Below are 72,089 nucleotides of genomic sequence, written 5' to 3'. Positions count from 1 at the left end.
AACACTTGTATGAGCTTTGAGTGGGCGAGCAAACATTATGTAATCATTAACCGGTGGCAGCACACTTGATTATTACTTGTACATAATATTATTATTGTAAATGTAATGTGTATGTACGTATGTGTATAGCTATATAATATATATAGATATATATATTATACGGATAATATATATGTAGTTTCATACTTTATTTGTGTGCAATAATGACGCTCTTATATAGGTGCAATGTATACGGATAATTGCGGCGCATACGATTAAATTAGAGAACATATACAATTGAAAACCAAAATCAATAAAGAAATGAAAAGGAAAAAGAAAAACAAAAACAAAAATAAAAAAACCTTTAGTCCCGGTTGGTAATACCAACCGAGACTAAAAGGGGTGGCCAGGGTTGGCGCCACGTCACTGCCTGGCGCCCCCTGTAGTCCCGGTTGGTATTACCAACCGGGACTAAATGTCCCATTTAGTCCCGGGCCGGAGAGCCGGGACTAAAGGTGGGACTTTTAGTCCCGATCCCTTAGTCCCGGCTCGTCATCCGGGACTACAAGTGGTTTTCGACCGGGACAAAAGGCGTGACGCCTGCAAATGCTAGATCAACATCCCTATAGCCGGTCCGACCATTGTGAAATTTCCACTGGCACTCCAATATAATGCTCACAACCATGATGTATATATATCGATCTTGGGATACCGTGTGACATACCTTGATGAAACAGGCAAATAATATTTGGACTCTCACATGGATTAGGTGTATTTGAACCCAGTCGTCTAAAGAAAACAAACGTCTCAAAGAAAAATCTAAACCATTTGAAGTGTGGTGTGGCTAATGATATATGCACTAGTGCAGGGAAGAGCTTTAGCCCCGGACTGTAAGGACCTTTAGTCCCGATTACAGAACCGAGGCTAAGGTTTCGGAACTAAATGTCCCACCTTTAGTCCCGGTTTCGCGGCCCGAGTCCTGATTGGTAACAGCAACCGAGACTAAAAGGTGCGCCAGGGTGTGCCACCTGGCCACCACTTTTAGTCCCGGTTGGTGTTACCAACTAGGACTAAAGAGTTTTTTCTTTTTGACACAAGGCACATGAGCAACATATGAATCCATCCCGCTTGTTTTCCTCGTCCACTCTTAAGAAATAATGCACACTATCAATAAATTCTTTGGAGCGGCCATTGGCATTGTACATCCAATGACGTGTCATTGTCTGCATTGCAACGTAAAGTATTATAAGTTTCTAATTTTTTATACAGAAATTAAAGTAACAAATAACCTAAAATTCTCTATTTTTAATTTTTCTAAACAAGCAAAAGTAAAAAGACATAAAAGTTTTCTATTTTTCTAACTAATCATGAAATGTGGCATGCATACTAGTTATAATTAACTAATTAACCTTGTCACAAATTGCAAATTAAAGTATTATAAGTTTCTAATTTTTTATATAGAAATTAAAGTAACAAATAACCTAAAATCCTCTATTTATAATTTTTTCTAAACAAGCAAAATTAAAAAAACACAAAAGTTCTCTATTTTTCTAGCTAATCATGAAATGTGGTATGCATACTAGTTATAATTAACTAATTAACTCGGTCACAAATTGCAAATTAAAGTATTATAAGTTTTTAATTTTTTCTAAACTAATTAAAATAAAAAACCATAGTATCACTATTTCTCTAACTAAACCATTAAATGTGGTAGACATAATAGTAATGAAAAGTTAATTTTTAGGAAACTAATTGTAGTTGCTATCATTCAAATATTCAAACGATCAAGTGATTGGAGTTTAAAATAGCGTAGAATTCATAAAATAAAAAACAACATATAAAACACTAGAAAATGATATATGCCGCTGCTAATGTTGAGAAGATGAAGCTAGTGACCTCTTAACAAGTCGATGACGGCGTAGAAATGATGAAATGAATCAATAGCTGGAGATGAGAACAAGAACAAGCAAGAACAAATGAAGAACACAACAAAATAGTGAAGATCGGGTTCGGCCAGGGGAAGAAGAAGAGTTCAAATATGGGGAAGGACATTTAATTCCGGTTACAATTACCAACCGGAACTCAAGTCCAACATTTTGTCCCGGCCTGTGAGACGGACCGAGATAACACATTTTAATCCCGGTTTGTGTTACCAACCGGGACTAAAGGCTAGGCTTTAGTCCCGGTTGAGGAAACCAACCAGGACTAAAGGTTCATTCTGCCGAACTCTGACACCATAGCCGTTGGGGCAGAGGACTTTTAGTCCCGGTTGGTCTCACCAACCGAGACTAAAGATGTTTTTGTCCCGGACACTGATTGCACCGAGACTATTGTTCGTTTTGGGCAAGTGACCAAAGTAGTACAAATGGTTGCAACTGCATAATCTTAGCTATTTAGGTTACTTATGATGGAATATGTCCATTGAGGTTTATTTAATGACATTATTCTTGATGACGTTCTCATCGACAATGAAGTAGCTGTCACTACTACAAAATTATTTTTCGGAGGTAGTCATTTTATTTTGTTTCCAGAGGCGGGCAAGCACATAGTATTCAGCAATGACACTTCCCTACCACTACACCAGACACCCACTTGTGAGTATATAGGATGATATCTTTTTATATCAATATTTCATAATTTTGTATTGAATATTATGGCTGTTAAATAAACTCAAATGGAAAAAAAATTCAAGTAGAAATTTTAAATCTTGTCAAGCACTACAACTTTGGTACAGGATGCTTCATTTGAGATTGTTTAAAACGCTAAAAAAATAAATATTTAAATATGTAAATTTAAAACAAATATTTGAGACACTAATTAAACAACTTCAAATCAAAAAATTATCAAGTGAAAACATGTATATCAGGTTGGTCGCTATATCTTTTGTTTTAACGATGTGAACATTCAAAGTCATTTAGAAATTTTATATTTTGATTTTTTTCAAAATATATGTGCGAACACAAGGTCAAGAAGTACTCTTGTGGTTCGTTTTGTGATGAGTGATTGTCAACGTGATCCATGAATAGGTTGAGTTGGTGACTAACATTACCATGGAGAAAGCTATGTGTGCGACATATCTCTTGGCTTGTGGTGTGCGGACGTGAGGCTTGGACTGACAGACCATGAAGCTGGGTGACCAGCCATAGTGTTTGACATCTAGGACATTGATAAGTGCAAGTGTACATAGGAGTGACCGTGTTGATCAAGTTAAGACGGCGGACGTGCGAGTCGAGCGAGGCTTAGGAGGACTTGGCGGGCCAGCCGGTCGAGGACGGCTGTGACACATGTCGGGCAATGGGGATGCGTATAGAGTATGCTACTCGCGGCGGGTCTCGTGGGTTTGGGCCTCAAAAGCCAGGCAAAGGTTCCGAGGAATGGACGGCATGTGACAGTATCGAGGAGTTAGCGTCAAGGCTAAGCTACCTCATGAAGGGCGCGGTGGCCGTCAGATCTAGGTTATGTCAAGTTGGACTAGAATGCCCCTGTGGCTAGCTAGTTCGCTCAAAAATATCTAGAGGCATTTAGGAAATGTGTAATAGGAGTATAAATAAGAGGTGGCTGCCCCCAACCCACCTCACCTCTTCCATTTTGCAGTTTCTTCATTTCCACTTAGGTTTTCCCCTACCTCTAGTCTTCTTGAGTGGCAGAGGTCCGCAAATTGAGTGATTTGTGTATGAACTCGTTTTTGTTGCGGGAATGGAGGCCCTAACCTCCTCATGTCCTCCGGGATTCGATTCGTGAGATGATTTTATGGATTGTGTTTGTGTTCTTCGTGTTCTTGCTCTCTCCCCTCTCGTTCTTGCTTCAATTCATCGTTTTGAGACCGATTTGATTCGTTCTTTTTGCATTGAGTTGAGCTATGACGTGAGTTGAGCCTTTCAACCGAAGAAAATCAACAAATTCCTCACGAGCTCATAGATCGGGGCGAATCAAGCTTTCGAGGGGAGAAACCGGTGTTTTTCGTGTTCATACAATTTCCCATTGATTAGCTTCAAATTGGGCAATGATCTCTTTGAGATAGGTCCCCAACTGCCTTGTGATCATGCTTACAAAATTTGGTGGCAGATAGTGTTGATTTGGTTGCAAATCGTGGGATTGAAGGAGGAGGCGATTTGAAATTGCCTGTTTTCTGCTCTCTGCGCGATTCGCAGACAGTCCAGTCCTAATCCGCGGAAAGTCCGCCAATCGAGGTTCGATAGGAACAGAAACTGCTCTTTCTGAGTGTTTTCTGGTTTTTGAACAGCGGATAGTCCGACATCAATTCACGGACAGTCCGATGTTTATTTTTTGCCAAGACTCAGAACCGGTCCAGCAAGTTCATGTTTCTGATTTTTAAACTGTGAACAGTCCGTGGTACTTAGCAGACTGTGCAGCACAGTACTATAGCAAACTGTCTGGGGTACTGTAGCGGACCGTCTGAGGTACTGTAGCGGACAGTCCGCCACCTCTAATTTTGTGCGAATTTTGATCGTTTGAGTTTAAAATCGCATTCCGTATGTTGCATTGGGTTTGTACCTTTCCAGGATTTTTTTACTCTTGTTACGAGTTGGCCTGGGTATTTTAGTTTAGGAATTTTGTTTGTGCTTGGGATGATTTTGGAATAGCATCCAAATATTTTGAAAGAAATTTGGGCTTCCTTTCACCCCTTCACCCCCTTATGGTCGCCATTTCCCATCCTTCAATATGAACTATAACTCTGGTATAGAGCCACTACACCAGGACAGTACATCACTGCCACACATAGGATAATCAGCAGTGATATGGGGTGGCCTATCATTGTCAGGTCTAGTCATAAGCTGGCAGTGATATCAATGAGTATCATATTGCCCGTGTTGTCGCATGAATTGACAGTAACATGGTGTCAATGTCGGCGTAAAACATAACCAAAGAATGCCACTTATGGCACCATAGCTGGATGAGTGCATACTCATCAGCGAATTGTTGAGTGCCACGGCCGACCCAATACCACACTCGATAGATATTATTATAATACATCATAGATTTTGTCATTGCCCTTACAATTCTTACAAAATAAAATATGTGAATACATCACAATTAGAAAAAACTTAATATACTACCGGAAACCGGCTCTTTGCAGAGTACAAAAAATAACACTCGAAAAAAAACACTTAACAAAGTCGCTTCTTTGCCGAGTATTGAGCCGAGTGCTAGGAAAAAGACCTTCTTTGCCGAGTGCAAAAAAAAAAAAACACTCGACAATCGGCAAAGAAGGTCTTTGCCAAGTGTTTTTTTGCACTCGGCAAACAAAGTCTTTGTCGAGTGTTTTTTTCCGGCACTCGGCTCAACACTCGACAAAAAAACAACTTTGTTAAGTGTTTTTTTTCGAGTGTTATTTTTTTGCACTCGCCAAACCACTTGTCTTTGCAGAGTGTTTTTTCACTAGGCAAACATTATTTAAAATCACATTTTAAAGCATAAAATGTTTTCAAATGAAAAAGTTTTTAACTACAAAGTTGTAAAACTTCTCAATACCTATAAATTTTATTTTGGTAATTTCTTCATATGACAAAGGTAAATTTGTTCATAAATCTTATATCTCTCTCTTGTAGTTTATGAAACTATAAGAGAAATATATAAGATTTGTGAACAATGTTAAAACCACCATGTCGGATGAATAAATTTTCAAACAACCGAAACAAACTTTGTAGATCTTGAGAAGTTTTAGAATTTTGTAGTAGGCAACTTTTTCATTTGCAAAACAGTGTTTCAGTTTGAAAATTTTAAATTTTGTATTTTTGAAACGACCTCGGATAGAAAAAAAACTAAATTAAACTTTGTAGATCCAAAATTTTTTTGAAACTTTGTGGTTGGTAACTTTTTGATTTGAAATCATCTTGCCATGCAAAGTTACGTTTGAATTTCTCAAATCTGAAATTCAAATTTCATAAACGACCTTGGATGGAGAAAATTTCTGAATAAAAAGTGTAGATCTCGAAAAGTTATGAAATTTTGTAGTTGATAACTCGGTTTAATATAATATGTAAGGAACTGAAATGAATTACACACATGTGAGTGTGTAGTGTAGTGGTTAGAGGAGGTATTATGTGATGGAGTGGTCACAAATTCAAATCCCACGAGCTGCATAGCTATAAATGCTACGACTTGCACGGAGATGGGCGGGCGCTGGCCGGTGGGGCCCCCTCCCCTAAATAAAAAATTCATAATTTTTTTTATTTTGTTTGTTTCAACCAAAAGCTTTGTCGAGTGTCAAAAAAAACACTCGGCAAAGACAGCTTTATCGATGCTTGTTTTGCCGAGTGGGCTTACACACCTTTGCCGAGTGTATTTAGGGCTTTGCCGAGTGCTAGAATCCGGTAATGATAGGTAAGACGAAGTCATTACGGAACCAAAGTCATTAAACTTAATAATATATATGGTAATTGTCTAGCTTTTACATGAAGCAATATTCCCCTAATTATTACTAAAGTGACATGCAAATTTCTAATTCTTTATTTCTCTGGTCCCTTATATATATATTTTCAGGTCCAAAACTAAATATATTCCTTCAAAAGACGCCAGTTTAGTACATGGGATTGCTTGAAATGATTTAACCTTATACTCTAATTAATATGATACATGATAGATGATGTTTTTTCCTTGAAAGGGAAGATAAAAACGAGATGAATTGATGCGGCTATTAATTTGTACAAAACAAATGAAAATTGAGGGGGAAAATCAATACTTCATGTTTAATTCATTAAGGCAGTCTCAATAGATAGTTTCATAAGGGTGATTCTAAGATTGTTGTCATGTCATATAAAATGAAATAATGGATGAAACTTCTGCTCTCAATGGAAAGTTTCATCTATGATTTCATAGATATTTAATTTTATAACACATAGTCTGTTAATCGTACTACGAGTGTTTTATTGAAATCAAACACATCAGTTTTTTATCTCTTCTTAAAAACACTATCATGTCATCAAACATACTTATGTGTCTACTTATTAAATATAAATGAAACTCATAAGAAACTCCTACTGAGAGTGGTCTTAAATATATATATTTGGTTGTGTGCAATATCTTCTTACAAAGTGGATATCTGTTGTCCATTTATTTTGATATATACAAGCATATGGCAATGCATACATTAACAAATCTAACAAACTAATATCATAAATAAATGTAATAACATTTTTTTCCTACCATGCATGTCGTATACTCCTATATTTGTACAGTACATTGTACACATTGTACAATGTATAAATATACAGTTGCTCATGTAACTAGTATATTTAGTAGACACTCGACAGAGACGAGTTGCCATTATATTCTTCTGCCATTGTATAAATATAGCTTCTGTAGATTCCACATCAGTAATTGGGGTACGAAATACCTGTGGCTGATGAAAAAGAATTACAGATATCTTTGTCAGTGTCTCACAAGCCCGGTAACATGCAGATGATGGATGGATGCATATAATTTTAGAGAGTATATATATCATGCATGCATCCTTCTGGTATATATAATGGCCTACCTTTTGGGCCCCCCTTTTGTCCTGGAGCTTTACCAGGAGGTTTGTAATACGGCTTCTGTTGGTTCTGCTTGTTCCATGTCCCTGTCGAGGGCGGAGGGCTTGACAGACCATTACCTCCTGCGGCATGGATGCACAAAGCAAAGCAAACTAAATTAAGCAAAGCAATTGCGATTCGCACGCGATAATATGAAGAGTTCTGCTGGGTTAGATCGATGTCTCTGTCTCAGTGACCACCACTAGGGCATAGGTTAGCTCATCGCCGGCCGGGCCGTGTGAGCGAGATGCATGTCCCCCACTCTCCCATGCAACGGCAACAAAGTTCAGTTGCAAGGGAACAAGATCACCGACTGTCCGGTCCTATCCAGTCGGACAATTTTGGCTCTGTCAAGGACGCCGGCCGGCCTATCATTCTAGTAGTTAATTAATTTCAAGGATTATATATACAATGACCTGCCGCTCTGGAAACTTTGCAAATTGCAAAACAGAAAAAAGGGACAATGAGTAGTTCAACTGGAATTAATATCCAGACAGAAAATAATTGTTTTTCCTAATAACGGAAAATATAATGCTGACGGCACGCATTATAAAAGGTACTACTACTGACCAGAAGGAGCCTGTTGTTCATGAGCTTTGGGCCTCTGATATTCATATTGCGTTGGAGGGGCTGCTTGCGATCCTTTCAGGTTAGGCACCCTAGTGGATATCCCTGCATTTCCAGCGCCTCAGACGCGACAACGCAAGATAAGTGCATACGCATGCATTGAAATTTCCATACAGTAGTGGCTTACCGTTCGACTTGGACATGGTTCCTGTAGGTATGTGCTACTTTTCTCGCGCTTGTGATCGATTGATCGATGGATTGCTACGTGGTGGTGATGGTGGTACGGTGCCAATATGTGTTGATATGTGCCCTATATATATACAACCTAGCTAGGGATTAATGGTATAATCATGGAAAGTTCATCTGAAAATGCTTCTCTGAGGAATTATTTCTACTAGTAGCCACGGTGTTTTATGAATGGAGTATTATTTCTCTGAGTAACTCTGCTGGGTCTCAAGTCCCATCTAGTCTTAACACGTTCAGGTAACGTATATAGGAAGGACTTCCCACGTAACCCGTATTGAACCAAGAGAGTTAATGCATTGCGGACCCAGTCTTTTGATCTGAAAATTTTATGCAAGGCAAACTACCATATGGAATGAAATGTACCTGCAATTTCTGAACCAAATGTTAGAAATATTGGTTCATCTTGTGGGTATAGTTAATAGCAAAGGCTTCGCCTCAAAACCAAAAAAAAAAGTTAATTAATAGCAAATGCTCGGTTGGTAGAGCTAGTCTTCCAGTTCCATTGCGGAGATGCATCATCCACCTGGCCGTAAACAAGCTTCAGAAAATAACAAACTATGTGGCAATAGTAAATTCCCAGTGGTACGTCAGGGTTTTGTTATACAACTTTTAAAATTACTGTTGAAAACTAAACAATTGATAATTGATCTATTGTAATAAAATTATATGTACTCTTTTTTAACAAAAAATCAAATATTTTTTTTTCGAATTTCTATCACCCCGACTAACACTTGCTCAGCTCTTGAATCCCTTGGCAGCCTCCGATAGGGATATTTTCTTGATTTAACTATGGTGAGAGGTCACTGGGAATAAACCCTAAAAATTAAGTTTCATATATTTTTATGTTAAATTTGCTTCATATTTAACTATGGTGAGAGGTCACTGGGAATAGTTTTGCTAGTTTCATAAGTTTCATACATCTTGAGTTTGTGTTAAATCACTAAAATATATATTTCTGCAGCTTTTCAAGTGTGGGTATGAAGTATGTTTCACGGTTATATGATTTTTCCCATGATGAATCATGGATATATACTGGTTTTAGGGGATGGATATACATCCATGGGAAAAAATGACCTCATCATTGACATAGAGTAGTATATAGAAAATGGGAATTAAGAACTGCAGCAACGTATCCAATGTTTTGGAAGCTTTGAAAAAAAAAATTGATGCAAGACTTTAGCTTGCACTTTCCTCTGCCATTTCCTGTAAGACCATTCTTTTTGCAAGACCATTTTTTCATGTTTTGTAGTCCTTTACATCCGCAGTGATCCATGTTTCACGACAAAACTAGCCGTAATTTGAATCCTGATATTTTTTAGTAAAAATGACATGCATTCTATAAATTTTCAGCATGCATGAAACAGAAAAATAGCATGTGTAGAAATACATAATCTCAGGATTTTCATGGTCATGTTTAATTGACAAGATCTTGGCCAGTACGTTTAGTTCCAGAGATTAGCAATGCAAGATGCTGCTTTCAGTTAGTTAAACAGGCTTCAAAATATATACACAGAGAGATTGAGATCTGTCATATTTACTACTACTCTAATATTCAATCTATGCTAATTAAATTGCTTGAGACATCTTGATGTCATTATTACTGAAAGAGTTCAGTACTTTCAGTAGTACCTGCAGAGGTCTTTCCTTTGCGCCTTCCAGAATCGAGGCAACACATGGTTCCAGAATCGACTCAACACATGGATGACAATTGCTTACATTTCGTCCAAATTGGAGCAAGAATACAATGTGCATAGAGTTTTATCGATTAATTTCATATATATTAAGTGGGGGCTACGTCACTAGGAATTGCCAAACTAGTATTCAACTACTCCCTCCATTCTAAATTATAAGTCGTTCTATCTTTTTTATGTATATTTTTTTGCTACACATCAATAAGTAGAAAAGCCAAAAAAATTACAACTTATTTAAAACAGAGGGAGTACTAGACAATTATAGATTGCCCAGCCATGCACATTTAATTTCCAGTAGACTAGAATGTCTCCTTTTTTTACTACTACATAAAATATTATTCGTGGCGGGCAAAATAGATTTACCGAGGCGGGCATCACAACCGCCTCGGACATAAGGTCACGGTAAGTGGGGCATTTTCTGAGGCGGTTTGATGCTTGCCTCGGTAAATCAAATAAAAAAAAGGAAAAACTCATGGATAGGCGCGCTGAGCCCATCAACGGGCCCATCGAGCCCATCAATGAGCCGAAATCGCCGTTGCCACCGCTCCCCATTGTACCTCTCCGCCACCTGCGATGGAGCCATGGAGGGAGGGGAGGCGGTTGGATCCGCAGCCGCTGGCCTCGAACCCGCCAGATCCGCGCCATAGGGAGAGGAGGGAGGAGGGTGGAGGAGCGACGCCGCAGGGAGCCGGATCCGGCCACGACGCCATTGGATCCGGTCACCACACCCCCGGATCCAACCTCCATGGCGGCGCCATGGTGGGAGAGGGAGGAGGGGCGTTGCCTTGGTGGGAGAGGGGTGCTGGGCGTGGGAGGAGAAGGATAGGGAGGAGGGGTTGGCGCCGACGAGGGAGGAGAAGGAGAGGGAGGAGGGGTCGCGTGGTTGGGGAGGAGAAAGAGAGGGAGGAGGCGCCGACGTGTCTGGTGAAGATGAGGAGGCTAAGTGGCTGAGGAGATGAGGAATGAAACCCTAAGTGGCGGTATATATACACTGAGCATGCTATTGGGCCGAGATGGATTGTTTAGGCTGTGGATGGGCCAGTATTATCCGAGGTGAGCCATATAGTATGCCCGCCTCAGTTAATATATTAACTGAGGCGTTTGCGTTATAACAACCGCCACGGTTAATCCGTATTAACCCGTGGCAGACATTTTAGGTTGTCCGCCTCCGTAAATCGATTAACCGAGGCAGTTATTTGTAACTGTCTCGGTTAATAAGAAATGCCCGCCTCGGTTAATCCGAGGTATTAACTGAGGCGGTTGGAAATCCTGCCCGCCTCCATGGCCTTTTCTAAAAACGCCTCGCAAAAGTTTTTTTTATAGTAGTGTTTTGCGAAAACTAGAATGTCTCCTGAGAAACATATATAAACCATAATCCAGACAAATCAATCTACTTATTGATAGTATTATAACCATTTGATAAACTCAGTTAAAATTTAGTTTCTACTAACTAATCTATCAGCAGGGAAACATTTAGTTTACTTGTGACACATGGAGTGCATGCAGAGATAATACTGTAGCATTCACCGCAAGTTCCTAGTTAAATCAATCCAGTCATTGGTAGTTGCTTGAACCTTTCATAGTTCAAGAGTCGATTGTTTGATGTCACTTGGTGTAGACTGGACTTGTGTAGTTTCAGATTCATTTCTAGTCAAAATTCAACTATTTTTACAATGCAAGTGTGTGCTGTGTTTGTTTGCTTTTTTATTTTCATGAGTGAAATAATCTTAGTCCACTCAGGACACCAATAGGTGCAGCTTGCAGAGACCAGACTAATCCTTTTCGTTGTTCTTGTTGCCGTCCTTCCTGAGTATTATATTTTCTGGAAATCTTGCAAGAGTATATATGTGCAGGCATATTATATGTGCCGGGCTGCATCCTGTCATTGATGGGTGTGTATATATGTGCAGGCATATTATCCTGTCATGTTCAGAATTTTTCTATTGGACAACATTTTCTTAGGACTCTGTCAGTTGTTGTAGTATGCGCATGTACATAATTTCCCCCTCACCTCCCAAGTTCAAGTCAAATTTAATGCCTTGATGTTCATGTCGTTAGCGCGGAAAATTCAGGCATTATATTCATTGGTAATTAGTCAGAAGATGAAGAGAACACAGTAGGTAAAATCAGATTGATTGAGTTTCTTGATGACTTGCAGTATACAGTTGGGTCCTACAGCTAGCTTGCAGCAGTCATTGCAAAACTTGCGTTCAACTACGAGACAAGAATGCCTTGCGTGCAGTTATATTAGTTCCGATGTTACCTTGACCAGGAGTGTAAACGAAAATATTAGATGATAGATTTATTACGTATGTGAATGATTATAGGTACCATATTATAGAAACATGATAGGTGAGAACATTTGCAGCAACTCTATCCTCTATAAGCTCTACCCGAAAACAACCATAGCATATACATGGCTGCTAATCACTATAGTTCTTGTAGTGCCATATTGGATCCCAGTTGCCAGTGGCTGCGCGTGGCGTGGGAGCGGGCTGTGCGGGGTGGGCCACTTTCTGCGGCCTATGCGAGCGCGCTGGGGCGAGAGAGGGCGCCTAGCTATGGGCTGGGCCGTAAGCCTAGAGCAGGACAACCTATTATATTTTTTCAAAAAGGATTGAATGGGTTTTTTTGCACAAAAAATTGATTTGAACCCTAGGTTAACACACAGGCAACATATTGAAAATCAGGCAACAACATGAGTGTTGTTTCTGTTAGAATATGAGGATCGACTAGGAGTAGATCAGGAGGGGTAGACCTTTCTATATTCGAATAAACAAGTGTACCGGGGAAGGAGGAGAGAGAGAGGAAGTGCGAATACCATCGTTGGAGGCAGGTGCCGGTGCGGTGGAAGATCCGGATGCCATCGCTGGTTCATCGGTGTAGATCTGCGCTAGGTAGCGACGGTTGGGGAAACCTCGGTGGTGCAGTGGCGACCGACGGTGGAGAACGATGGTGCAGTGCAGTGGCGGCGCAGAGGGCTTCCCGTCACTGGCTGCGCCCCTGTTTGGATCGGGTTTAGCGTTTTGTCGGTGGGAATGGAGGCTCACAGTGAACCTCGTACTGAGAGCCACCGGCCCCCACCTATATTTATAACGCAGTGTGACAGGGGCCCTCTAGCCATAGATGGGCTGGGCGCCTGTTGACACCGTTTTTGGACACGTGCCTAGGGATCGGTAAAGTATAGATCGGCAGATGGAGCAACAGTAACTAGTCTGCAGGGGAGTTGCCGATGAGGGTGGTTGCCGATGAAGAGACAGCTGAATGTGACTAAGTCCAGAAGTGGTGACGCGTTCGTGCCGATGGTCAGCGTTAGTCTTTGCCGATGGCTATGATAAGAAGTCTGCCGATGACTCGGAAGGAGAACGTGAAGGTTGCCGATTGACCTGTGGTGGTGTCCCGGTCTGTTACGGGAGGATAGTTTTATATTTTCCATAGATATTTAAATTTGTTTTGTATACGGATTCCGTTTAATTTAGAATTCGAGTCCTAGTCGTGTCTGATTGTAGCTCTTTGAGCAGGGTATAAATGTAGACCCTAGGGCCTTGTAAGATCTATCAATCAATCAAACACAAGTTTTTACTCATATTCCACCATCTACTTTTTCGACGACTTCGTCATATTTTCCTTTTTACTACGAGTTCTTAGGAATTCGTCGACTTAAGCTCGACGCATTCTCAAGTTCCGCGTGAGCACCTCTTGGCTGTGACATCCGGGCGCATCGCTGTTGTCGGGACCAAAGTGTTCGGGTTATCACCTTTGCCGATAGTAAGGTCAAATCGGCTGGCACGCCTTAACGTTTAAATCGGGTATTAGCCCTTTGTGTTTGCAGATCAACTTTTGCATTAACACATCTTTTGGCACGCCCAGTGAGACCCTGATACAAGATTCAAGATCAAGATCAATATGTCGACTACCGAGTTCGATTTGGAGAACGTCATCCCTGTGACGGAAGCCAATCTCAGAGATGAGCAAAAGCAAGCTATTGCAAAAGCCATGGAGGACTACAAGCAGCAATGCTTGAAATCCTTCAATATCAACAGGAGCGGCGAAGTAATCCAGAAAGAAGCACTGCCGGCACCTCGGCAGATTACTTTTGAAGCCAATCCTGGTAAACTCCAAGACATGGTCGATAATGCTATCAACCGTGCCTTGATCAACCAAGCTGGTGTGCTGTCCAATACGGTTTTCAATGCCGTTGCTAGACTTTCAAAGAAGGACAATTGCCACCAAACTATGTGGGCCCTATCTATCATCAGCCGGGATCACCAGTTGTCACAGCTCCATTGGCTACTACAGCCGCTGCGGGCACAAAAACTACAGTTCCCCCAAGCACATTAGGAGTCACTAACGCACAATCTACGCCGATGACGACCAATCCATCGACATCAGACGAGTCAATCAAGCTTGCTACAGATCTATTGGCATCGGCAATGTCGGGATCTGTTCCTCCTAACTGGTGGGGTTATGGTATGCCTCCTGAGACGATGTTGAAGACGCCGGGGACATCTCAAACGGCTGACATGAGAGGCAAGGCTCCTATGGCATCGGCACCTCCAAATATGCCGATGAATCAGAGTCCCCACTATACTACAACTACTACTACAAGACCTTACACTGGGAATTCTCAAGCTCCAACGTTTCAGATGCCTAATGCATCGGCAGATTTAATGCCGACGCAACAGAGGTTTATGACACAGCAGGGGTACGTCAACTCAATGATGATGCCCAATTACCAGTCATCGGCAGGGCCTATGCCGATGAATGCTAATAATGGATGGATAGAGGAGCTAGTCTTTCCACAGATGCCTCAGCAGAATCATCAGGCTGTTGGATTTCAACAAGGTCAGGTCCAGCATGGGTTTCAGAATCAAGGATTGATCAACCAGCCGATGAATCTGGGTCAGCAGATTGGTGGCCAGATGGTTAATCCCATGTTCCATGCAGATCGTGCGCCTCAGCGACACGTCGAGGCTTACCAGCAGGTGCCAGATCTACAACCGCCTCATCGGCAAGATACCGATGCTTATTGGGCCGATAAGATTGCTGAAGTAATGAGGGACTAATTTGGGATAAAACCCAAAGTCAACATTTACTCTTATCGGACACCGTATCCTCCTGCATATGATTTGATTCCACTTCCAAATCGGTACAAGGTACCCGATTTCACTAAGTTCTCTAGGCAGGATGATACATCAACTATGGAACATGTCAACAGGTTTATCATTCAATGTGGGGAAGCTGCTAACAGAGATGAATTGAGGGTTCGTTTGTTTTCATCATCTTTGTCTGGATCGGCCTTTACTTGGTTTATTTCGTTACCTCCTAACTCAGTGATTACTTGGGCCGATATGGAGAAGCAGTTCCACAAGTACTTCTTTTCTGGAGTCCATGAGAAGAAGATTACCGATTTGGTCAGATTGAAACAACGCAATGATGAATCCGTTGAAAGTTTTGTGCAAAGGTTGCGGGAAGTCAAGAATAAATGCTATAGTCTGGTTTTAGATGATCGGCAGCTAGCCGATTTGGCTTTCCAAGGTTTGTTGCCACATATCAGGGACAAATATGCTTCTCAAGAGTTCGAGAGCTTGAGTCATTTGGTCCAGAGGATTTCCGACCAGGATATCAAACCCTTTGAACCTAAGAGGGCTTGGAACAAAAAGGTGTCATTTGTTGATGAGGCAGCAAGCTCAGATTCTAATGAGGAGCCAGTCATCGACTTGGCAAGTGGGTGAAAAATAAGAAGCCGATGTCTTGCCCTTTTGGGCATAAAGAGCCAGAGAAGTTCGTATTTGATATCACTAAAGCCGATAGGATATTCGACTTCCTACTTCAGGAAGGGCAGATCAAGTTGTCACCCAATCATGTGATTCCATCGGCTGAAGAATTGAAAAAGATGAAATACTGCAAGTGGCATAACGCAACATCTCATGGCACAAATGAGTGCAAGGTTTTCAGGCAACAGCTGCAATCGGCTATTGAATCTGGGAGAATCAAATTTGACAGTTCTAGAGCTCAGAAGCCGATGAAGATCGATCAACATCCTTTCCCAACAAATATGTTGGATGCTAAGGGAAAGACCAAGGTCTTGACATCAGAAGCAGCTGAAAGGAGTGCATCGGTAGATCCTCAGCATCAAATTACTGCTGCCGATGCCAAAGGAAAAGGCTTGATCCAAGAGGGAACTAACTCGGGAAGGCCTCCCCGATCTGGTATTGTGATAACTCATAGAAGGCCTCGAGAGACTTGGCAGCAACGTGAGGATCGGTATCCGAGCCAGCAGGAAGATTATCGTCGGGAAGAAGAAAGACGCCGACAGGAGTGGAATCAGCACAGGGATCATTAGAACTGCTCGTTCTTCATCCATTGCTAGGAACAAAATATTAAGCTTCCTACTGTAAGAGATTGCCTTGAATGCAATGGTTATGATCGGTACGACAGATCAAATCGGCAGTATCAGAACGACGACCGCCGATTTGATGGACCGATTAGGGGGAGAGCTTCAGTTCATGATCGGCTGGGGGGCAGGCTCAGTGTGCATGATAGGCTTGGTGATCGCGTTGAATACTTTCCCAGAAACCAAGAGGAGCTAGAGGAGATGGCAAATGCTCGAGTTCCCGACGAGTTCATAGTTTGCAGGGACACTGATACTCATCGGATGGAGTCAAGGGAACATCGTCGTCCATCGGCAAGGCAATCACCACTTCCCCCATGGTGTCCAGAGGGGTTGACTAAGACACAGAAAAGGAGACTACAACGCGAAAGACGAGAAGAGCTAAGCAAGGGCGAGAACTCTGGCCAGTCTGGGGATCAGCAACAACCAGATCCTAAGGGGAAAGGGCCATCGGTAGATGTTAATATGGTATTCATGTTGCCGATGGAATTCCTTACGCCATCCAGTGATGATGAGATGTTGGAGTTTTCCGACTAGATAGCTCAGTTGGCTCTGGATCCGATGACATCTATCTTTGAAAAGTCTGCCGACAATGAAAGGCAGCATCTTAAAGCTCTGTTTGTCAAAGAAAGAGTTGATGGTCAGCCAATGACCAAGATATTAATTGATGGTGGGGCTGCTATCAACATCATGCCGTACGTAGTTTATTGGAAGCTTGGAAAAGGAGATCAAGATTTGACCAAGACTGATATAATGCTAAAAGACTTTGAAGGAAATGTGTCTCCGGTTAAGGGGGCAATCTGCGTTGAGTTGACCATCGGCAGCAAAACCTTGCCGACAACCTTCTTTGTGATTAGTGGAAAAGGTGCTTATAATTTGCTGCTAGGGAGAGATTGGATTCATGCCAATTGTTGCATCCCATCTACAATGCACCAATGCTTGGTTCAGTGGGTAGGTGACAAGATTGAGATTGTCCCGGGGGATTCTTCTTATGTCATTGCATCGGCAGAAGCAGACACCTATGAAAGGACTAGGTGTATCTCGGGAGAAACTTGGGAGAAGGATTTCCTCAAAGTTGCCGATTATGAAATTCCACCGATCCAAGCAGTCGGTTCTGATGAGGAGTTTTAATGGATAGATTCACCGATGATGGAAAGCTAGGCCAGGGGTTCACATCGGCCGATGATTTAGTAGAGGTAGATATAGGTAGTGGTGATAAACCTAGACCTACTTTTATTAGTGCTAAGTTAAATTCTGAGTGTAAGCAATAGTTAACCGATCTGTTAAAGGAATGTAAAGATTGCTTTGCTTGGGATTATACTGAGATGCCCGGTTTGGACCGATCGATTGTTGAACATCGGTTACCCATCAAATCTGGATTTCGGCCACATCAACAGCCAGCTCGCAGATGTAATCCTAATATTCTTCCTGATATTAAGGCCGAAATAACCAAACTTATAGAAGCTAAATTTATTCGGCAATGTCGGTATGCCGAGTGGATTTCTAATGTTGTCCCAGTTTACAAGAAAAATGGGAAGCTTCGAGTTTGCACTGATTTCAGGAATCTTAACAAAGCTACGCCGATGGATGGTTATCCAATGCCAGTTGCCGATCTGCTAGTTGATGCTGCGGCTGGGCATCAGATCATTAGCTTTATGGATGGCAATGCAGGATATAATCAAATATTCATGGCTGAAGAAGATATTCCAAAGACTGCATTTAGATGTCCTGGTCATGTTGGGTTGTTTGAATGGATAGTCATGACCTTTGGCTTGAAAAATGCTGGTGCTACTTATCAGAGGGCTATGAATTTTATCTTTCATGAGTTCATCGGCAAGCTGGTAGAGATTTATATTGATGATGTGGTGGTTAAGTCTGGGGATTTCACAAAACATCTTGCCGATTTGCGAAAGGTGTTGGAATGTACAAGGAAGCATGGTTTAAAGATGAACCCTAACAAGTGTGCATTTGGTGTATCGGCAGGACAATTCCTTGGTTTCATGGTGCATCAAAGGGGGATTGAAATTAGTAGGAGATCCATTGATGCTATCAACAAAATAGTTGCTCCTAACAACAAAACTGAGCTCCAGTCCTTGATCGGCAAGGTAAATTTTATCAGGAGGTTTATATCTAATTTGTTTGGTAAAATTCATGCTTTTAGTCCTTTGCTTAAATTGAAAGCCAATCAAGAGTTCATATGGGGGAAAGGGCAACAGTTGGCTTTAGAGAAAATCAAGAATTACTTGGTAAATCCTCCGGTTTTAATTCCACCTCAGCAAGGAAAGCCCTTCAGATTGTATTTATCTACCGATAGAATGGTCATCGGTTCAGCTTTGATTCAAGAATTTAAAGGTAAGGAGCGTGTAATTTACTATTTAAGCAGAAGATTGATTGATGCTGAAACCAGGTATTCAGCTATTGAAAAATTATGTTTATGTCTATATTTCTCTTGTATTAAGTTGAGACACTATTTGCTATCGGCTGAATGCACTGTTCTTTGCAAAGATGATGTGGTCCGATACATGCTATCTATGCCGATCATGAGTGGTAGAATCGGTAAGTGAATTTTGGCACTGTTGGAATTCGATCTGCGTTAGGAATCGGCAAAAGCGGTTAAAGGACAGATTATGGCCGATTTTGTGACTCAACATCGCGGCGCAGTGGAGACTTTGGAAATTGTGCCTTGGACACTCTTCGTTGATGGATCCACTTGTGACCGGGGCGCAGGAATCGGCATAGTGTTAATTTCCCCTCGGGGGAGGAGGTATGAGTTCTCCTTGCCGATTGTTGCCACGTAGACGAATAATCAAGCTGAGTATCAGGCTTTAATTAAGGGGTTGGAATTATTAAAGGAAGTTCATGCTGATGCTGTTGAAATCTTCAGGGATTCTATGCTGGTTATAAATCAATTGGCTGGAAGCTATGAATGCCGAAGCGGGGTCCTGATAACTTATTACGAAAAGAGTATGCAGCTGTTAAGGGAATTCAAGGATTTCCGATTAGAGCATATTCCTCGGTTACATAATGAGGAGGCTAATCGGTTGGCTCAGCATGTCTCGGGATATCAACCCATATTGAACACGTTATCGGCAATCAGTGCTGATGATTGGAGAAAAGAAATCATTGATTATTTAAGAGATCCATCTAAGAAGGTTTTCAGGCGTGTTCGGTTTCAAGCTACCAAGTATGTGCTCCTCAAAGATGAATTATATTACCGAACAATTGATGGGGTTCTTCTCAAATGCTTAGGCAATGATGAAGCTAAAGGTTTGATGGGAGAGATCCATGAAGGAGTGTGTGGAGCACATAAATCGGCTTTTAAGATGAAATGGATGATTAGAAGGAATGGGTATTATTGGCCGACCATACTTGAAGATTGCTTTAAATATTTCAAGGGGTGTCAAGGATGTCAGAAATTTGGTAGTGTTCAAAGGGCGTCCGCATCGGCCATGAATCCCATTATTGAGCCTTGGCCGTTCCGGGGATGGGCTATTGACTTGATCGGCCAGATTTATCCACCTTCTAGTAAAGGGCATAAGTTCATCTTGGTTGCTACTGATTATTTCACCAAATGGGTTGAAGCTATTCCTTTGAAGAAAGTCACATCGGCCAATATGATTGATTTTGTGAAAGAGCATATTATTTACCGATTTGGTATTCCTCAAACGATTACTACCGATCAGTGTACTATGTTTACATCGGGGGAGTTTGATGAGTTTGCAATCGGTATGGGAATTAAAGTGTTAAATTCTTCTCCTTATTATGCTCAAGCTAATGGGCAGGCCGAGGCGTCTAACAAAGGAATTATCAAACTTATTAAACGGAAGATTGAAGAAAATCCTAGGAGGTGGCATACACTGTTGAATGAAGCTTTATGGTCATATCGGATGGCTTGTCATGGGTCGACCAAAGTTTCACCTTATCAGTTGGTGTATGGACATGATGCAATGCTACCCTAGGAAATTAAGACTGGATCTAGGCGGCTATCTTTTCAAGATCAATTGACTGCCGATGACTATGCTACTTTGATAAAAAACGAGTTGGATGATTTAGCAGAGCATCGACTAAGGGCTTTGATAAGTATAGAATAAAATAAGAAGAGAGTTGCTAGATGGTATAATAAAAAGGTAAAGGTTAAGGAGTTTGCTGATGGAGACTTAGTATGGAAACTAATTTTACCGATCGGGACTAAAAGTTCGAAGTTTGGAAAGTGGTCTCCAAATTGGAAAGGTCCTTATCGGATAAATCGGTCTGCTCCTGGCAATGCATATATTTTAGAAACTCTCGAAGGAGTTGAATTTCCCAGGGCGTTGAATGGTAAATACTTAAAGAAATATTATCCTAGCATATGGCTTGATGCATGAAAGTTTAGAGTGCCGATAACATTTCTATCGGCTGGATCAAAATGTATCTGGGGTCGGACTTAATGTTTTGAAAGATGCCGATAACAGTCCTATCGGCTGGACCAAAACATCAGGTGTGTTTAAAAGAAAAAAGCAGAATATGCCGCCGATGAAGAGTTCACATGTTTAACATAGCCTGGATCGTCGATATGGCGCGCAGACGGATCTGATTGGCTTCTTCTATCTCCTTCATGTCATCATCGGCAGAGCCCTCCACTGGCTTCAGTTTCTTCTTCATCTGCAGTGCTTTGCGGGCTTGGACGTTTCGCTCTTGTTCAAGAATCTTGATCGCCTCAAGCAGCTGGCTTTCTTCCTGTTGGGCTTGGGACAAAGCTTCTTCCACTTATTTGAGTTCTGCCAACAGGGCTTCCTTTCTCGCCGATAGATCAGAGATCTTTTGCTGCAGCACGTCTCCTGAGAATTTCAAGATGCCGATACTCTTGTGTTTTTCATCGGCAAGGAGCTTTACTTTCATCATCTCTTCTGAGAGCTGAGCATGAGTAGCTCTATCGGCAAGGCGCTGGGCAGCCTTTTGATACTGCAGCTGACGACTCTCTAAGTGTGCAGCCTGAAAAAGAACCTCCTCGGCATCGGCAGGAATTTGATCTCTGAGAGCCTTGAACAGAACTTTGGCTGGATCAGAGTCATCGACCAATTGCGCTGTATCTTGATGAAGAAGGGCTGACAGATCCTCCAGCTTTGTTCTAATCTCTGCCAATGAGATTCCAACTGCTCGAGAAGAGCTTGCTTCCTCGCCTTCATCCTCAGAGATCTCAATGGCGAAGGAGAATAGGCTATTAGGAGAGTCCTGTTCCTGAAAAGGAAGATAAAATAAGTTATTTTTACGATCAAGTACTGGTAATGACAAAAGTAGAGGACAGGTAACTTACTTGTTTCAGAGCTATCTCTCGCCTCTGACTGGTTGAGGCCGATGGAACCACATGTTGATCGGCTGGAATTGCCGATGGAACTATGTCAGCTGAAAGATTAATAGAGGTAATTATAAAGTGGGAAAATAGGTTCATCGGCAATAAATGGAAAGTATGTTACCTTGAGGGGGTGCAGTGCTTGTCTGGATCGAGGAGACTACCGATGCTATGATTGAGCTCACTGGATCAGTAATCTGCTCGTGTATATCAGCCGATGGTTCTTCTGACTGAAGTTCTTCTGGCTGGGGCTCTTCTTGTGGTTGAGGGGGATATGACGCTTGTTGTGTCTGGGCTTCTGGAGAAGAAGGGGATGATTCTACTGGGATCGGAGACCTTGGGGGAGGAGGAGGAGTCACTACCTTCTGACGTTTCGCTTATGATCCGGTACTCTTGGAACCTTTTCTCTTCGGTTGACTGGACTGGGGGGCATCGGCAGACGTACTTCTGGTTTTTGCTGATGTACCGGTATGCTGATACGACAATGAAAAGTTTGTGAGTACAAGTGTAACAGGTATAAGAATGGACTCGGTATAAGTTGAAGAATTTGATTTACCTTGAAGGCTTGTGCTAAGGCAGTGGCAGCTACCGATGGGGATGTCTTCGTCCGCTTGGTGGTAACTTTCTTGAGGCGTACACCCCGATGCATTATAGCAGCCAGGGTTGGAGCGTTGTTGCTGATCAAAGAGATCGGGCCTGATGGGAGGAGTTCAATCGGCTTGCCACTCCTACTAACTGATGGTGGTGTATCATCGACCTGAATAGCATAAAAGAAAGTGAGTTACGATAGAAAATGAAAGTGAAGGAATTGAAGCATCGGTTGGAAGTACTTACAGTATTATCAGGGACTTTGTACTTGGGGTCGATCATGCCACGATATGTGAGTGCAGAACAGGTGTTCTTTCCACTCTTCCCACCACTGTTTATATGTCTGAGTAATGAAGAGGGCCAGAATCCAGTCCGATAGATCGACATCTGTATCGGTGTTTGGTGGCAATTGAGCTACTCTGATCCACTCGAGATGGCTAGTGATGGTTTCCCTTGGCTTTACTACATCGGCGTAGCAGAGTGCAATCGGCAGTTGACCGAAAGCCAATTGGTGAGCTAGTGCCGATGGGTTGTAATACTCATAGGTTGAGTTGGAGGATTTCCCACTACCAATGAAGTTCACCAGTATGGCTCTTGGGGTGATAATTGCCATCATCACCTCACAGTCCTTGTTGAGAGCATCGTTGAAGGGGTGGAAAGTCAGGGGGAATCTGGTGTCTGGATCTTCATAAGGCATCCATGCCCGCTGTTCTCTGGTCAGACCCTCATACAGAGTTTGGAAGAATCGGCTAACCTGGTTTGCGTTACCACCTGTGCCAGGCAAAACTATGGCAGCTTCGCCAAAGATTAGAGGGGAACGAGTTGCCGATTCTTCTATATCCAGTTCGTAATCCTCGGCTATATCCCTGGGGAAGCGCTGTGCAAAGAGATCGAGCTCAAGGCGCTTGTGCATATGGAGGCTAAGCCACATATTGATGAACCACCAGGGACCCCCTAAGTTGCCGATGGGTTGACCAAGCAGTAGTTTCTTGGCTACCTAGTGGAGGAGGTGATAAGCAGAGCCAAGTAGGTATCGGCCGAGAGGAAATCGGCCACCATTGGCTAATCTTTCTACTGCCGACAAGTAAACAGAAGTTGGTCCTGCTGATCGGCCACAGAATACAAATTTATCCAGCCACATGTTCAGAAAAGTGGTCTGTTCCTTTGCATTGACAGGACCTGTTCTTCGGTACTTCTGAATGTACCCTGACCAACCGCCGATAGCACGAGTTTCCACCTTAGCACTGGGTTTGGTGTCGAACAGGTGGGTGTTATCGGCAGTGGATATATCTAAGCCACTGAGCATAAGTACATCGGCAAGTGTAGGAGAAGCAGGGCCATGGCCGAACACAAAAGCATTAAGTGTGTCTCACCAAAAGTATGAGGTAGCTATCAGTAGTGACTCATTTCTCTCCATATCGGCAAGAGACAATCTAATGCACTGATCTAATTTCCGTTCACCCCATTGGACCTCATTTGAGTTACTGACTCTCACGAACCAATCCTTCCATCCCTTGGTAGGACTGGGCCAGGAACGGAAGGCAACTTTCCATAAATCTAGAGAAAAATTCTCGGCTCTAAAGGGGATTCTGTTTGTCTCTGCGTTTATAAGATCGGTGGGATCTAAATTTCCTAGTGGACCGAGGCATTGGAGATGGGGTTGATCGGTAGGGATTACGATCTTGTCGGCCAAATCCTAAAGATTTTAAGGATAAAAGAAAAAGCAAAAGGAAAAAGGGAATATTCAGTAAAAGGAATTGCGGATGGACGGAAGTACAGCAAGAGTACGAAAAAGAAAGGGGGTAAGCTAACCTCAGGGACGACAAAGTTGACGGCCATTGCCCCGCGAGGAAGAAGATTGAAAGCTTGGGGATTGTTGGAGGAAGCCCTTGCTGGAGTTCTTGGGGTTCTCGAACAGTGCCGCCGCCAGGAAAGCAGAGTTTGGGCTGTAGAATGATGCGGTGGAGAAGGAGTATCCGAGAAGGAAGTATTTATAGGACAAAACGGGTAGGGGCAAATCTGACTTATCTCTTTGCCGCATCCGTGAAATCCGAGGGTGCTACGGTGGATATGGTAACTGTTCGCACGGTAATCAAGGTATTGCGCAGGTGATTTGACGGCAAGCGGTCATGATTTTGGAGATATTTCACTGTACGAGATCTCCTGGTCGGTCCATCGGCAGTTCCCTCTAACGGTAATATTGCCGATGGGCGCATAAAGTGGAAAGGTTCAGTTCGGGGGGTTGAGGAATTCGAGGAATGTGCAAGAGAATCGGGCCAAGGTTGTTCGGATTCGATGAACGGTTACCAAATTGGGACAATTAATTGCGGAAAGGCATCATTACTGCAGAGAATTTCGAAGCATTAATGATTTTATACTCCAAAATTGGGGGGCATGTGTTGACACCATTTTTGGACACGTACCCAGGGATCGGTAAAGTATAGATCGGCAGATGGAGCAACAGTAACTAGTCCGCAAGGGAGTTGCCGATGAGGGTGGTTGCCGATGAAGAGACAGTTGAATGTGACTAAGTCTAGAAGTGGTGACGCATTCGTGCCGATGGTCAGCGTTAGTCTTTGTCGATGGCTATGATAAGAAGTCTGCCGATGACTCGGAAGGAGAACATGAAGGTTGCCGATTGACCTGTGGTGGTGTCCCGGTCTGTTACGGGAGGATAGTTTTATGTTTTCCATAGATATTTAAATTCGTTTTGTATACGGATTCCGTTTGATTTAGAATTCGAGTCCTAGTCGTGTCTAATTGTAGCTCTTTGAGCAGGGTATAAATGTAGACCCTAGGGCCTTGTAAGATCTATCAATCAATCAAACACAAGTTTTTACTCATATTCCAGCATCTACTTTTTCGACGACTTCGTCATATTTTCCTTTTTACTATGAGTTGTTAGGAATTCGTCGACTTAAGCTCGGCGCGTTCTCAAGTTCCGCGTGAGCACCTCTTGGCCGTGACATCCGGGCGCATCGCTGTTGTCGGGACAAAAGTGTTCGGGTTATCACCTTTGCCGAATCGGCTGGCACGCCTTAACATTTAAATTGGGTATTAGCCCTTTGTGTTTGCAGATCAGCTTTTGCATCAACAGCGCCCCCGATCAGGGCACAGGTCATGGCCCGATTAGGCCTTTGGGCCTAATCGGTGAGTGATCACTTTAACTTTCTCCCTCTTGATCTCAACTTTTCTTTAACCTTTAAACTTTGACTTTAAACACTTTACTGTTTACTCATTCCATCACAGACATGCTTCATCGTCACGGTCTACTGCCGATAGATTTGACAGCTGCAATGCAGGTCTCTAATCTAAAACAGTAACTTTAACTTTGGGCCATTTATAGTTGAGGAATCATAGGCTTTCCCTTAAACCCATGCCGCCTACGTGTTCTCTGAACACATTGGGTGGTAAATGTTGACGGTCCTAAGTATCAAATTTAATTATCAAATAAACAAAGAAAAGGATCCAAATGAAATCAACATCTAGACTTAGGGTTTTATCTGACAGAATTCCACGAGTTTTGGTGTTTGTCTATTTCTGTAGGGGGTTATCAGGAAATACGGAAGAAAGGCCCACACGTCGGGATTACATGGAGATATTAATGTGCCGCGCAATTATCTTACATCTAGAAGACTCCAGAAGCCACGAGACCAAAGCGGAGGCGAAACGGGGCCAGAGGCAGGGCGCCCGCCCTCCTGCCCTGGGCGCCCGCCCCCTCTGAGAGTCCAATCAGGACTCTGCTTCGTGGGAGATTTCCACCGACCTAAAGGATCAAGGTTAACCGTTCAATCTAAGTCGGTTTGATCCAACGACCCATATTCACTTGAAGGGACTATAAAACCAGACCCCCTGGCCCCTGGAGGAGAGAGCCTCTCAACCCTAATTCATTATTCTCAAGGGAGAAGAAGCCTCTGATCAAGATTAGAGCCACCACATCAATTAGACATCTAGATTAGCATAGCTACATAGGATTAGAACTAGAAGGAGTCAATCTTCGATTGGTTTCCGGATTTGTCAAGAGGATTCTTGGTAATTCTCTAATTGTGCTTCTAATTGCTTTCTAATTATCTTTGTTCTTCAATATTATGAATATGACTTTGTTCTACTTCAATATATTGCTTATGACTTTGCTCTACTTGTTTATATTCAAGATTATATTGTTCTTAGTTTATCATAGTTATGTACTTGGCTTAGTTGGATTGGATCTATATACATGCTTAGGATCGTATAGCGTTTATCCATCGGATCCATGGGTAAATGATAGATATTGTGTAGGCATGGTGCTTATACCGTATTTATCTGCGATTGTACCCAATATGGCAGATCGTAGGGTAGTTCATGATAGTGACAGCTTCATTGATTCTTATATAGTCCCCCTCTCGTGTATTGGGCTGGCAGAGCAATATTATTACAGGGGAGTGATTGCTATGTTTCTCATTTACCTTGCTAATATCACAATGCATGGGCGTAGTCTTGTCTCGCAATGATTGCTAAGTATGCTTGAACTAATTATGATAATGCTAGACTATATAGTTGAGAATAACTTAGGAAATATTCTTGTAGTTCGTTCTAATTCCATGCTAATGACTTTCTAGAGTATCTAATTGAGGTGCTTATCATATTTATTATGTGGCTAAGTTATGATTAGATTAATTATCTTTGTCACTATTCATTATTTCATATATCTTTTATGTGACACTTATCCCTGTATGAAAGAGTTAGATAAATGTTCTCAATTATACATGCAATGATAGATACTCAATCTCATATTCTATTCTGTAATCAATATTGATGATTGCTAATCCCTTCCCAGTGGTAAAAATATAAATAACGATACCTGGAATACTTCCCGGTTAATATGCTACATCGGTATTAATCTGTGCGCTTGCAGATCCCATTCATTATTTATTTAGAAGAGCAATTGCATATTTCAATACCGCGTCTCTTATATCATGATGGGGATGACAACTTGGCTTAAGTGGTATGAGGGATAGGTTTGGCATTTTTGGCACCGTTACTAGATTTAGAGAACTTAGTCTACTTTTGGTAATGATGTTAAGAATACCCAACAAGCATTTTTGGCGCCGTTGCCAGGGAAGGTTGATTACTAATCAAGAATGGAATAAAAGATTTTGAGTTATCATTCGCATCACTAATATGATTGAGCTTATCTATTCTCTCATACAGTTTTACCCCGATATTTTTCTATTTTTATCTTATGCAGGGGAATGTATGAATAGAAGACATCTTCCAGGAAATTTTGTTGACAATCCCGAAGCGTTATTCAAGAAGACGAGAGCCAAGCTCAAGAAGAGATCATCAACACTTTAGGAAGAAGCTTCATCCAATCAAGAAGATCACCGGAACTTGTCTTCAGAGTTCGAAGCCATGGCGAACAAATCAATCCGTGAGTTCTCAGCTCCCACTATGGACAACATCCGCACTGGACCTGCTGCAAAGATCGATGGAAACTTTGAGCTCAAGCTTGGACTTATCCAACCAGTTCTGTGGGAAGGCACACGAAGATGCTAGTGCTCATCTACAACACTTCCTGGAGATATGCAACACATTTACCATATCAGGAGTTTCCAAAGATGCTATACTACTTCGCCTCTTCCCGTTCTCACTGTTAGGAAAAGCGAAGCAGTGGTTTTACGCTACAAAGGAGAAGAATGTTGATATTTGGGAACGCAATAAGGAATTGATCCGCAAGCGCACGGATATCGGTGAGCACTTCACCCGGGAAATTATCCAGAGTATCGTATTTATTTTTTTACCACTCGGAGAAAGAGTGCATCTGACTAACCGGTCTATTACTACTAACCTTTTAGGCACAAAGAATGTCTTTCGATGTGAGTGATAAATAGAGAAGACTGCAACCGTAGTCTCCTTCTAACCTTGGTAAGGATGATCTACTGTTCTATTGGGGAGGCTAACGGAATCTAGACACCACAAAGGATGTTCAACCCGCACCTATAAACCCTATCCTTCCTGCTAACGAGATTTGGTCTGCAAAGGTAACTCGGAATTGTCACGTTCCTCACTACTACCACGGTCCAGCTAGTCAGGGAATATCTATGAGTACCCCAGCCTAAACACCACGTTTATGCCAGCAATGATTACTCTAAACTCTACGCGAAGAGATTAAAGTAAACTTATAAACCAGAAGAACAATAAAACAAGAACTTACTAGAATTTAGAAGTCGAAATACTGAAGAATCCTAGGAGCAAGCTTCGGGTTAGGAGAACTTGATCCCGCAGGTACAAGCTTGGAGTAGACACCGACAGGCCGGGCTTCCTCCAATCTACACCTCCACTCTATCTCTCTCAATCTAGTAGAAACTAGAAGATCTATTTCTACTTTACATTGGTTGCTAAGCCTAAAAGAAATATTAATTAGAGAAGAGGTTTTCCTTCGAGGGCACCCATCAGTCTCTATGATAATTTCTTCATGTCTTCTCCAGGGGCCAGGGGGGGTCTCCTTATATAGTCCTCCTCCTCTATGCGTTTTTGGGTCGGTAAGCGAGGTGGTACTATGTTTTCCTTGATCCAATAGGTTGGTGGAACATCCCGTGCGAAGAGAGTCCTGATTTGCATCCAACAGGGGGCGGGCGCCCAGGTCACCAGGGCGGGCGCCCTGGGCCTGGCCCCTTTCGGCCTCTGTTTTCTTTCCGTGCCTTCTGGAGTCTTCTAGATGGTGGAAAATCGCGCGGTGCGTTGATATCTCTATGTAATCCCGACATGTGGGCCTTTCTTCCTTATTTCCTGATAACCCCCTGCAGAAACAGATAAACAACAAAACTCGTGGAATTCTGTCAGATCAAACCCTAATTATAGGTGTTGTTTGCTTATTGGTCCTTTCTCTTGTTTATTTGATAATTAAAATTGATACTTAAGAACTGTCAACAAATACCCCCATACTTAGGCTTTTACTCGTCATCGAGAAAAGGATGGTTAAGAACAATAATTGGGGTAAACATTTAAAATATTCTCTATATTTGCAGGGTGTTAAAATCCACTGCGAACTATAGTCAGGGAAGTATATGGTTAAGAGTAAAGATCCTTTCTTCCCAATCTTGTTACTTGGAGTTTTTGTATATTTTTAAAAGAAAGTTAGCATACCTTTTTATCCTCATAGGTTCTTCTCAGATCACTCATTATCTTTTTTATATCTCACTGAGGCTGTTTTAATTTGCAAAAATTCTTAAGCATACTTACTTTGCATTTATTGCCTGATCAAAACGGGATCCGAGGAGGGGAATGTCATACTCTTAGATCAAAGACTTTGGAAATTAAAACCTTTGTCAACTCTTGCTGGCATATTGCTTATTAGAGGGACCATGGACTATCATTTTTTTTAAGTGGATACCGAGGTACCCCTAATTCTACTGCCGGACACTTGTCCATTTTTTCTGCGAGGTTGTCGAGCACTTGCTCCTTTTTATTTCCTCGAAATATCTCTATTTTTGCATAGCCCATGCCTCTAATGCAATAATACTTCGGAAGAGTGAATCTTTCTGAATAAATGTCTTGATCTTAGGAGCATGATAAATCTCTCAACAAGGGTCTAACTCATTTTGAACAAACTCAATACAGAGGAGATAGCTTTTATAATCATAATTAATATTTTCAGTTTTATCAGGCATATAAAACACTGAGGATGGTAGCTAGAATTTTGAAGATTTTGAAATAAATTCTCCAAGTAGCAATGATATCAAGAATAAGAAACTCATACTCTACCATCACATATTCCATATTGACTTAAGTAACACAGGGTTTTAAAATGATTTTATAATAGTTGCAAGTTTTCAGGAAATATCACAGATTGAGATTACTCATGATTAGAAATATTTTAATCTTTTTAATTTATCATGTCGGAAACAGTAATCTGCATAATCAAGATATATGTACTTTAAAGTAAAGTGTGCAGAGTGTGTACATGAATTGTGGAGTGGTGGAGTGTGTTTGGCATGTTGAGGGATCTCCCCCATACTTGTTTTCTGCTTTCTTGCACAAAAATAAAGTAGAGACACACAAGACATAATAATAATAACACTCTTTATTAATCTTGAGGCATTTATTACAAAAGACTAGTAGTAAACTGATAGCAAACTGATAATAATAGCAAACCTAAACCGAATTTAAAGATAAATGACTAAGATGCATTGCCTCAAGGTCTAATCTAGATAACTTAGCGGCGCTCTAATTCCTTAATCTTCTTGTTGGCACTAGCAAGATCCTACCTAAGGCCTAGTATAATGGTGTTGTGGTTAGAGAGCTGCCTAGTGAGGGAATTAATCGAGGACTGGAGGTCTATGATAACTCTGTCTAGTCTGCGAACGCCTCATCAATATCCATTATAGTCTTGCGACGCTTGGGAGGTGTCTCAAAAGCATTGAGAGCGTGCTTCGGGGCTGCCTTTGGAGGGATGAAACAGACTTTGGCTGCTCTAATCCCTTCGAAGTAAGGCCTTTCCTCCTCTGTAGTGTAGCGAACGCTGCTGATCTCGCCGCTCCAGTTGGTCTTGTCTCCAACGACCCTCTCATTGGGTCTAGGTGGAAGGATCCTTGTGCCGGTTGGCACCTTGATGGTGGTCTTCGTCTTGGATGATGATCCCTTGAGGAGTAGGGGTTGGTGCGGTGAGAACTGGTTGAGCATGATAGGATTGGGCGGAGCTACGTTGGTGTAATGGCATGGCTTCTAGCTGTCGCTCTGTGTTGGCCGGGACGAGAGCACGGGCATCGGGGTCTTCCACAGGCTCCATGTTGAGGTTGAAGGGGACGACTTCCCAATCATCGTGGTACTTCTCGGCCATTGGAACAGCAAGGAACTAATCAAGCTCTAATTGAAGGTGAGAAGGCTTGGTGGCTTGGTGTTTGAAAACTGAGGTCAGGGGTCTGTTTATATAGGGGTCAAAAAGTGCCTCTATGGGTTGTTCGGGTGGCTCCCGTCGATGTGCGTGCGAAACTTTCCATCTGAGGGATTATTCGGATTACCATAAGTGTATTTTCCATAACAGAGAAAGTCGGGACCGAGGAGGAACAGGAGCTGGGCGCCCGCCAACCTGATCTGGGCGCCCGCCCTCTCTCTGGCCCCTCTGTGGGCCCACTTTCTCGAGCGCGTTTCTAGATGCGAATTTATTTAGAAAAATATATATATGACCCAAAAACATCAGAGTAAAGAGGTCGGGCTCTAATTCTCCATGGGAAGGTAAAAATGGACTACGTCTATTTCTTCTAATTCTTTATTGGGCTCTAAAAATAATTTAAGACGTTGACCATTTACCTTGAATAACGTACCTTCGTCATTTTGAAGTGTGATAGCTCCGTGGGATGATGAATTAATTACCTTGAATGGTCCTTCCCATTTGCTCTGGAGTTTTCCATGCCTGAAAAGCTTCACCCTGGAATTAAAAAGTAATACCTTATCTCCGAGTGTGAACTCCTTCTTCTTGATTCTCTTGTCATGCCACCTTTTGACTCTTTCTTTGTAGATCTTTGAATTGTGATATGCTTTCTCTCGCCATTCTTCCAATTCTGATAGTTGCATTCTTCTATAATCTCCAGCAACATCTAGGTCCATATTCCATCTCTTTATGGCCCAGTGTGCTTTGAATTCTAGTTCAACGGGTAGATGGCAAGTCTTCCCATACACTAATTGGTATGGAGACATTCCAATTGGGGTCTTGTATGCTGTCCGGTATGCCCAGAGTGCATCGGGTAACTTGTCTTTCCACGTCGTTCCCATTTCATTTACTGTCTTCTGAAGAATATTCTTGATTTGTTTGTTGGAAGTCTCTGCTTGGCCACTTGTCCGAGGATGATAGGGGGTAGCGACGTTGTGATGGATTCCATGTTTTGATAGATATTGCTTGAAGCGTTTGTCGATGAACTGTGCTCCTCCATCACTTATCACTACTCTGGGGACTCCAAATCTTGGAAATATAATTTCTTCAAACATCCTCTTTGAACTGACGTTGTCGGCATGCTTGCAAGGTAATGCCTCTACCCACTTGGAGACATAGTCAACTGCCAGCAAGATGTACTCGCACTTCTTTGATGGAGGAAATGGACCCATGTAGTCTATTCCCCAGACATCAAAGAGCTCAATCTAAAGGTTGTTGGTGAGTGGCATTGCATCCCTAGTATTTATGTTTCCGTGTCTTTGACATGGCCCACATCTTCTGATATATTGCTTCGTGTCTTCATACATTGTAGGCCAGTAGAATCCACACTGCCAAATCTTTGAATGTGTACGGAATGCTCCATAGTGACCTCCATATGGTGATGAATGACATCTGTCGATGATCTTCCATCATTCCTTAGTGGTCACACATCTCCTGAGTAAGCCACCAGAGCATACTCGGAAGAGGTATGGCTCATCCCATATATGTGAATGACTTTCTTGAATAAGCTTCTTCTTGTTTGCTCCTGGTGGTACATACCCTGAAACCATAAAATTAACAATATCTGCATACTAGGGGTCAAACCTGTTAATCCCGTAGAGCATGTCGTCCCGGAGTGAATAATTGATGGGGGTTTCCTGTGGACTCTTAAAATACATTCTAGACAAGTGATCAGCAACAGAATTTTCTACTCCCTTTTTATCTTTTATTTCTAAGTCAAATTCTTGGAGTAATAAGATCCATCTAATTAGGCGAGGTTTAGCATCCTTTTTAGTGAGCAAATATTTTAGTGCAGCATGATCAGTGTAAACAATTATTTTAGCTCCAACTAAGTAAGATCTAAATTTATCAATGGCAAAGACAACAGCCAGAAGCTCTTTTTCAGTGGTTGCATAATTAAGTTGAGCTCCTGTCAATGTTTTACTAGCATAAGCAATTGCATGATGCTTCTTATTTTTAGTTTGTCCCAATGCTGCCCCCACAGCATAATCACTGGCATCACACATAATTTCAAAAGGCAACGACCAATCAGGGGGTTGAATGATTGGTGCAGAGATGAGTGTTTTCTTTAATAAATTGAAAGATGTTAGACATGCATCATCAAATTCGAAAGGAGCATCCTTGGCTAGCAAAAGAGTAAGTGGTCTAGTAATAAATGAAAAATCTTTTATAAATCTATGATAAAAACTAGCATGGCCAAGAAAGCTTCGAATTCCTTTTATATTCACAGGTGGAGGTAGTTGTTCAATTACTTCAATTTTAGCTTTATCTACCTCAATACCTCTTTCAGACACTAGGTGTCCCAGCACTATTCCTTCCCTAACCATGAAATGACATTTTTCCCAATTAAGGATTAAGTGCTTTTCTTCACATATTTGCAAAACCTTGTCTAAGTTTTCAAGACAACTATCAAAAGTTTTTCCATAAACAGAGAAATCATCCATGAAAACTTCCATAATCTCTTCAATCATATCAGAAAATATAGACATCATGCATCTTTGAAAAGAAGCTGGTGCATTACATAACCCAAAAGACATTCTACGGTAAGCATAAGTTCCATAAGGGCATGTAAAAGTGGTTTTGCTTTGATCATCGGGATGGATCGGGATCTGATGATACCCTGAATATCCATCTAAGAAACAGAAGAACGAATGGTTCACTAACCGCTCTAGCATCTCATCTATGAAAGGTAAAGGAAAGTGATCCTTTCTCGTAGCTTTGTTTAGTTTTCTATAGTCTATGCACATCCGCCATCCTGTGACGGTGCGTTGCGGAATTAGCTCGTTCTTTTCATTCATAATAACAGTCATGCCTCCCTTTTTAGGCACAACTTGCACTGGGCTTACCCACTCACTGTGCGGCACAGGATATATAATCCCTGCATGCAGCAACTTTATAACTTCCTTTTTAACTACCTCTCTCATAGTGTTATTAAGTCTACGTTGGGGTTCTCGAGTAGGTGAAACAGAAGGATCTGTTGGAATACGATGGGTACAAATCATAGGACTGATTCCTGTAAGATCTTGGAGTGAGTAGCCGAAAACTGAGTGATGTTTCTCAAGAATAGTCATTAATCGCAGAGTTTGCTCCTGGGTGAGTTTATTGCTAATGATCACAGGAAACTCTGGATTACTGTTTAGGAAAGCATAGGTAAGACCGGGTGGTAAAGTTTTAAGCTCTATGGGGGGTCTAGGTGTTTCTACAAACTCATCTAAAGGTTCAAGTTCAGAAGGTTCGGCTTCTTCTTCTATGAAGAAAGAAGTTTCGTCTTCTATGTCTGATTCTTCTAAAAGCTCTAGAGATGCAACCTTTACCTCCTCCATAGGATCAGGCAAAAGATATGATTCGGCCTTATTATTTAAGGAGTGTGAAATTGTTATTGGGAATTTAAAAGTTTTTCCAAAAGAAATGTGTAGCTTTCCAGTATGACCTTCATAAAGGAGTCTTCTAAAAGGTTGTCCTATCAACAGGTCGAAGTCCCATGTATCAAAGATATACAAGTTCAAATGAACCATGGAGCCTTCTACTGTAAGAGGTAGGACATTAATAATTCCAAGACTGGGGACTAATCGTCCCGAAGATTCCTTTATGACCTTTGTTGTGGGGGTTAAGACAAGATTTTTAAATAGTTTAAGTGCAAAAGATTCAGACATGATGTTGATCCCCACAACAGGATTATAGAGAGCATTAAATCGATCAGAATTATAACCACAACGTATAGTTATAGAGGGTGTGTCCAAACGGATCACATCAGAGGAAAGCTCTGATTCCTCCAACCATTCGCTACTCATGACTGAGATAAGCTCTCTCAATTGATATTCACTTGGTAAATAAATGCTAAACTGGCCGTTTTGGGGTTTATCAATAGAATGGTAATTTGAAATGTTTCCGAAATTGGCAAAAAGTTTGGATTCTATATCCAGCATGAAGTCCGGTGGTGGAATTTCTTCCTCTTGTGGCTCAGAACTTGGGATAGCTAAAGTAGATGAAGAATTTGGCAAAGTGTCTACTTCGGCTTCGTAGGTTTCATCATGAAGGGTATTATCCATCTCAGCTTCTAGGATTCTATCTAGGATCACTCTAGCTTCATCAGTAGGGATGCGAAAGAAAGAACCTCTAGACATTGTGTGTAGCATTTGTTTGTGATTTTTATGAAGACCTCGAAAAAAGTGAAATAAAAGAATAGGGTCTTCAAGATTAAGGTTTGGACCAGATTCTAAAAGATTAGAAAAACGTTTCCAGGATTCTCCCAAAGTTTCATTATCTTTTTGTTTAAAAGATAGGACTTCGAGTCTAAGGTCAGCTATACGTTCGAGGGAATAGAAATCTAGACAAAAGTTGGCTCGTAAAACTCCCCATTCTCCTTGTTATTGACTTACCTTCTGATTGTACCATTGTCTAGTTTCTCCCCTTAAAGAAAAAGGAAAAAGCTTCCAACGTAAAGTTTTATCAGAAATGCCTTCAATGCGAAGACAATCACATGTTTGCTCAAAATCTCTAATATGAAGGTAAGGGTTTTCGTCTTCCTTTCCCGAAAAAGATAGGTTTTGAATCATGGCAATCAACCTAGAACTTAACTTATACTGGGATGTTTGGATAGGCTGTGATGACTCCCATGGTAAAAGGTCAGTTACTGAAGGGATTGCAGACTCATGGATCGATTTAGAATTTTGGTTTTCCATAAGGTAAGAGTAAAGAAAATAAAGAAAGAATATAAAAGATAAGAAAAGATAAAAGTACAGATACAAGCTAGTAGTAAGACTCAAGTTTATCTCAGCAACCGTCTTTCTCCCCGGCAACGGCGCCAGAAATGCTTGTTGATATTTGGGAACGCAATAAGGAATTGATCCGCAAGCGCAAAGATATCGGTGAGCACTTCACCCGGGAAATTATCCAGAGTATCGTATTTATTTTTTTACCACTATGAGAAAGAGTGCATCTGACTAACCGGTCTATTACTACTAACCTTTTAGGCACAAAGAATGTCTTTCGATGTGAGTGATAAATAGAGAAGACTGCAACCGTAGTCTCCTTCTAACCTTGGTAAGGATGATCTACTGTTCTATTGGGGAGGCTAACGGAATCTAGACACCACAAAGGATGTTCAACCCGCACCTATAAACCCTATCCTTCCCGCTAACGAGATATGGTCTGCAAAGGTAACTCGGAATTGTCATGTTCCTCACTACTACCACGGTCCAGCTAGTCAGGGAATATCTATGAGTACCCCAGCCTAAACACCACGTTTACGCCAGCAATGATTACTCTAAACTCTACGTGAAGAGATTAAAGTAAACTCATAAACTAGAAGAACAATAAAACAAGAACTTACTAGAATTTAGAAGTCGAAATACTGAAGAATCCTAGGAGCAAGCTTCGGGTTAGGAGAACTTGATCCCGCAGGTACAAGCTTGGAGTAGACACCGAGAGGCCGGGCTTCCTCCAATCTACACCTCCACTCTATCTCTCTCAATCTAGTAGAAACTAGAAGATCTATTTCTACTTTACATTGGTTGCTAAGCCTAAAAAGAAATATTAATTAGAGAAGAGGTTTTCCTTCGAGGGCACCCCTCAATCTCTATGATAATTTCTTCATGTCTTCTCCAGGGGCCAGGGGGGTCTCCTTATATAGTCCTCGTCCTCTATGCGTTTTTGGGTCGGTAAGCGAGGTGGTACTTTGTTTTCCTTGATCCAATAGGTCGGTGGAACATCCCGCGCGAAGAGAGTCCTGATTTGCATCCAACAGGGGGCGGGCGCCCTGGGCCTGGCCCCTTTCGGCCTCTGTTTTCTTCCCGTGGCTTCTGGAGTCTTCTAGATGGTGGAAAATCACGCGGTGCGTTGATATCTCTATGTAATCCCGACATGTGGGCCTTTCTTCCTTATTTCCTGATAACCCCCTGCAGAAACAGATAAACAACCAAACTCGTGGAATTCTGTCAGATCAAACCCTAATTCTAGGTGTTGTTTGCTTATTGGTCCTTTCTCTTGTTTATTTGATAATTAAAATTGATACTTAAGAACCGTCAACAAAGAATACTATGTGGGCACTATGCTCAACAAACTTCCTGGCTAAGTTCTTTCCCATGGGCAAGACCAATGCTCTCCGTGGGAAGATTACAAGTTTTCAGCAACAAAATGATGAATCTGTTCCAGAAGCATGGGAGCGCTTCCAAGACTACATCCTAGAATGTCCCCATCATGGAATGGAGAGTTGGCTATTAATGCAGACGTTTTATCATGGTCTCGGCAACAGTGCCCGAGAGACCATGGATGCTGCAGCTGGAGGAGCATTCTTATCACTTACTATACCACAAGCCACAGCTCTTGTGGAGAAGATGGCGTCCAACCAAAGCTGGAATGAAGAGAGGACCCAGACAAGCAAGAGAGGTGGAGGTATGCATCAGCTGAAGGAGGTAGACATGCTGTCTGCAAAGCTAGACCTGCTCATGAAGAAGCTCGATGATAGAGCTGCAGATAAGAAAGAAGTTATGCACATCTACGACTCTCACATCACTTGTGAGGAGTGTGGAGACACTGGACACTTAGGCAAGCACTACCCTGAGATACTTGAGGATGTGAACTACATCAACAACAACAACAACAACTACAACCGTCCTCAACAAAATCAAGGTTGGAATCAACAGAGGCCTAACTACTCAGGTAATTATCAAGGTAATAATTCTTACAACAATAATAATAATTTTCCACCTTTGAGAGAGTTAGTGTCTAATCAAGGTAAGCTAATGGATAATCTATCTAAGAAATTGGCATCAAATGATAAAATGCTAGAAAATATAAATAATAGAATGGATAATTTTTCTACTGCCATCAAGAATCAAATTAGCTTTAATAAAATGATTGAATCTCAGTTAAATCAAATAGCTGCTGCTGTTCCAGCTACTAACCCCGGTATACCATCACAACCGGAAGGATTAGAATCTGCAAATCTTGTAGACATGTTTGATGCAGGTAATTGGAGTAACCCCGTCACTGAATTCACTACTGACCTTCTGCCGGTCAAGAGAGGCGATCCAGGACGCCCCGTCATCCCGATCTCCATCGGCATGGTGGATGTCCCAGAAGCACTCTGCGACTTTGGCTCTAGTGTCAACATTATACCCAGGGTACTCTATGAGAAATTCTTTACATATCCTTTATTAGAAACAACCATGTGTTTGCAGTTTGCAGATCAGACGATAAGTTTACCAAAAGGAATATTGAAGAACCTTTGTGTCCGAGTTGGTACCTTGTATGCCCCAGCAGACTTCGTAGTAGTAGAGACCGGAAATGATGAGAGGGCACCCATCATCTTAGGGAGGCCATTCTTGAACACCACGGGAGCTATCATCTACGCTAGCACTGCCAAGATCAGTTTCTACATCAAAGGGACGAAGGAGACATTTTTCTTCAAGAACAGGACTACACAAATCCCAGATCAATCCTGACATGAACCAAGGAAGAGGACCAACAGGAGGAATAGGAACAAGCAAGTGTGGACCGAGTCAGCTAAGATGGTCACTGCAGTTCATGGAGGCCAAGATCATCAACTTAAGTCACCATTTTTGACCAAGAAGGACGACCCTGGAATGCCAAGCATCTATTGCTCCATAAATGGATACAGCTTCTACAAGACGTTTTGCGACACCGGATCGGGCGTCAACATAATGGCCGCAGTCACCTATCGGCTCTTGTTCGGAACCATGCCCCTAAGACCAACATACATTTGGCTCTAGATAGCAGATCAGACATTTCGAGAAGTTAAAGGAACAGTAACTGATGTCCTAGTCAAAATAGATGATCATTTTATCTACACAAACTTTCAGGTTATTGACATGGGAGAAGACGAGTACGATCCACCCATCATCCTTGGAAGACCGTTCCTCAGCACCGTTAAAGCAATCATCTACATTGGAACTGGAGAAGTCCATATGCACTTCCCCTCAGAGAAGGTACGTCGTTATTTTATTGACCCCAACTATATCGTTGAAGACTCTAAGCAGGTCAGAAAACGACGCAACCGCAACCAGAGGAGGCAGATCATCAAGGACGGATGGGCAGACTATGAAAGAGAAGTTGTAAGGTCAGAAGACATTCAGTTTAAACAGAATTATCCAGAGGAGACCGTAGCACCGAGTCAGGTATGGAAAGAGAAGATAACTACACATGAAGAGGAGGCACCGCCGGAAGTACCGACTCCGCCAACCAACGAACCTCAGGACAATTGAGAAAATGGAGAGTCCCGTTCGGAGGACTTAAAAACACCGAACGCCTTGCCAAGAGGTAAACTTGGTAGTTATCATTTTCCTTTCAATTATTTCAAATAGTTTGCTTAGTTAATCATGTTCATGCTATCCTAAAAAGAAAATAAAAATGTGAAAAAACAGTATGCCCCATGTGAGTATATGAGTGGCATGGAACCCATAAGTACATTCACTGTGGTGGCATAAAAATAAAATAAATATTTCTTTTCTATAAAATGAAAATATAAAAATAGGGAGTAATAATTATTAAGGAGTCTCAACATGATAAAGGCTAGATATTTATGCTAACACTTAATCAGTTCCACAAGCTTTGTTGTCTATTTGAGCTCCACAGGATTTAAGAATAAAGAAGACTAGCAGACGGAGGACATTCTAATCGCTGTCAGAATGCTGCTGACTTTCAAATACACCTTTGCCACCTGCTAGCTACATCAAGAGAAATTACGTCAAAATTCAGCTTGTGGGAGAGCACCCCCATTTATCCCGATAAGTATTTCTATCTTTCTATCTATATTTATACTTATACTATATTAAAATATAACTATGAAAAACCAAATAAAGATTTTATGCTTATATATATCTTTTGCTTAGTGTGTTTAATAAATAAATAAAGTGGCTATGCTAATCTGTATCTTAATAATAAAACTCAAGCATGGATATGATGAATAGTTGCTCTGCCTGCACATTTTAAGTTCTCTCTCAAGTTTAGACATAACTGTTATAATTTAAAGCTTGCTCTAGACCTAAACTTGTGGGATGAAAACTTGATCTGAAGTCTAAGTTGTTAACGGATATGATATGGGAAGGTTGAGCTGCTGTTTATCTGTTCCTAGAGATGCTAGAATTCTGGCGAATTTTATCTTTGAAAATCTTTAAAATGTTGCATGATGAGTTCCTATATGATGAGAGTTTTAAATTCCTACCACAGCCATATATACATGCTTGCTAGACTTTGAGCCACACATTTACTATTTACTGCTTAGGAGCATTGAGTGTGGTCAAGCTGTGTAGACCCTTAGGAGCTTGTCATGTGGTTAAATCAAGACTCACTTGCACGTTCACTCATATATGCTACTTCTACTCCGGAAGTACCATCCACATATATCCACCCATTTTCATCTCCAGAACCACCTAAAAATATTCTACTCCTAATTCGGGAGAGAATAGCCAAAAATATTTCTGTTTTTCCCTTGTGAAATAAATGCTCAAGTTATCTTGTTACTACCACTTGCTATATTATCTCAAGAGATGAGTGCTCTAAAAAAAAGAGAAAAAAAAGATACGAGGAAATAAAAGGGGCAAGTGCCCGGAACCTCGAAAGAAAAGAAAAAGTGAGACGAGAGGTAAAAATGGACAAGTGTCCGACAGTAGAATTAGGGGTACAAGATAGCTACCTGAGAGAAAAGAAAAAGAAGAGCATCTCATTCTCCTCAAAATGTTTCAAAAAGCAAAGAAGATATGTATCCTCTCAAAGAGCAAAAGTAGAATTAGGCTTTCACCATTGTTATCACCATCATCACCATACACCATTCATTCGCCACACATGCACATCTTGATTTGACTTATTGATTTATTTCTTTGGATCCATGGTTTGACTATGCAATAAATGTCTTGTAAGTATGTATACTTTATCTCCTACCTATGAGCTCCAGATATTAAAGCCTTATTAGAGTAGGGTGAGAGAGAAGGCAATGTCACTATACCTTATACCACAAATACTATATACTTTTTGAGAGAAGGCATATACCATCACTGCCTTGGTAAGGATCCAGAAATACCACAAAAGAGAGATCTGAGAGAGTCATACAAGGAATCTCTGAGTTTTATTTGAAAATCTGCAAAAACACCAGAGCTATAGCTGATCAAGAATAAGAGACATGGCACTTGACTAGACTGTTCTATCTTTTAACTACTCAAGATGGAAGTGACGATTACAAGTCCCATGGTGAAGGTAAGTAAGTAAGTTTTAAGTCTTGACAGTTTACTCTAATTCAGAGATAAGACCTCATTTAAAAGCATGTGTACCATCAATTTTTAAAGATATTGCAACAACTTCTAATCCATTATTGAGTCTATCCTTGCTCAGGGACGAGCAAGAGTTAAGCTTGGGGGAGTTTGTTGACGGTCCTTAAGTATCAAATTTAATTATCAAATAAACAAAAAAAGGATCCAAATGAAATCAACATCAAGACTTAGGGTTTTATCTGACAGAATTCCACGAGTTTTGGTGTTTGTCTATTTCTGTAGGGGGTTATCAGGAAATACGGAAGAAAGGCCCACACGTCGGGATTACATAGAGATATTAACGTACCGCGCAATTATCTTACATCTAGAAGACTCCACAAGCCACGAGACCGAAGCGGAGGCGAAACGGGGCCAGAGGCAGGGCGCCCGCCCTCCTGCCCTGGGCGCCCACCCCCTCTGAGAGTCCAATCAGGACTCTGCTTCGTGGGAGATCTTCACCGACCTAAAGGATCAAGGATAACCGTTCAATCTAAGTCGGTTTGATCCAATGGCCCATATTCACTTGAAGGGACTATAAAACCAGACCCCCTGGCCCCTGGAGGAGAGAGCCTCTCAATACTAATTCATTATTCTCAAGGGAGAAGAAGTCTCTGATCAAGATTAGAGCCACCACATCAATTAGACATCTAGATTAGCATAGCTACATAGGATTAGAACTATAAGGAGTCAATCTTCGATTGGTTTCTGGATCTGTCAAGAGGATTCTTGGTAATTCTCTAATTGTGCTTCTAATTGCTTTCTAATTATCTTTGTTCTTCAATATTATGAATATGACTTTGTTCTACTTCAATATATTGCTTATGACTTTGCTCTACTTGTTTATATTCAAGATTATATTGTTCTTAGTTTATCATAGTTATGTACTTGGCTTAGTTGGATTGGATCTATATACATGCTTAGGATCGTTTTGCGTTTAACCATCGGATCCATGGGTAAATGATAGATATTGTGTAGGCATGGTGCTTATACTGTATTTATCTACGATTGTACCCAATATGCCAGATCGTGGGGTAGTTCGTGATAGTGATAGCTTCATTGATTCTTATATAGTCCCCCTCTCGTGTATTGGGCTGGCAGAGCAATATTATTACAGGGGAGTGATTGCTATGTTTCTCATTTAGCTTGCTAATATCACTATGCATGGGCGTAGTCTTGTCTCGCAATGATTGCTAAGTATGCTTGCACTAATTATGATAATGCTAGACTATATAGTTGAGAATAACTTAGGAAATATTCTTGTAGTTCGTTCTAATTCCATGCTAATGACTTTCTAGAGTATCTAATTGAGGTGCTTATCATATTTATTATGTGGCTAAGTTATGATCAGATTTGTTATCTTTGTCACTATTCATTATTTCATATATCTTTTATGTGACACTTATTCCTGTATGAAAGAGTTAGATAAATGTTCTCAATTATACATGCAATGATAGATACTCAATCTCATATTCTATTCTGTAATCAATATTGATGATTGCTAATCCCTTCCCAGTGGTAAAAATATAAATAACGATACCTGGAATACTTCCCGGTTAATATGCTACATCGGTATTAATCTGTGCGCTTGCAGATCCCATTCATTATTTATTTAGAAGAGCAATTGCATATTTCAATACCGCGTCTCTTATATCATGTTGGGGATGACAACTTGGCTTAAGTGGTATGAGGGATAGGTTTGGCATTTTTGGCACCGTTACTAGATTTAGAGAACTTAGTCTACTTTTGGTAATGATGTTAAGAATACCCAACAGTAAGCCTTTTGTAAGCGGATCTGCGAGCATCTTTCAGTCCTTATGTGCTCAAGACTTATGATTTGATCCCGAACTTTATCCTTCACAACATAATACTTTATGTCAATGTGTTTGGCAACACCACTTGACCTATTGTTGTGAGCATACTGTACTGCTGGATTATTATCGCAGTATAACTTTAGTGGTTTATCTATGCTGACGACCACCTTTAAACTGGGTAGGAACTTCTTTAACCAGTTCACCTGTCCCATTGCCTCATAACATGCTACAAACTCGACATACATTGTGGACGATGTAGTGACGGTTTGTTTTAAGCTTTTCCATGAAATAGCTCCTCCTGCGAGAGTGAAGACATATCCAGACGTGGATTTTCTATCATCTCCCGCATAATCAGAATCCGAGTATCCTTCTATGTGCAAGGATTCTGACCTTCTATACGTCAGCATGAGGCCTTTTGTGCCTTGCAAATAACGCAAGACTTTCTTTACCAATTTCCAGTGTTCCTGTCCTAGATTGCTTTGAAATCTGCCAAGTAACCCGGTAACAAACGCTAAGTCAGGGCGCGTACAGACTTGAGCATACTGTAAGATTCCGATAGCAGAAACCACTTTCATTTGATCGAGCTCGTATTGGTTCCTAGGGCATTGAAAATCCCCATATCTGTCGCCGTTGATAATGGGTGCAGGTGATGCACTACATTTGTGCATATTATACTTCTTTAGAATCTATTCTATATATGTCTTTCATGACAGTCATAGTACCCCCTTTTCTCTATCTCGGTGAATTTCTATGCCTAGAACAAAAGAAGCTTCACCAAGATCTTTCATGTCAAACTTTGAGGACAAACACTTCTTTGTCTCCAGTAGTAGACTGATATCACTACTAGCAAGTAAGATATCATCCACATACAAGATTAGGAAGATAAACTTTCCATTCTTAAACTTTGAATATACACAATTGTCCTCAATGTTTTCTTTAAACCCAAAATGCTTTATTGTTTTGTCAAACTTCAAGTACCACTGTCTTGAAGCTTGCTTCAACCCATAAATTGATTTCTTTAAGCGGTATCACATCTGTTCTTTGCCTTCCATGACAAAACCTTTCGATTGTGCCATGTAAAAATTTTCCTCCAAATCCCCATTTAGGAACGCCGTCTTTACATCCATCTGATGCAACTCTAAATCATAATGTGCTACTAAAGCCATTATGATTCTAAAGGAACCTTTACATGAGACTGGAGAAATGTCTCATTGTAGTCAATTCCCTCCCTTTGTGTGAAACCTTTTGCTATAAGTCGCACTTTATACCTTTCAATATTCCCTTGGGAGTCACATTTAGTCTTGTAGACCCATTTACAGCCTACTGTTTTGGCTCCTTTAGGAATAGGTTCTAAGTCCCAAACATCGTTGGTCCTCATTGATTCCATTTCATCTTCTATGGCTTTAAGCCACTTTGATGAATGATCGCTTCTTCAAATGAAGTGGGATTACCCTCCATTTGAGCCTCTTCTAAGTTATACACCTCATAATCATTCGGAATGGCTGATAATCCAACTCTTTGAGATCTCCTAAGAGTCTCATTTGTGGGTGCCTCTTGGAGTTGTTGTTGTTCTTCCTCGTGAGCAACAGGTGGTGGTTCCACGGGATCCTGAAGGATAGGTTCCTCATATTCATCCATTGTTGCCACAGGGGAACTAACAACAGGTGTTGGCACTACAGTGGCAGACACTATTGGTGCAACAAGAACAGGTAATTCAAAAAATGAATCCTGAATCATCAGAGTGGGTACACATACCCACTTCTCTTCAAGATCAATTTGTCGAGCTGCCATGCTCCCCTGATCATTTCATTCTCTAAGAAAGCTGCATGCCTCGTTTCTACAAACATTGTGTATCTATTTGGGCAGTAGAAATGATAACCTTTTGACCTTTCAATGTAGCCAATAAAATGGCAACTCACTGTTTTGGGATCTAGTTTCCCAATATTTGGGTTAAATACTTTAGCCTCAGCTGGACTCCCCTAGACACGCAAGTGATTTAGTGAGGGTACTCTTCCTGTCCACATCTCATACGGTGTTTTGGGCACCGACTTACTTTGGTACTCTATTGAGAATATAAATGACAGTTTTTAAAGCCTCCATCCATAAACTCAATGGTAAGATGGAATAACTCATCATGCTATGCACCATATCCATTAGGGTACGGTTGCGTCATTCAGCTACTCCATTCTGCTGAGGTTCGCCCGGTGTGGAATACTGGGCTACTATACCATTTTCCTGTAAAAACCTTGCAAAAGGTCTAGGAATTTGGCCATATGGGGTGTGCCGACCGTAGTACTCCCCCCACTGTCGGGTTGGACTATCTTTATCTTTAAATTATGCTGATTTTCAACTTCAGCCTTAAATATTTTAAATTTATCCAATGCTTCTATTCTTTCTTTAATTGGATAAACATAGCCATAGCGGGAGTAATCATCTGTGAATGTTATAAATGAATCATAGCCATCCATGCTTTTCATAGGAAAGGGACCACAAATGTCTGTATGAATTATTTGTAGTATTCATGTGCTTCTTTTAGCATCCTTTTTAATTTTCTTTATGTACTTTCCTTTAAGGCATTCTCTACATTGCTCTAAATCCGAGAACTCCAATGGAAGAAGAATGTCATTCTTCACTAGTCTTTCTATTCTCCCCCTCGAAATATGGTCTAAATGAAACTGCTATAATTTCGACGATGCATCTTGAGTTCTCTTCCTTTTTCTATTGGAAACCGCAGACGAGGATACATTATCAATCATAACACATACGGAATTAACACATTCACAAAGTGATAACAAATAAAGATCTTGCTTTAAAAAAGCAATACCAACACTATCATTATTATAGAAAATCTCACACTTGCCATTTGCAAAATGGCAGCCATAACCATCATTGTCTAAACAAGACATACTAATTAAGTTTCTCTGTAAAGAAGGAACATAAAGAACATCTCTAAGCAAAAGAATAAAACTATTAGCAAGATCTAAAGAAACATCGCCAACAGCTTCCACGTCCACCTGTACTCCATTTGCCACTTTAATTTGTCTTTCTTTTCTTTGCATAGTCCGTGTCGAACGGAATCCCTGTAAAGAATTTGCAACATGAACAGTTGCCCCTGAGTCAATCCACCAAGTAGAATTTGCATATTGTACATAAATAGATTCATTTACAAAAGTAATAATGTTCTCACAATTCTTTTCCATTATCATCTTTAAGAATTTAGGGCAATCTTGCTTGAAATGCCCCTCTTTGTGGCAGTAGTGACACAGATCTCTGTTCCCTAGAGGAGGTTGGGCCTTTTTCTGCCGGGGCTGTATGGGAGCTTTGCCTTTTGCCTTTGAAGGAGAGCTGACATTGACATTGACATTCTTTCTTTTGTTATCTCTAACAAAGTTGAGGGTGCCACCATTGGCGGCCTTGATCCTCTCTTCCTCTTGAACACACATTGCTATACAACGCTCCAGGTTCCATTTCTCGGGCTGGATGTTGTAGTTGACAACAAAGGTGTCAAACTCCTTTGACAATGAAGCAAAAATGACATGGACAAGGAACTCTTCCTTGATCTCTAAGTCCATTGGTTTAAGCTTGTTGTTTAGATGGTTCATCTTTGATATGTGTTCTCTAATGCCATTGCCATTGTCAGGCCCAGAGTACCTTTCTGTCATCAGCTGCTTAATCAACTGAGTAGCATATGGCTTTGAAGAGCCATGAAACTGACTCTTTACTTTCTCAAGGTACTCTACAATAGTGTCACACTCTCCAATTGACTCCACTATAGTAGGATCAATTGTGTTCTTTACCACTGCCCGACATTTCTTGTTGGCAGTGGCCCACTGTCTCTTTTGAAGGTCAAAGAGCATTCTGTCACTTGCATACTTTCCTTCTTTTGTTGCCCATGCAGCATCAGTCTCATCAGCTCCCCTCACCGGTTCCACTAGCTCAGTGGGAAACGGTGTGGAGATGACCCAATCGACCTCAGCCAAGATGAAGGCCAGGTCAATCTTTTTCTTCCATTCTGTGTAGTTGTCTCCTTTGAGGGCTAGAATATCTTTGATATACGCCATCAATGAGACTCCTGAAACACATTCAAATTAAGTGAGAACATAATACAATAATTGCATGATTTAGTTCCAACTACAGTCAAAAGTAAAACATACAATTAATCCTTTTACATTAATTCTATATCACCTTTGGGCAGAAACAGAATTAATGCATAGCAAAACCATAATAACATTATAATATTGCATTAATCAACTTTGGTCAGAATAACAACATATTATAATGATCTGCAATTTTATCCAATTTTAAACTTTTTACACTAATTCTACATCACCTTTGGCAGAAATAGAATTAATGCATGACAACAAACCATAATAATGTCATAATATTGCTATCAATCAACTTTGGTCAGAATAATAACAATATTATAATAATATGTAATTTTATCCATTTTTAAAATTAAAATCTCCCATGGGTTCAGATTTAATAATGAAAAATGAATAAATAACTTTAAGTGCGTAGCGGAAACTTTAATAAACTTTTATTTCCATTTTCCAGAAACTATTCAAATACATTACTGTTCACTAAATAAAATTATCTCAGGACAAAAAATATAGAGAGAAAAGCAACAAAATCTATGCAAAATTTAATCAAAATAATGCACTAAAAAAGTTTCTGGGAAAAAAAGAAAAAGAAAAACAAACTGTGTAGACACTGTGCAGGCGGCCAATTCGGCCCACTGCACGCTCGCGCGCGGTGCTCCGTCGGCGAACCAGCTTAGCCCAGCAAGCCGGCAGGACGCGCGCTCTTTTTTTTCCCGCTTTCAGCCCAGCGTTAAGAAAACGCGGCCCAGCAATCCACCAGCAGCCCTATTCTCGCGCCCAGGCCGCAACCTGGGCCTAGGCCGAGAATCCCCGCACCCGCCTGGGCCTATTTTGGCCCGCGAGATCTGCAACCAATCTGGACTGTCTAAAACGATCTGATGGTCGAGCATGATTTCCGCTGGAATAAAAACCCCTAGCCGCCGGCAACCCTAACCCTAGCAATTTCATTTTCTCCCTTCCTGGCGCCTCTGACTGGAGACAGCAGTAGGGCGCCGCAGCACCGAGAGCAGAGGCGGCCAAGACGGCCGCCGGTGCCGGAGAAGGAACCCGCCAAAAGACCAAGTCCGGCCGTCTCCCCCTGCTGTCTTCCTTTCTTTCTTTCTTCGGCGCCGCACAAGCAAGCAACCGGCCGTCCACGGCGGCCTGAGGAGGAAGGGTTGGTGGCGCCTCCGTGGTGCTCCTCGCCGGCGCGCTCGTGCGGTTGAGATCGCGCGCAGCACCGTCGAGGGACTCCGTGGTGGTGCCCTTTGCCCGCCCCGAGGTGACGACCATGCCTCCGTCGAGGCCCTCAGATCCGACCGTGGTACAGTATTCTTTTCTTCTTCCCTCTCGGTGGTGAAGCACCAATGGTGATTATGTCCCTCTCGTTTTTTTGGTGAGGGTTTCACTGTTCATCTTCTACCTCGAGACCGAGGTGATTTCGCTTTTCTTTCCCCAGACCTTCTAGATATACTCACTAGATAGGCGTCCGATACCATTGTTAGACTATTAGGATCGACTAGGAGTAGATCAGGAGGGGTAGACCTTTCTATATTCGAATAAACAAGTGTACCGGAGAAGGAGGAGAGAGAGAGAGAGGAAGTGCGAATACCATCGTTGGAGGCAGGTGCCGGTGCGGTGGAAGATCCGGATGCCTTCGCTGGTTCGTCGGTGCAGATCTGCGCTAGGCAGCGACGGTTGGGGAAACCTCGGTGGTGCAGTGGCGACCGGCAGTGGAGAACGGTGGTGCAGTGCACTGGCGGCGCATAGGGCTTCCCGTCATTGGCTGCGCCCCTCTCTGGATCAGGTTTAGGGTTTTGTCGGTGGGAATGGAGGCTCACAGTGAACCTCGTACTAAGAGCCGCCGGCCCCCACCTATATTTATAGCGCAGTGTGACAGGGGCCCTCCAGCCATAGATGGGTTAGGCACCCCCGATCAGGGCGCAGGTCAAGGCCCGATTAGGCCTTTGGGCCTAATCGGTGAGAGATCACTCTAACAGTTTCTACCTTACAATTCTTTTTAGTCTATTTTTGTAAAATATTTATTTCTTCATATAGAATAAAGACAACTATGCAAAATTAAATCATACTGATTCTAATTTTTAGAAATCAAATTTTAGAGTGTTACGGCAACAAATTGAAAATCAGGCAACAACATGAGTGTTGTTTCTACCTTACAATTCTTTCTAGTCTATTTTTGTAAAATATTTATTTCTTCATATAGAATAAAGACAACAATGCAAAATTAAATCATACTGATTCAAATTTTTAGAAATCAAATTTTAGAGTGTTATGGTGAAGAAGGATATGCATGTTGTATGGTCCTAGTAGCATTAAGTCTTGAAGAATTTATAGACATCGGCCCTTGAAAATGATATCCTAAATTATGAAATATATATATATATATATATATATATATATAAGCATTAGTTGATGGAACATATCTACTATTATCATGAGTAGCAACACCGGCACAAGAATGCGCAGGACTTGCAAAATAATTATTAGAATCATATGATGTATTTGCAAGTTGTACCTTGGGACAGTTGTAATAATATTGCGAGGCAACACCTCCATGAATTTGACCACCTTACTAAATTTTTTCAATGACAAGAGCAACACAATGTAAGCCGCAAGCAAGATCTCAAGGGATCAAAACTAGCCTTTTGGGCTAGATGCAATGGTCATGGTGAGTACAAGATAGATCATTAAGAATATGGCTAGCGAAGAAATTTGGATACAAAGTAGTGCCGAAGCAATCGTCCTTGCGGTGCCACAAGAAGTGTGTTAATGTAAAGGCTGGTCAGACACTAGCTATGGCTAGATCACCTAGGCCACCAGAGGTCAAGCGCAACAAATAATTATCATGCTTCTGCGCCGAAGAGCGAGTAGGTTTACAAGCAAACCAGCAAATGATAACCAATTGTGTTATATGACGAAGAACGGCTAGTTTTCAGGCACACTGGCAAAGGGTAATTATCGTGCTTGCATGATGAAGAATGCCCAGTTTCCAAGCAAACTAGCCAATGAACCATCGAAGATTTTGCCCAAGAGGGGACTCGTCTGGGCAAGGATATCGGTGGGTTGCCTAGGTCAGCTAGGAAACCTAGGGCACCACCATTGGTCGGATCAAGAGATGAACCACAACATGAGGTTGGAAAAAAGATTAAGGAAAAGGAGTATTATAAATGTAAATTTTGTCAATTGGATTTTGGATACCCCAATCGGCCGTGTACCCCCTATTTTATAGGGACTAGAAGTGGTCTATCCCGTTGAAAAATCAATATAGTATACTTATATGTCGCTTTCTAGACTTTTTCATAGATTAGTCCAAAACTGGCACGAGCCTCTCCAATTTGGCTAGACGCAATTTGAATGTCGACAACATTTGTATTACATAGATGGCCTATGTAAACTACTTAGAATGGCAGTCGGTGTAAGCCATTACACTGGTAGTAATCTTAAGGCAACTCTAAATGTAAATTGATATATATATATGCAGTTCTTATTAAGCCGACGTCAGTGAATCACATCAGTTTTAGTGATTTTTTCACACCAGCGGTATTAAAAACCGCCAATATAAAATGATAAAAACATAGAAACTAATTCAATATTAGTGTAAGAAACGAATTATGCAAGGTCTGTGTACAAACGAATGTACATGGATCTTTACATATTATACACTATATATGTCAGGGACATGAGTGCAAATACAATCAATGAATCAAATAATCAAGAGCTTATTGCATATATAAATTAACAAACAGAATCTATTTTTCTCTCTCTGCCATACGACTAGCTAGCTCACACATGGACCAATCTTCTTCCTCCTCCATATGTTGTACTTAATAACGTTGACCCATCACGGGCATGGTAGTAGACGTTCCGCTAGCTGGTAGGGGCCGGCAGAAAAGACCGAAAATCAGTGAGCTAGCTAGTGTACATACTAGTAGTCCAACAAAATGCAGATGAGCACGTACGTACGTACCTGTTGCATTTGTGTTTCTGCTATTGTTTTGACCAGCTTGAACATAGGTGTAAGACGGTTGGAACTGCGGCCCTTGAGTACCAGTTGGCGGTACCTTATCCAGCTAACCAATATAGCTCGATGCTGCACGTACGCACACAAACTTTAGGTCTATTATAATTTATAGTCGCGTAGAGTGAGTGAAAACGGGAAAAATGAAAAGGGTTTAGATTATGTGTAGAAGAAAACAAACAAACTTCTGTGCATGTACAAGTGAAAGGCAAACGGAAAGGGTTAGTAAGGATAATAACGAGAAAAAATTAAACCAAGAATAAAGAGAGATAATTTTCGAGAATTTGGTTTGAGGGAAATCACAGAACTTTTTAGTCATGCCTCTTTGTGTGACAAAAATGTAGTTCTCAGATGATATTGTGTTAAAACTGAAAGGGAAAGATTGGAAGAAAGACGTGCAAATGTAGTTCAGGCAGCTCTTGTGGAGAGTCAAGAAGAATTATTTTCCCAGAATTGAGTCATGGCTAGATCAAGTTGTGTTTTAAGTATAATTTTCCTTGTTTCCTTTGTGTCTTGAGCGTTTTGGGCCTGTCCTTCACCTAGTCTTTTAGCTTTTTTTGCTTTGTTCAGTTTTGTATTCTTCTTGGTTTCGATAATAAAAATTTCTTAGTAGAGAGGTCCCTGTGGCCTTTCCTGTTCTTCCAAAAAACGGCTGACTGGTAAAAAATAAAGAAAAAAAGGAAAAAACGATGTGTATGCATGGTACAGCATATCACATATGCAGAATTGATTATGAGCTTTAACCAAATGTAATAGAGCTTTGCATGCATGCTTTCCGATCTGTTGTAACGCAAGAGCTGAAAAAGAAAAAAATCACTGAAATATGATGCTAGTTTATTTTTTTAAGGGAAACACGAGAGGTTTGAGCCCCTATTGTGATCTTATATTGCAAAAAAGAACAAAGGTTCAACATAAACGATCACAAACCAACAAAAAGTAAAGGTTACAAAAACTACGGTTATGGATGGATGGTACTAACCACGAGAGGATGACGATGATGATGCCTGTGGTCGATGAGGGTACTCTGGACGGCTTTGTGGTCCTCCCTGATAATAATGATTATTATTATACATGGAGCTATGTAACCCTGCGGACATATACATATCATATCATATGGGTCAAAAATTATCTTGTTATAAGCACGATAATAATATGATGCACGTACGTACGTGCAATCTGTGAAACATCAATATATTTACAATTTTATTAGTATTACTTCCGGAGTTCATTGAGGCTCCCGACATGTCTAGCTAGCTACGATTCAGTAGCTGAAACGTGTGTGATCTCGCTCTCCTTAGTCTTGACTCGATCGTGTTCCCTCACTTTTTTTGATTTTGATGAGGCACAGTAGTACTGGACGCTAATTAAGCTAGCTATTCAGATGCATGGCCCTCCCCTATAGCTAGCTTATATAGCATTTGGGCTGGGTACAATCATGGAAGTTCCATGGTATAATCCTGGATGTCTTATGGGCTTAATTATGTGTACCACATAAAATCTAATTCTCTTCTTATTACCGTGTTCGAGCTAGCAACTGTAGTATGCATGAGCGCGTCTATTGTAGGCAGGCTTACGTGTTACGTGTGCCATTCATTCGCTTCTCCATGAAGCTAGCGCGAGTATATATAATATATATATATATATATGTAGCTAGATTTCTAGGAGTAACCTAGTTTCCTCCCTGCCAATGCCATGCTATTTTCAGTGATCCTTCCCTCATCACCGACATGTATGCACGCGCCGTACGTCGATTAGTCCTTTCCTCATCAATTGAATATGTTTAAATTTGGGTATTATATCTAAGTTCTGGAATGTTTAAATTAACATGAAAGGCAACTAATGGCGAGAAAATTAATTACCTCGTATTTTCTAGCTAGCTAGCTAGCTATGTTCCTGCGTGTACCTTACAAAACAAACTCGGATTACTTGGTCGTCATCCATCTAGCATGCTTTCATGTCAATTCTGATATTTTTTTCCACCAAATTAAACACATCGTGTCGCCCGTCGAGAGGTACACGGTGCATCCTCTGATGTCTGCACATGCACGAAACTGAAGGAGAACTTGTGCAGTGTCATGCACTTTCCTTCTTTGTTCCTAGTACTGAAGTCCAGTATATTACTAGATCATGGGTCAATTAAGAATTTGCCTCAGAACCATCGTCTATAGTCAACTGAATTTAGTTTAGTTTTTAGCAACTAATTAAGAGTCAACCGGTGATATAACAACTTCTGTTTGACATTTGCCTTTTTTTAGACAGAAACCAATCAATGATGTGACACACTTGACAGGCTGCGTCGCCAATCCTTTTCATTAGAGTTCTGGCGACAGCGACATGAGGCAGAGAACAGAGGCGTTTGGCAATCGTGCGTATTGCGCATGAAATTCCCCATTTTACTATTTATTTCCGTGCTTGATTGTCACGTAAGCATTCCAGGGGTCATCAAAATAAAACATCCGAAGGTTTATATATAAATTTTCTCATCCTATGTTACGTTTCTTCTAATAGCCTTTTGCTTAATCGAGATATTACCACCACGGTTGCTTGCGTTACATAACACATATTATCGATCAGCACGTAAGCTCTGAGTCCTCTCCGTGTCATTTCCCTGCAAATTTCGCTGACTATTCTTCGATCTCGAAACCGGACAAATCTGAGTACGTTCAAAAACATAGATCGGTCACTGGTCTCATAACCGTGGAAAAATAATATTATTGTTGTGTTTTGCAAGAGTTTTGCACACAGCCAATTCTTTTTTGAGGAACCTGGAGGGACCTTCGTCCTTGATGAAGCCGTTACAAGAAGTTACAAGAAGTTAGAAAAGAAAGAGAGGGTCAGGGTCAGGGTCAGGGTCAGAGGGGGAGATGAGTTCAAGATACATCGAAGGAACAGAAAAAAATGTAAAGTAAATTCTGTAGCCATAAAACAAATTCGTGTTTGAGCTGTGATTATTTGACCATGTAGGAAACGAGCCCTACTTCTTTTAGGAAAAGAGCTTTCACCTCTTGTAACCCCAGTTGGTTATTATTGAATATCATTTCATTTCTGACTTTCCAAATTGTCCAACACATCATTATTGTGGCGATCATGAAGAATCTGGTTTGAAGTTGGTCCTTGATGGCTGTGATGTTCTAAAAAGTTGACCTATTTGGCATTTTTTCAAGGTTTAGAAGTCCCCAGCAGTGTTGGGCAAAGGGGCAGCCCCAGAAGAGATGTTGTGCTGTTTCTTCCTATCTAGTGATGCAAATTTCACAAGAATAGGTTTTTAGGATCATTGTTTTCCTTCTAAGAATGTTTCTGGTACTTAGTCTGTCACTGAGTAGTAACAAGCAGAAAAATTTATGTTTAGGTTGGCATGGAGACTTCCAGACCCAATGAAACACTAGTTCGAATTGCTGATGACCCATTAATCTTTATAGGCTTTAGAGAAGCTGTATATGGAGTTGCTGCCAAAGAAGGTCCAAACATCATTCAGTTGGGTGTTTATCTGAATCATGGACATTGACTGTTGCAGAAGGATGAACTGTTGATGTGCTGTCTGTGAGAGCAGTAAGTTGAAGAGGTCTATGAAATTTTCAGTGGCTAGAGCTTTGTGCAAGGTGATGATCTTATTCTTTGCAAAGGAGTATAGTTGTGGGTATGACTGCTCAAGTACCTTCGTTTGCCATTGATCCTGCCAAAGGAAGCATGTCTTGCCATTGTTTATCTGGATCTGTGAGAATTCTTTGAACAATGGTAGCAGTTTGAGAATGTCTCTCCACCAGAATGATCCTCTCTTGTTGTGTGCAGGCAACCTGTTATTGCTGTAAAGTTTCTCCCAGACTATATGTACCCAGGGGATATCCTTTTTGTTGAAGAATTTGTCTAGGTTTTTCATCAGGAGTGCTTGGTTTTGAGTCTACAGGTTGATTATTCCAAGACCACCTTCGTTTTGTCCTTACACACTAGCTTCCAGGCTGCTTTAGGTTGTCCTATCCCATTGGCATTGTTTCCCCTCTAGAGACAACTTTTCCTAAATTTATCAACCAGTTTGATAACTGTCTTTGGAAATTACAAAGTGCACATGTAGTATGTCGGTAGGGAGGAGAAAACTGCATTTGTGACTGTTGACACCGTTTTTGGGCACGTGTCCAGGATGGCAGGATAGGGTGGCAGTACAATGCGGGTTGCTGATGAGGATGGTTGCCGATGAGGGAGAGGTTGAATGTGACTAAGTCCACAGGCAGTAATATGGTGCCGATGGCTGGGTTAAAAGGTCTGCCGATGACTATGGCAAGGGGATTGCCGATGACGCGAAGGAGGAGTCCGGAAGCTGCCAGTTGTCATCTGGAGGAGTTTCGGCTTGTCACGAAGGATAGTTTTATTATTTCCTTAGTTATTTGCATCGTTTTGTATACGGATTCCGTGTAATTTGGAATTTGAATTCTAATCGTGTCTGGTCGTAGCTCTTTGAGCAGGGTATAAATATAAACCCTAGGACCTTGTAATAAAATATCAAGAAATCAATCAAACACACGTTTTTACTCATATTCCAGCATCTACTTTTCGACGACTTCGTCATACTTTTTCCTTTTATTACGAGTTCTTAGGAATTCGTCGACTTAAGCTCGGCGTATTCTCGAGTTCCGCGTGAGTACCTCTTAGCCGTGACATCCGGGCGCATCGCTGTTGTCAGGACTAAAGTATTCGAGTTATCACCTTTGCCGATAGCAAGGTCAAATCGGGTGGCACGCCTTAACGTTTGAATCGGGTATTAGCCCTTTGTGTTTGCAGATCAGTTTTGCATCAACACATCTTTTGGCACGCCTGGTGGGACAGATTCAAGATCAAGATCAACATGTCGATCTCTGACCTCGATCAAGAGAACGTCATCCCCGTGACGGAGGCCAACCTCAAGGATGAGCAAAAGCAAGCTATTGCCCAAGCCATGGAAGAGTTCAAGCAGCAATGCGTGAAATCTTTCAGCATAAACAGGAGCGGCGAAGTGGTCCAGAAAGATGCACTGCCGGCACCACGGCAGGTCACCTTCGACGCCAATCCTGGCAAGCTTCAAGATATGGTTGACAATGCCATCAATCGAGCGTTGATTAACCAAGCTGGTGTACTGTCTAATACGGTTTTCAACGCCGTGGCAAGAACTTTCAAGGAAGGACAAATCCCGCCAGATTATGTGGGGCCCTCTCATCATCAGCCAACGGCACCAGAGGTCACGGCTCCATCGGCTGCCTTGACGAATGCAAGTGCACAGTCTGCCGTCCCTCCAAGTACATTGGGGACTACTGGCGCACTATCTATGCCGATGGCAACCAACCCACAAATTTCAGTTGGGCAGCATAAACTGACAACAGATATGTTGGCATCGGCAATGTCAGGGTTAAATCTTCCTCCCAACTGGTGGGGTTATGGTATGCCTCCAGAGTTGACGCCGGGAACATCACAAATAACTGACATGAGGGGCAAAACTCCTATGACATCGGCACCTCCCAATGCGCCGGTGAACCAGAGTCCTCGGTATACCACAACTACTACCGCACGGCCTTACACTGGGAATCCTCAAGATTCAATGTTCCCGATGCCCAACGCATCGGCAGAGTCAATGCTGATGCAACAGAGGTCTATGGCCCAGTCGGGGTATGTCAATTCAACAACGGTACCCAATTACCAATCATCGGCAGCACCTATGCCGATGAACGCTAATAATGGATGGCTTGGACAGCAGGCCTTTCCACAATCGCCCCAGCAGGGTTATCAGACTACAGGGTTCCAGCAAGGACAGGTCTATCCCGGGTTCCAAGGTCAGGGGATTCCCAACCAGCCAATAAATTTTGGGCAGCAACTCGGAGGACAGCCAATCGGTGGACAGCAGTTTGGTAGTCCGCAGATTGGAGGACAGGTGACCAATACAATGTTCCATGCAGGTCACGTCCCAAACAGACACGTGGAGGTTCGCCACCAAGTGCCAGATCCGCAGCCGCCCCATCGGCAAGATGCCGATGCGTATTGGGCCGATAAGATTGCTGAAGTAATGAGGGAACAATTCGGGATAAAACCCAAAGTCAACACTTATTCTTATCGGACACCGTATCCTCCAGCGTATGATTTGATCCCGCTTCCACATCGGTACAAGGTACCGGATTTTACAAAGTTTTCCGGACAGGACGGCACGTCAACCATGGAGCATGTCAACAGGTTCATTATTCAATGTGGAGAGGCTGGTAACAGGGACGAATTGAGGGTTCGTCTATTTTCATCATCATTGTCTGGATCGGCCTTTACTTGGTTCATATCATTACCTCCTAACTCAGTAATTACTTGGGCCGATCTAGAGAAGCAATTCCACAGATACTTCTTCTCGGGGGTTCATGAGAAGAAGATCACCGACTTGGTCAAGTTGAGGCAACGTAATGATGAGTCGGTTGAAGGATTTGTGCAGAGGATACGAGAGGTCAAGAATAAATGCTATATCCTGGTTCTGGATGATCGGCAGCTAGCCGATTTGGCTTTCCAGGGTTTGTTGCCACATATCAGGGATAAGTATGCCTCTCAGGAATTCGAAAGTTTAAGTCACTTGGTGCAGATGATATCTGATCAAGACATCAAGCCTTTCGAGCCTAAGAGGGCATGGAATAAGAAAGTCTCATTTGTTGATGAAGCAACAAACTCAGATTCCGATGAAGAACCAGTAATCGGTTTGGCAGAGTGGGTAAAAAACAAGAAGCCGATGTCTTGTCCTTTTGGGCAGAAGGAACCAGAGAAGTTTGCCTTTGACACCGCTAAGGCCGATAGAATATTTGACTTTCTACTTCAGGAAGGTCAAATCAAACTGTCACCTAACCACGTGATCCCGTCGGCAGAAGAGTTGAAGAGAATGAGATATTGCAAGTGGCATAATGCAACTTCACATGACACCAACGAGTGCAAAGTATTCAGACAGCAGCTGCAATCGGCTATAGAGTCAGGGAGAATCAAATTTGACAGTTCCAAAGCCCAGAAGCCGATGAAGATAGACCAACATCCTTTCCCGACAAACATGTTGGATGCTAAGGGGAAGGCTAAAGTCTTAACATCGGAGACAGCTGAGAAGAGTGCATCGGTAGATCCTCAGCATCAAGTTACTACTGCCGATGCAAGAAATAAGGGCTTGGTCCAGGAAGGAACTAGCTCGGGAAGGCCTCCTCGGTCTGGTATCGTCATAACTCATAGAAGGCCACGAGGAAATTGGCAACAACGGGAAGATCGGTATCAGCGCCAGCAGGAAGATTATCGACGGGAAGAAGAAAGACGCCGACAGGAGTGGAATCGGCACAGGGATCATTGGAATTGCCCATTCTTTATCCATTGTTGGGAGGAAAATATCAAGCTTCCTACTGTCAGAAACTGCCCTGAGTGCAACGGTTATGATCGGTACGGTAGAACCGATCGGCGTTATCATGATGATGAACGGCGATTTAATGGGCCAATCAGAGGAAGGGCGTCGGTTCATGATCGGCTGGGGGGCAGGCTTAGCGTTCACGATCGGCTCAGTGACCGTGTCCGGTATTTCCCCCGGAACCAAGAGGAGCTCGAAGGGATGGCTGATGCGCGGGTTCCCAATGAATTCATATTTTGCAGGGATGCTAACACGCATCGCATGGAGTCAAGAGAGAACCAACGCCCGACGGTGAGGCAAAGGCCACTTCCTCCATGGTGCCCTCAAGGATTAACCAAGACACAGAAAAGGAGGTTGCAACGTGAAAGGCAGGAAGAGCTAAATAAAGGAGAAAACTCTGGAAGTCGGCAGCCGTCAGACACTAAGAGGGAAGGTCCATCGGCTGGCGTCAACATGGTCTTCATGTTGCCGATGGAGTTTCTTGCACCAGCTAGTGACAATGAGTTGGAATTTTCTGATCAGATAGCTCAGTTGGCTCTGGATCCGATGACGGCTATCTTTGAGAAACCTGCCGATGACGAGAGGCAGCATCTTAAGGCTTTGTTCCTCAAAGGAAGGGTTGATGGGCAGCCAATGACTAAGATCCTAGTTGATGGTGGAGCTGCTATTAATATTATGCCGTATGCAGTATATCGGAAGCTTGGGAAAGGGGATCAAGATTTGACCAAGACCGATATGATGCTCAAAGACTTTGAGGGAAACGTGTCTCCAGTCAAGGGGGCGATATGTGCAGAGTTGACCATCGGCAGCAAAACCTTGCCGACAACTTTTTTCGTGATCAGCGGAAAAGGTGCCTACAATTTATTATTGGGGAGAGATTGGATTCATGCCAATTGTTGTGTCCCATCTACAATGCATCAGTGCTTGGTTCAGTGGGTAGGTGACAAGATTGAGATCGTCCCAGGGGATTCTACTTATGTTATCGCATCGGCAGAAGCGGATACTTATGAAAGGACTAGGTGCATTTCAGGAGAAGTTTGGGAGAAAGATTTTCTCAAAGTTACCGATTATGAGATTCCACCGATCCATGCAGTCGGTTCTGATGACGGTTTTTAATGGATAGATTCGCCGATGATGGAAAATTAGGCCAGGGGTTCACATCGGCCGATGATTTGGTAGAAGTAGATATAGGTAGTGGTGATAAGCCTAGACCTACTTTTATTAGTGCTAAATTAGATCCTGAGTGTAAGCGACAACTGATTAGTTTGTTAAAGGAATATAAAGACTGCTTTTCTTGGGATTATACAGAGATGCCTGGTTTAGACCGATCAATTGTCGAACATCGGTTACCCATCAAGTCCGGATTTCGGCCACATCAGCAACCAGCCCGCAGATGTAATCCTAACATTCTACCTGATATTAAGGCCGAAATCACTAAACTTATTGAAGCTAAGTTTATTCGGCAGTGTCGGTATGCCGAATGGATTTCCAATGTTGTTCCGGTTTACAAGAAGAACGGGAAGCTTCGGGTGTGCATTGATTTCAGGAATCTCAATAAAGCTACGCCGATGGATGGATACCCAATGCCTGTCGCCGATCTACTGGTTGATGCTGCGGCTGGCCATCGCGTTATCAGCTTCATGGATGGTAATGCGGGTTATAATCAAATATTCATGGCAGAGGAGGATATTCCAAAAACCGCATTCAGGTGTCCTGGTCATGTTGGACTATTTGAATGGATAGTCATGACTTTTGGGTTAAAGAATGCTGGTGCTACTTATCAAAGGGCCATGAATTTTATATTTCATGAGTTCATCGGCAAGTTCGTAGAAATTTATATCGATGATGTGGTGGTTAAGTCTGGAGATTTCTCAAAGCATCTTGCCGATTTACGAAAAGTGTTGGAGTGCACAAGGAAGCATGGATTGAAGATGAATCCCAACAAGTGTGCATTTGGCGTATCGGCAGGGCAGTTTCTTGGTTTCATGGTACATCAGAGGGGTATTGAAATTAGTCGAAGATCTATTGATGCCATCAATAAAATAGTGGCCCCTACCAATAAAACTGAGCTCCAATCCTTGATCGGCAAGGTGAATTTTATCAGAAGATTTATATCGAATTTATCTGGGAGAATTCGTGCTTTCAGTCCTCTTCTTAAATTGAAAGCCGATCAGGAGTTTGTTTGGGGAGAAGAACAGCAGTTGGCTCTGGATGAAATTAAAAAGTATCTAGTAAATCCTCCAGTTTTAGTTCCACCTCAACAGGGAAACCCTTCAAATTATATTTATCTACCGATGGATCGGTTATCGGTTCAGCTTTAGTTCAAGAATTTGAAGGGAAAGAGAGAGTAATTTATTATTTGAGTAGGAGGTTGATTGATGCTGAAACCAGGTATTCGGCCATTGAGAAACTATGCTTATGCTTATATTTTTCATGTATCAAGCTGAGACATTACCTGTTGTCGGCTGAATGTGCTGTTGTTTGCAAAGATGATGTGGTCCGATACATGCTATCTATGCCGATTATGAGTGGTAGGATCGGTAAATGGATTTTAGCGCTGTCGGAGTTTGATTTGCGTTATGAATCGGCTAAGGCAGTCAAAGGGCAGATCATGGCCGATTTTGTGACTCAGCATTGCGGTCTAGTGGAAACCTTGGAAATTGCACCCTGGACGCTCTTCTTTGATGGATCTACCTGTGACCGGGGGGCAGGGATCGGCATTATATTGGTTTCTCCCAAGGGGAGGAAGTATGAGTTTTCCTTGCCGATTGTTGCCACATCAACAAATAATCAGGCTGAGTATCAAGCTCTGATCAAGGGATTGGAGTTGTTAAGAGAAGTTCGTGCTGACGCTGTTGAAATATTTGGGGATTCCATGTTGGTTATAAATCAATTGGCCAGAAGCTATGAATGCCGAAGTGAGGTTCTCATAACCTATTTCGAGAGAAGTGTGCAACTGTTAAAGGAATTCAAGAACTTCCGATTGGAGCATGTTCCCCGATTGCATAATGAAGACGCTAATCGGTTAGCCCAGCATGCCTCAGGATATCAGCCAATGATTAATGCGACATCGGCAGTCAGTGCCGGTGATTGGAGGAAAGAAATTATCGACTATCTAAAAGATCCATCCAAAAAAGTTGAAAGACGGGTTCGATTTCAAGCGACCAAGTATGTGCTCCTTGAAAATGAATTGTATTATCGAACTATCGACGGAATTCTTCTCCGATGCTTAGGTGATGATGAAGCCAGAAGTCTGATGGGGGAAATCCATGAAGGAGTGTGTGGAGCGCATCAGTCAGCTTTTAAGATGAAGTGGATGATTCGAAGGAATGGATATTTTTGGCCAACCATACTTGAAGATTGTTTTAAATATTTCAAGGGATGTCAAAGTTGTCAAAAGTTCGGTAATATCCAGAGAGCACCCGCATCGGCTATGAATCCTATAATAAAACCTTGGCCGTTCCGGGGGTGGGCCATCGATCTGATCGGCCAGATTTATCCACCATCTAGCAAAGGGCATAAGTTCATTCTAGTTGCCACTGACTATTTCACTAAGTGGGTCGAAGCTATTCCTTTGAAGAAAGTCACATCGGCCAATATGATTGATTTTGTGAAGGAGCATATTATTTACCGATTTGGGATTCCCCAAACGATTACTACCGATCAGGGCACCATGTTCACGTCGGGGGAGTTCGATGAATTCGCAATCGGTATGGGAATTAAAGTGTTGAATTCTTCTCCTTACTATGCTCAAGCCAACGGGCAGGCCGAAGCGTCTAACAAAGGAATTATCAAGCTTATTAAATGAAAGATTGAAGAAAATCCTAGGCGGTGGCATACATTGTTAAATGAAGCACTGTGGTCTTATCGGATGGCTTGTCATGGATCAACCAAGGTGTCACCCTATCAATTGGTGTATGGACATGATGCAGTGTTGCCTTGGGAGATTAAGGCTGGATCTAGGCGATTATCTTTTCAAGATCAATTGGCTGCCGATGATTATGCCACTTTGATGACCGATGAGTTAGATGATTTAGCAGGGCATCGGTTAAAGGCTTTAATGAGTATAGAAGAAAATAAGAAGAGAGTTGCTAGATGGTATGATAAAAAAGTAAAGGCTAAGGAGTTTGCCGATGGGGATTTGGTATGGAAGTTGATTTTGCCAGTCGGGACTAAAAGTTCGAAGTTTGGGAAGTGGTCTCCTAATTGGGAAGGTCCTTATCGGATAAGACACTCAGCTCCTGGTAATGCCTATATTCTAGAAACTCTCGAAGGAGGTGAATTTCCCAGAGCATTAAATGGCAAATATTTAAAGAAGTACTACCCCAGCATATGGGTCGACGCATAAAAGTTTAAGTGCCGATAACACTCCTATCGGCTGGATTTAAATGTTCAGGGGCAGACTTAATGTTTCAAAATATGCCGATAACAGTCTTATCGGCTAGACTAAAAGCTAAAAGCGGAAAAACAAAGGTGTGTTGCCGATGAAAGCTTCAGATGTTCAGCAGCGCTTGGATTGCTGATATGGCGCGCAGCCAAATCTGATTGGCCGTCTCTATCTCTTTGATATCATCATCGGCAGAACCTTCTATCGGATTCAGCTTCCTCTTCAGCTGCAGCGCTTTGCGACCATGGACGTTTCGCTCTTGTTCAAGGTGCTTGATGGTCTCCGGCAGTTGACTCTCTTCTTGCTGGGCTTGGGACAGAGCGTCCTCTACTTGCTTAAGTTCGGCTAGTAGAGCTTCTCTTTTTGCCGATAGATCAGACACTTTCTGCTTCAGTGCATCACCTGAGGACTTTAAGGTGCCGATGTTCTTATGTTTCTCATCGGCTAAGAGTTTTTCTTTCATCATCTCCTCAGAAAGCTGGATTTGAGCGGCTCTATCGGCAAGGCGTCGAGTGGCTCTCTGGTACTGTAGCTGGCGGCTTTCTAGATGTGCAGCATGGAAGAGTGTTTCTTCAGCATCGGCAGGAATTTGGCCTCTAAGGGTCTTGAACAGGGCTTTGGCTGGGTCAGAATCATTGACCAGCTGAGTTGTGTCTTGATGAAGTATGGCCGATAGCTCTTCCAGCTTAGCTCTGGTTTCTGCCGATACAGTTCCAACTGCCCGAGAGGAGCTTGCTTCCTCGCCTTCTTCTTCGAAGATATCAATGGCGAAGGAGAATAAGCTGTTGGGAGAATCTTGTTCCTGAAAATGAAGATGAAATAAGTCAGTTTTATGGTCAAAACTTCGGCAGACGATACTGGTGGAAAATTGGATGACTTACTTGCTTCAAGGCGATTTCTTGCCTTTGACTCAAAGATGCCGATGGAGCTACAGGTTGATCGGCAAATGTTGCTGATGGAACGATATCGCCTGAAAGAAGACAGGAAGGATTATGAGATTAAATGAAAATAAATTTATCGGCGGAAGTATTGTGGAGATATGTTACCCGGAGGAGAAACAACAGTCGCCTGAATCGGGGAAACCGCCGATGATATAACTGGACCTGCCGGGCCAGTTGTTTGTTCACCTGCGTCAGCTCATGTACCTTCCGTTTGAGGTTCTTCCTGCTGGGGTTCTTCCATCTGTGGTGCTTCCTGTATTGGTTGGGGAGATGGTACTTGCTGTGTCTGGACTTCTGGAGAAGAAGGGGAAGATTCCACCGGGATTGGAGACACCGGAGGAGGAGGAGGAGTTGCCACTTTCTGGCGCTTTGTTCCAGCCTTAGCACCTTGGATGCCCTTCCTCTTTGGCTGGCTAGACTGGGGGGCATCGACACCTTGGCGTTTGGCTTTTGCCGATGCACCAGTTTGCTGCAACAACAAAAAGGAGTTTATGAGCACAGATAGCCGATACAAAGATAGTCAGCATAAATGAAAAAGGTTTTAACAGATTGCCTTGAAAGCTTGCGCCAGAGTGGAAGCAGTTACCGTTGGTGATGTCTGAGTTTTCCTGGTGGTAACTTTCTTGAGGCGCGCACCCCGGTGCACGATGGAAGCCAGAGTGGGAGCCTTATGGCCGATTGAGGAGATCGGGCCTGATGGGAATAAGTCGATCGGCTTGCCACTCCTGCTAACCGATGGGGGGGTGTTGTCAGTCTGCAAAAGAAATACAGGGGTAAGTTACCGATGGGAATGGTATTGGAAAATGAGACATCGGTTTAAAATGCTTACAGTGTCATCAGGGACTTCGTATTCGGGGTCGATCATGCCGCGGTATGAGAGGGCCGATCTGCAGAATAGATTCTCTTTCCATTCTGCCCACCATAGCTTGTATGCCTGAGTGATAAAGGCGGCTGGAACCCATTCTGACAGATCTACGTCTGTATCGGCATTTGGTGGTAGCTGGGCTACTCGAGTCCACTCGAGGAGGTTGGCGATGGGTTCTCTGGGCTTTATTACATCGGCATAAGGAAGTGCAATCGGCAACTGGCCGAAAGCTAGCTGGCGAGCTAATGCCGATGGATTATAAAATTCATAGGTTTGGGGAGAGGTTTTCGTGCTACCGAAGAAATTCACTGGTATGGCTCTGGGAGTCACGATTGCCATCATCACCTCATTGTCCCTGTCGAGAGCTTCATCAAATGGATTGAAGGTCAGAGGGAGCATGCTGTCTGGGTCGTCATAAGCCAGCCATGGTCGTTCATCTCTGGCCAGACCCTCATACAGAGTCTCGAAGAATCGGCCGATCTGATCCGGATTGTTCCCTGAACCGGGTAAGACTATAACGGCTTCACCAAAGTTCAAGGGGGCACGCGTTGCCGATTCCTCTTCACCTAACACATGATTCTCGGCTATATCTCTTGGGAAGTGCTGTGAGAACAAGTTGAAATCAAGGCGCTTATGCAGATGCAGATTGAGCCACATATTAATAAACCACCAGGGGCCTCCCAAGTTGCCGATGGATTGGCCAAGCAGGAGTTTCTGGGCTACCTGATGAAGAAGGTGGTAAACAGCGCCGAGCAAATATCGGCCGAGAGGAAATTGGCCGCCGCTAGCCAGTCTTTCTGCTGCCGATAGATAGACAGAAGTCGGTCCTGCCGATCGACCACAGAATACAAACTTGTCCAGCCACATGTTCAGAAAGGTGGTTTGCTCCTTTGTGGTGACAGGCCCTCTCCCGCGGTACTTCTGGATGTACCCTGACCAACCGCCGATAGCGCGAGTCTCCACTTTGGCACTGGGGGCGGTATCAAAAAAGTGGGTGCTATCGGCAGAAGATATATCTAGCCCAGTAAGCATGGCTACATCGGCAAGGGTAGGAGAAGCAGGGCCATGGCCAAAAACAAAAGCATTGAGAGTGTCTGACCAAAAGTAGGATGCAGCTATCAGCAATGACTCGTTCCTGTGCATATCGGCAATGGATAGCCTAATGCATTGAGCTAGCTTCCTCTCACCCCATTGAACTTCATAAGAATTGCTGACCCTCAAGAACCAATCTTTCCACCCTACAGTAGGGCTGGGCCAAGAACGAAAGGTGTCTTTCCACAGATCTAAAGAAAAGTTTTCAGCTCTAAAGGGAATCCTGTTGGTTTCTGCATTGATAAGGTCGGTTGGATCTGGATCCCCTAGAGGGCCGAGGCACTGAAGGTGTGGTTGATCGGTAGGGATGACAATTTTGTTGGACAACTCCTAGTGTTTTGGGGAATAAAAATACAAAGAAAAAGGAAAAGGAAAATACTCGGTAAGATGAATCACAGATGAACAGGAATGCGAGAAAAAGGTACAGCAGATGAGATGGAAGTCTGACCTCAGGGACGACGAAACCAATGGCCATCTTATCGTGAAGAGGACGTTGGAGGGCACCGGAGTTGATGAAGAAGAGTGCTTGTCGGAGGTCTTGAGGGTTGTAGATGGCGCTGCCGCTGGAAAAGCAAAGTTGGATAGTAGAATGGTGTAATGGGGGAGGAGTACCCAAGAAGGAACTATTTATAGGACAAGATGGGCAAGGGCAAATCCGTCTTATCTCTTTGCCGCATCCGAGAAGCCCGAGGGTACTCAGGTGGATATGGTAACTGTTCGCACGGTAATCCAGGGATTGTGCAGGTGATTTGACAGGAAGCGGTCATTATCTAAAGATATTTTACTGTGCGCGATCTCCTGGTCGGTCCATCGGCGATATTCTATAACGGTCATCTTGCCGATGGGCGGATAGACGGGGGGTAACCGTTTTTTGCGAATATCCTGGTCAGAGCATCGGCAGATCTTTATAACGGAATTGTTGCCGATGTACGGCCAAGAAAGATGCCCGTTTAGGAAGTTGGGGATTTCGAGGAATATGCGGAGGATTAGGATCAGAGTTGTCCAGATTGAGGTTGTCGGTTACCAGATTAGGAGCATTAATTGCAGAGAAGGCATCATTACTGCAGAGAATTTCGGAGCATTAATAGTTTTATACTCCGAAACTGGGGGGCATGTGTTGACACCGTTTTTGGGCACGTGTCCAGGATGGCAGGATAGGGTGGCAGTACAATGCGGGTTGCTGATGAGGATGGTTGCCGATGAGGGAGAGGTTGAATGTGACTAAGTCCACAGGCAGTAATATGGTGCCGATGGCAGGGTTAAAAGGTCTGCCGATGACTATGGCAAGGGGATTGCCGATGACGCGAAGGAGGAGTCCGGAAGCTGCCAGTTGTCATCTGGAGGAGTTTCGGCTTGTCACGAAGGATAGTTTTATTATTTCCTTAGTTATTTGCATCGTTTTGTATACAGATTCCGTGTAATTTGGAATTCGAATTCTAATCGTGTCTGGTCGTAGCTCTTTGAGCAGGGTATAAATATAAACCCTAGGACCTTGTAATAAAATATCAAGAAATCAATCAAACACACGTTTTTACTCATATTCCAGCATCTACTTTTCGACGACTTCGTCATACTTTTTCCTTTTATTACGAGTTCTTAGGAATTCGTCGACTTAAGCTCGGCGTATTCTCGAGTTCCGCGTGAGTACCTCTTAGCCGTGACATCCGGGCGCATCGCTGTTGTCAGGACTAAAGTATTCGAGTTATCACCTTTGCCGATAGCAAGGTCAAATCGGCTGGCACGCCTTAACGTTTGAATCGGGTATTAGCCCTTTGTGTTTGCAGATCAGTTTTGCATCAACAGTGACTTGAAGTCTGCCAGCTTGGTTCAACATGGCAGAAATCCCCCCTATTCTTCTTTCACATTTGTTCACCAATGGTAGGAAGTCAATAATCTTTGGTTTAGTGGTACCCAAAGGTAAACTAAGGTAAGTAAGGGGGAGGGTTCCTTCTTGACAACCAAAGGTGCTTGCCAATAGCTTCAGTCTTTGTTCTGAGACATTGATTGGTAACATGAGAGATTTGTTGTAGTTAACCTTGAGTCCCGTTGACTGAGAGAAATTGTTTAGGACAGTCTTAAGAAAGAACAACTGGACTGGGTCTCCTTCCATTATGATCAGAGTGTTGTCTGCGTATTGTAGCACAGGGAAGTCAATGTAACATTGAAGAGGGATGGGCAGTTTCAAGAGGTTCATGCTTTTGGCCTTATTGATTAGATCTTGCAGGAAGTCTGCAGCTATGACGAAAAGGAGTGGTGATAGGGGGTCTCCCTGTTTGACACCTCTTTTGCACTGAAACCTCTTCCTTGGTTTGCCATTGAGCAGGACTGACGAGGTTGCTGAAGAGAAGATATTTTCCATCCATGCTATCCACTTGTGTCCAAACCCTTTTGCTTGCATGATTTTCAGCATCGCCTGATGTTCCATTTTTTCAAAAGCCTTTTCAAAATCTAATTTCAAAATTACTATTTCCTTTTTTGATTGATGACACATGTGTATGTACTCAAAAGCCCAGGCCAGCCAATCCTGTATTGTCCTTGATCTGATAAACCCATATTGGTTGTTATGAATGAGTTTGGTGATTGTGCTCTATAGTCTTATAGCCAGAAGTTTGGTTAATAACTTGATTGAAGTGTTGAAACTACAACACAAACCCCCCTCTCCCAATGTATAGGTGGCAACAAAAATTAGAATTGTTGCTATCTAATTTATTCTCATCTCACATCCCACCATCTTCCTTAATTTAACATAATGCATTGGCCATAAACCCAGCTTGCGCAAAAATAGTTCCAACTTCCACCTCCACGCAGATTAGGTTTCCACCTCCTCCGCGCTTTTCCTCTTCGACGGTGGCGGCGAGGACTGTTGTTGCTGCATGACTCGAGTACTCATTTATGGATCCGCACCCATGGCCTCGCCCTCCTGTCTACACCAGCATCGTCCTCTTGTCTGTGTCATTGTTCTCTTGGCAAAAACCTGCGTTAGGGCCTGCCCTCTACTGCGATTCACGAAAACCAGTGTGAGGCCTGCATCTCCCCTTCAAGTAAGAGGATCGTGCCCTACTCTGAATTGATAGATATGGATTTGTGAATTTGTTTGGTTCATTGTGTTCCCTAATCCACCTCCACCATATCTGCTGATACCTAGGTCCCAATCTCACTATATCTATTGTATCATCCTCTTCTAATTGGATCAGGTTGATGCTACTGCCCTCACTCTGAAGAACTTTGCATCAAGGAGTACTCCCTAAAATCACTAACTTTTGTTTCAATGATTGCCTAGTTAATTATTTCGTTCATGCATGTGTGTGGTAAACTGGTCACAGTTGTTGTCTCGTGAATGAGTTGCAGATTAGAGATCCACCACCTGACACTCTATACAGAGATGGGGGAAAATGGTTTGGTAGGTTCTGTATCTCAATTCCATAATGTTTCTTCTCCTTCGATTTTTCAGTAGATGTTTTGTGATATAAACTATGAGGTAACTCAAGAACAATCTTTAAGAAATTAAGGTTTGGCAAGGTAACACTATGGATCCCTTCAAATATATACTGTTTGTTGTCCACATATTCACACTGCTTGATTGTCCCATTAGGTAGTATATGTTTGCTGACTTGATCTCTATTTTAATATAGTTTCTAAATTTTTCTCTAATTCCACGAACAAAATTTCCATGTCTGTCTAAATTTTTTTGTTTGTTTATGATGACATGTCTATCATGTACAGGAGATGGATCATGGATATATGAATGTTCCTCACAAAGAAAAGGATATATGAATGTACTGGAGACCAATACATGACACCAGGAGATGGATACATGACACGTGGTGCAACCTCCTTGGTAATGCTAAGACATAACAAATTGCAGTACTGCACCATGCAAAAGATTTTGGTACTCTGATTTATATTGTAGACATCAAAAAATAGACTCTTGTTTCTTTGTGTGTTGTCATATTATTCTTTAGAAAAGTGTATGACTCTGTCAATAGGTTGCAAGTGATAGTACTTAAGAACAATTCACGACGTAGGCATGCTACTACAAGAACTATGGTCATCAGGCAAGTGAGCTATCAATTGAACCATGGAGCTAATTAATAGGTAACTCTATATTCTTGTTCCTCTTTTTTTTACTGCAGCTAATCCTTGTCTCACTATTACTCTAATAACTACCATCTTAACTGAAAGGATGTATCCGTTTGCTAGAACATACTGCATATTGAATTGCTACTATATAGAAATATAGAATTGTATATATCACAGATAACATCAGAGATTAATAAATAGCTTACTTTCAAAATATACACAATTTAGACTCCCCCTAAATTTGTGGCTGTAGAGGTGCAATGATTGTTCTGGCTTTGTGGATAAATGATGTTTATCCCTCGAATGAAGAGCAGGTTTGATTCAGTTACTAGAATCACTCCATAATTGTTTTCCAATGTTACCAGAATATAATTGAACTAGTCTTGACTTTATAGCACAGTTTGCCTCACCTAATTCAATTTATGTTCTTGTATTTCCTTTGGAACTAGTTTTCTTGATAATGTGCAAGTATCATATAACATTCAAATAGTAGATGTATGCATATTGGAGGAATATTATACTTAAATGCTTTTGTACAGGTACTATATTTTTGCTCTTATTTGCCATGCAGGATTGATGAAACTCACTAGTGAGGAACGTCCGGCTGGTGGCATGCAAGAGGATTTCTTAGTGTCTTATATTTTTATTTCCGTATGATCATGTATTCTAAATAAAAGATTGTGCCATGGATTGTTTTTTTTATGTCCCTCATTGTAATTTCCAACAGTTAATTCTTAATATATGTACAAGTGTTGTTATTTCTCATGTTTGATGGACTCTAATTTCCAATTAAATTGCAAATGTGTTTTCTCTTAATTTGGCTCCAAACAAAAATATGTTTCAAGTGACATTTAGATGGTTTAATCCAAGCGAAGCATAGAGTACAGCCCCAATATATATATGTTGCAACAAACTGTAGAAAGTATTCATATGCGGTTAGTACAAACACATATAAGTGTTGCTATAGTCATCAATATCTGTTGCAAAACTGCAACGGTTATTAGTTGGTGTTACCAACGCATATCTAAGTGTTGCAATAGACACTTGCAACGCCACTTCTAGCAACGCATAGTAAATACGTTGGTATAGACCTTACCAACACAAATATGGACTTTTAACAACACATATATGTGTTGCAAAAGGGGTGGCCATTTTGTAGTGTGAGTAAGGAGATGGGCCTATAATCATTGACTGTCTGAGGATTTTGAACTTTTGGGATCAAGGTTATATATGAACTGTTGATGCTCTTGAGACAGTAGTTATTGTCACTAAAACTTCTACAAAGAGCATAGAAATCTTATTTAATCACCTCCCATGAGGCCTTTGTGAACTCATTGTTGAAGCCATCTAGACTTGGAGATTTATAATTTGGCAGTGACCTAACTACTGTATCAACTTCCATGTTTGAGAATGGCTCCTCTAGGAACAAAAGACTGGTGCTTCTCTGAACTAGGAGTTCGTGTTCTATGGTAAATCCTATAAATTCTGAGACTCCCAATCTTTCTTTGAATTCAGTCCAAATTAGTGCTTCCTTCTCCTGATGTTGTGAAAGCTATTATCCTTGTCTATTGACCAGATGAGTGATTAGCTTGTTTCTGTGTTTTATCGTTGCATTGGCGTGAAAGAAGTGACTTCCTGCATCACCAAGTTGGACCCACTTAAGAGATCCTCATTGCTTCCAGTACTCTTTTTGATTTTCTAATAATGTCAAGAGGTGATCCTACAGTGCTTTGTAAAAGTTCCATTCCTCTAAGCTTAGGTCTCTGTAGTCGCTGATGATGTCTAGGAAGAGCAGGAGTAACCTTACGTTTGCTATGGCTGTCATGATGGTAACCTTGGCTGCCTGCCAATTTCGTAGACCTTTTCTGAGGTTCTTCATTTTAGTCGTTATCATTTTTGCTGGATTGATGTAGTTGTAACGAGAGTA

The 72,089-nt window shown here is 42.0% G+C and overlaps 1 long non-coding RNA gene across 1 annotated transcript; it reads right to left on the bottom strand.

Annotated features, from left to right (window-relative positions):
- LOC110436846 lies at window positions 51,096–52,504 on the bottom strand. The gene is made up of 3 exons (XR_002454706.1): window positions 52,408–52,504; window positions 51,378–51,500; window positions 51,096–51,281 (listed from the first exon to the last, which is right to left on the bottom strand). It is a non-coding gene; the product is annotated as an uncharacterized LOC110436846 (long non-coding RNA).

The sequence above is a fragment of the Sorghum bicolor genome, chromosome 7 (genome assembly GCF_000003195.3).
Source record: "Sorghum bicolor cultivar BTx623 chromosome 7, Sorghum_bicolor_NCBIv3, whole genome shotgun sequence".
Classification (NCBI taxonomy): Eukaryota; Viridiplantae; Streptophyta; class Magnoliopsida; order Poales; family Poaceae; genus Sorghum; species Sorghum bicolor.
The sequence above is the reverse complement of the archived record's forward strand: the minus strand, read 5'-3'. Positions and strand labels throughout refer to the sequence as shown.